Below are 71,663 nucleotides of genomic sequence, written 5' to 3'. Positions count from 1 at the left end.
CCATCACTGATCACTGCTCTGGGTATCCCATACCTTGGAAAAATTATACTTTTAAACAGCTTCAGAACAACCTTGTGATCATTGGTAGGACTGGCAATGGCTTCGACCCACTTAGAAACATAATCAACTACCATCAGAATATAGACATTACCATTAGATAGAGGGTTGAAAGGACCCATGAAGTCTATACCCCAAACATCAAATATCTCTACTTCCAGGATTGGATTCTGGGGCATCTCGTTCCTCCTTGTGATGTTGTCCATCCTCTGACAAGCGTCACACTTGGTGATGAAACTGGAAGTGTCTTTGAACAAGGTTGGCCACCAGAGACCTGCTTGAAGAACCTTCTGAGCTGTCTTAAATGTGGCGAAATGACCTCCATAGGTGGAGCTGTGACAGTGCTTAAGCACTCCCTGCACTTCCCCTTCTGCTATGCATCTCCTGAACAGACCGTCAGAACCTCTTTTGTATAGCTAAGGTTCATCCCATAAGTAGTGGATCCATGTCATCAGGAACCTCTCCACAGACCTTGAAATTCACGAAATCAGCATACCATGGTGCAGTGTCTGAAGTGATCACCATACAATTGAGTTTGAGGTTCTTAACCCCTGTGTCATGCATCCGCTCGCAAACCTGGGCGACCAGAAGTTGTTCCTCAGGCATCAAATCATCTATTGGAACAGCATATTCTATCCTCATTCTAGACAAATGATCTGCAACTCCATTTTCTATGCCTTTCTTGTCAACTATTTCCATGTCAAACTCCTGAAGTAGCAGAATCCATCTCAACAGTCTCGGCTTGGTATCCTTATTTGAATAGATGTGTCTCAGGGCAGCATGGTCGGTATACACTATGACCTTCGAACCCACAAGGTAACTCCAGAATTTTTCGAATGCAAACACAACTGCTAGGAGTTCCTTCTCTGTAGTTGCATATCTTCCTTGAGTCTCGTCCAAGGTGCGACTGGCGTAGTAGATGACATGAAGCTTCTTGTCAATTCGCTGTCCCAGAACTGTTCTGACTGCGAAGTCTGAAGCATCACACATAATCTCAAACGGATGATCCCAATTCGGAGCTTGTACTATGGGTACTGAAACCAACGCCTCCTTGATCTTGCTGAAGGCTTCTAGACATTCTGCATCGAATTTGAACTCAACCTCCTTGCACAGCAACCTTGTTAATGGTCTTGCAATTTTTGAGAAGTCCTTGATGAATCTTCCGTAAAACCCAGCATGTCCCAGAAAACTTCTGATGTCCTTCACTGTCTTTGGCGGTTGAAGCTGAACCATGACCTCAATCTTTGCTTTGTCAACCTCAATTCCTCTTTTAGAAATCTTATGTCCCGGAACGATCCCTTCTTCAACCATGAAGTGGCACTTCTCCCAGTTCAGCACCAGGTTCGTCTCCTCACATCTTGATAATACCCTGCATAGATTTAACAAATAGGAGGAGAAAGTGGAACCGTATACAGAGAAATCATCCATAAACACTTCCACTGACTCCTCAATCAAATCCGAGAAAATTGATGTCATGCATCTTTGAAAGGTGGTCGGAGCATTGCATAAACCAAATGGCATGCGCCTGTAGGCAAAAGTGCCATAAGGACAAGTAAAAGTTGTCTTTTCCTGATCATTTGGGTGAATAGGGATTTGGAAAAATCCACTATACCCATCAAGGAAACAGTAGTAGGGATGACTAGCTAGTCTCTCCAACATTTGATCAATGAAAGGTAGAGGAAAATGATCTTTCCTAGAAACAGCATTCAACTTCCTATAATCAATGCACATCCTATGTCCTGTGATGGTCCTAGTTGGGATTAGCTCATTCTTTTCATTTTTGATTACAGTTATTCCTCCCTTCTTAGGTACACAGTGCACTGGAGATACCCAAGTACTATCAGAGATAGGATAGATAACTCCAGCATCAAGCAGTTTTGGGATTTCTTACTTTACGACTTCCTTCAGATTAGGATTCAATCTCCTTAGGGGTTCAATGCTATTATAAGATTCATTTTCAAGGTTGATTCTATGCATGCAAAGGCTAGGCGAAATACCCTTGATATCATCTAATGAATACCCTATTGCCTTTCTATACTTCTTAAGCTCAGTTACTATCAACCCCAATTCATCATCACTCAACCTAGAATTTACTATGACAAGATAAGTAGAATTGGCTCCCAGAAAAACGTACCTGAGTCCGGAAGGGAGAGTTTTTAGTTCTACCTTTGGAGCTTTCAGTTATGACCAGTCGTCAGCGAATGATTCTGAAGAGGTGACGATCGAGTGGCGGTGGTGCGGCTCGAGTGGTGGCTTGATTAAGTGGGATGTTGGTGATTCGATTTGGGTCTTGACGTTGGTCGAGTGGGAGATTTCACGTTTTGAACTCTCTATCTCAACTACACATACCTCCTCTGCGTCAGATAGCTGCTCGAACTCCTCTTGTCCATCCGTTTCACAAGAAAAACAATCCCTAAACAATGAACATCACGTCTTAGCTAATCCAATCTCTTGACAGAAGCTACTCAAACTCAACCACTTCCAAACCTAGCTTTCACTAGAGAAACATGATCAAGCATGGCATGAAAAACAAGTTCATTCACGTCAACAAACATCCTAGCCAACTAATCTCTTAGGCTAGGAATGTAAGTCTCTAGCAATAGTTGGTCAGACATTTCATCGAACACCTTTTGGGTGTGGAAATGTCTAAGACCTAGTTCCAATTGATCAGAGAGAAACTACTATTTCTAACTCTAGTCCAGAATGGAATCATACAAATCAAAGCTTAAACATCCTACATCCTAAAATCCCCCACCTAATCTATTTCATCCTCAAGAACAATCACACTACTCAAACCCAAAAATCATCATCAAAGATACAAATTCGGAAAACATTGAATCAAGCATAGTAAGATAGATAAAAATGAGATGAACAACTTTGTAGAAGAAATCAAATGCAAAAACTCAATAAATTCAAAGATGTCGGATTACAAGTCTGAGAACGTTTTCGGTGGCTAGGTAAAACCTTAAGGAAAAGAACAAAAAACGAGATAAAAGATGTCTTCAGCCAAGACTTAACAAAATGTATTTATAGTAAAAACATGTAAATCCCTAAAACTTAAAACGACAAGGTGAAGATTCGGTTTGGGAATCTCTTGAAGCGTGTAAGACGGAACGTCTTCCTAACATGTGCGAACGAGTCGGTGTGCGTCCAGTGGCTCGACCCAGATGGCTCGAGTGAGGTTGAGTGATGCGTGGTGAGGCTGGCTCGAGCGAGGTCGACTGGGTGGAGCGGAGGGGTGTTGGCTCGAACCAGAGTGGTGTTGGCTCGATCCAGAGTGGTGTTGGCTCGAGCTAGGTGTATACGCATCCACTAAAACGATGATAACTCTTGAACCACACCTCCGATTGGCTTGAAATAAACGGCGTTGGAAAGATGACTCAATTCCGTACAACTTTGATGAATACGTCGAAAGCTAAATCCCACTCGAGAGAGGGGCTCGATCAGGTTGTGAGATTGGCTCGAGAGACGGTTCTGGGAGTGTTGTGCAGCGGATGGGTCGAGTTATGCGTTCCCGACGTCTACTAGATACCTGAAATACTCCGAAATGCACAATGTATACAAGGATGATGCAAGAACTACCTAGACATGCAAAGTGTGTAGAAAGGACTAGAAAATGATGCAAAACAATGAATTATCCTAGCTAAATGCATGATAAATATATGCTAGGGAGAGACAAAATATAGACATATCAATCGGTCGATTCACTTTGTGCGTCGGTCGATGCAAATGCGTGGACAGCGAGTAAAACCTAGGGTTTTCGTGCTCTGTCGAGCATGCATCGGTCGATGCAGTGTGCGTGTCGGTTGATGCAAGCTTGTGTCGGTTGATGCAGCCCTATCTGGTGTCGGTCGATGCATGTTTGGTGTCGGTCAATGCAGATTCCTGGTTTGTTATTGTTTGTTGTTGATTGTTGGTTGATGGTTAGGGTTGTCTCTATTGCTTGTGTGTATAGCCCAGTAGATGGGAGGATTGCCTTACTGAGTGGTTATAAAATACTTATGCATAGCAATTTGTGTTTGTGGTGCAGGTAAAGGCAAAGTGTGATCGTGGAATCAAGGCAATGAAGAGAAGGATGTTCTAGTGGCTCGCTTGGTTTTCTGGCTTCTGTTAGGTTGCTAGAGTTGAGTCCTAGAATGTTGTTTATGATTGCTGGTTTTCTGGTTTATGTTGATTGGATCATTAGTTTATGGTTGGAATTATTATTAGATATTATTTATTGGTTATTGGACTATTGGTGATTCATTGATATTGTTCGCTGTCTTCGTGTGTTTGTGGTTAGGTAGTTAGTGGGTATGGACCATTAGTTGTAGGGTATTTATTATTATTATTTATTATTGTAAAAAAAAAAACCGGATCGGTTCGTTTCATGTTTGTTGGTATTATGTGTCAATAGAATCTTAGTTAGAGGGTAAAATAGTGAATGAACATAAGAAAAGTAAGTAAGGTTTTGAAAGTGTGTGATAGTGAACATATAGATTTAAAACTGTGTTAGAAGGCAAATTATTTTTGAAAAAAAAAGTATTCTAAATTTGAGCTATGTGGCATATAGCCAAATCTGATTCCATTTATTATCATGTATGTCGTCGATTTTAAATTTAGAATTAAAGATTCTCTTAATTTATCATAGCAATCAAATAAACTTTCTCTAATTTATTTTAAGCACTTGGGAGAATCTTTCTTGGCACTACTCTGAAAAAAAAAATGGTTCAATCATTTTAGATCTTAAAGAAAAGTAATTGCTTCGATGCAGTTTGATATATAAGCATATGTTGACTTCATTTTCATTAATGTTCAATATCACTGGAAAAGCACTAAGCAGAATGATGGTGAAAACGGGCAATTCTTCTAGCACAAACCACATGAATCATAAATTATTGCATGAGAATATGAACGCAATATTCAAGTAATAAACCACTTGAATATTTCATAAGCAGACTAAGAAACCTCTAAAGTGAAGCTTGAACTTGGATGGGAATATGCCAGTGTAAAGGGATAAGGAAAAAATTAGATGAATTATCATATAATATTTTCGTAAACGTATCGTTAATATAATGATGATAATAAAAGGGTTTTGTGCAAAAGAACCTTTTCAAATAATATTTTTTGCAACTTAACACACCAATTTAAATAAATGCAAGTCAATACTACAAACTCAAACTTCACCCGCAATATAACTTTTGCACGTGTATAGATTCTATAAACTGTATAAATTCGTGTATGTGTAATAAAAATAAGTCGAAGGTTTATCATTTTGTAATAGCATGTGCCCATAAAAATAAGAGAAACAAGGTTTATCATTTTGCATTACATAACAGTGTATATAGTGAATTAAAATTAAAACTTACAATTGTGTTATGAGTAAGTGTGATATATCATGGTTTTTAGGTGTTTTTAATCATAATATAAGTTTTATTTATAGAGTTTTTTTAGTATTTTTAGAGTCTTTTGAGTCTTTATAGGATTTAGCATGGATGGGAGCATAACGGAGATAAATAGGAAGATTTGGAGCTTAATCAAGCATTAAAGCTGAGCTACAAAGTTGAGAGGCGAATTCAGAAGTCAGCATCGATCGATGCAACTGCTGGCATCGATCGACACAGAGCCAAAGACGAAATCGGAGGTTTTTCACACAAGTTTTGAAGATTTACAGAACCGCCCCAAAATTTTTTATATTTGCATCATTAGTCCCTAGACGTGTTTTAGGAATATTTATAGGATTTTTATGGTCATTGTTTAGACCTAAGCTTTTTTTTCCTGCAACTATTGAGAGAGAAAACCCTGAGAGATTTTAGAGAGTTTTTGGAGAGAAGAATCAAGACTCTTTCTAGAGAAAATTCAGAACTCATTTTCTACATCTTTTAATCTCTTAATGCAATTTATTCAGAATATGATTTGTTCTTCATTGATTATGTCTGAGTAGTTTGCATGTTAGGTTTAGGGTTTTTTTTAAGGTTTTTATGGTTTATTAGATCTGTTATTTTTAGGATTCATTATCTTGTGTGATCTTCATCTTAGGTTGTTCTTCATATTAATTCATGACTGATCACCTAGAATTAATAACCTAGGAAAATAAATTGATATGAGAGTATAATTGATTATCCTGATAAAACCTTTTGATGAGCAAAATTATTTCCTGCAAAGAGATTTGATTTAATAATTTTGTGAACTATCTAAACTTGTTTTTAAAACTGATTTTTAACCTTGAATTTTACAAAGAGATTTGAATTTTCTGGTTTTAAATTTAGATAATATTTGCAGTGAGAACTGATTTATTTTACAAAAGAGTTTAGAGTTCTAGATACGTGTTAAATTGCTTGAATCCTATTAATTTATTGATTTAATAATATGTAATTTCCTGAGAAATTCCCTATGCCTAGCTCTCTGATCCTTTGAATTTACAATACTTTTAAATTCTGTTTTTACATTGTTTTTAAATTAATATTTTGGTTTAGCATAATTAAAAGATTATTAAATCTATTGTATGATCTAGAGTCCTTGTGATACGATCCCTAAGTACTACAATTGATCTCTTAATTTGAGAGAGTAGCTCAGGGTTAAATTTGAGCATATCAAATTTTGGCGCCGTTACCGGGGACTCTTTTGATTCACCATTAGATTAAAGTCTTTGATTTTATCTAAATTTTTATTTTCTTATTTTACTCACACGCTTTTGTTTCTTTTCTCTTCTGTATTTCAGGTACATGCCTAAGCCTAGCACCAGGAAAAATCCAATTGGTCTAGTTGTTAAGCTTACAAACCAAGAGTTAGTACAACTAGAGCGTAAAAACACAAAAGCAGCCAAGTCAGTGAAGATGGTCAAAACACTCATATTGAGACATGATGAGGCTGGAGTTTTGAGGGATCAAGAGGGCAATATGCGGAACGAACAAGGCCAGAAACTTGATGCTGAAGGACAAGTTATTCAGGAAGAACTTGTCGTGGTTGAGGATGATGCATGGGGCGTCGAGCGACGCAATGATGGCATCGATCGACGCAACCAAGAAGGCATCGACCGACGCAACATTAGCGTCGATCGACGCAACATTGGTGTTGATCGACGCAATGCCAGAGCTGGTGCGAATGGTGCGGATTTGGATGGTAACGACCAGCAGAACCTTCAGGGCAGACGGGATAACAATGGAGAGCTTGTCAAGACTCTTGCGGACTTCAACAGACCATACTTGTTCTATGAGAACCGCTCCGCAATTGTCCTTCCTCCATTCCCAGGAATGATTTTGAGCTGAAGTCTGCCTACTTTGCTCTTGTTGGACAAAGACCATTCCAAAACTTGCCGCATGAGAGGCCTCTAGACCACATTGAAACACTTTGAGGATATAGTCACAAGCATCAAGGCTAATGGAGTCACAGAGGACTATCTCTACTGCAAGCTCTTCCCCTACTCTCTTGCTGGGGAAGCATCTCATTGGCTAAAGCAACTCAAACCAGGATCTCTGAAGACCTGGAATGACATCAAGGTGGCATTTTTGAACTACTTCTATGATGATGCGATGTCTGATGAGCTGAGGATTAAGCTCTCCACCTTTAGACAAGTACTAGTTGAATCTTACAAAGCTGCTTGGGTGAGGTTCAAAGCATACCAGAGAGATTGTCCACATCATGGGTTCTCAGAGGTGCAATTGATTAGTATCTTATTCAGTGGTATTGATTGGAGGTATCAGATGGCTTTGGATGCTGCTAGTTATGGAAACTTCAAGACAAGGTACCCAGATGAAGCTGAACAGTTGATTGAAAGGCTAGCATCAAGCAACAGCACTAAGAATGTGGACCTAGAGCGGAAAAGAGCACATGAAGGCAATGGTTCAAATCAGTTTGCTGCGGTGAATGCTAAGTTGGATACAGTCCACAATCTTCCTATGGGAAAGAAGTCTGTCCATTTTGCTGAAGATGTTGAGACTTTTGAGCCAAAGCCAGAGATTACCGAAGAAGGTGTTAACTATGTGTATGGAGCTGGATCAAAATCAGAGATTTGGTCATAAATATTCATTCTCAGGAAATCCAAACAACAACTTCACTAGGAACTATGGTTCTTCTTCTTACCAACCCCTCCCTCCATCCAATTCAGAGAGCAAGATGGAATCAATGATTGGACAGATTTTGGAAGGTCAACAGAAGTTGACAGTGGACTTCAATGGGAAGATTGATTCTATGTACACTGAGCTGACTGGGAAATTCAATGCATTAAACACTCATGTCAAGAAGCTGGAGAATCAAGTGATTCAGACTGCTGGGTCTGTTAAAAGACAAGAAGAACTTCTTTCTAGAAGAACAGAGATGAACCCTAAGCATGCTTGTAATGCAATTTTGATGAACAGAGTCACCATCCATCGAGGTAAACTCACTCCAGAATGAGAGCATGGATCGACACAACATTAGCATCGATCGACACCCCCCTGCAAACAGCTTCGGTTTCGGTTCCAGTTCCACAAATCGATTCAGAAAAAGCTTATAAGCCTAAGGTTCCTTTTCCTAAGCCTAGGAGGGCTAAGCATGAGCTTGAAGAAGCTAGATGCAAGGCTATGATGGACAAGATAATTATTGAGATGCCTTTGATTGATGCAGTCAAGTTTTCTCCTAGTATTAAGCGGTATGTCAAGAGAATGGTCACTAATGGTTTGAGTCCTGAGGAAGGAGCTTTGCTAACCAAGGATGTCAGCTCAATTCTGTTGAAGCAGCCTCCACAGAGAAAGAAAGAAACGAAGCAGAAAGTGGTTGTTTCTAAGGAAGTGAGTGCAGTAATTCAGTGCAGGACTGTTGAGAAGTTACCAGATCCTGGAAGTTTCGTACTTGATTGCTCTATCTCTGCAGAACGGTTTTCTCATTCACTCTGTGATCTCGGTTCTAGTATCAACTTGATGCAACATTCTGTTGCTGTGAGACTTAGATGACAGATTTCAAGCCAACTATGATCTCTCTTATCTTAGCTGATAGATCCAGAAGGATTCCTGAAGGTGTTTTAGAGGATATTCCAATCAAGATTGGAGATTGCATGATTCCCACTGACTTTGTGGTGCTGGAATATGACAAAGAGCCTAGTGATCCTCTCATCCTAGGCCGCTCTTTCTTGGCTATAGCTGGTGCCATCATAGATGTGAAGAAGGGACACATAGCCTTGAATGTAGAAGATTTGGTTATGAACTTTGAGATGGACAAGCTGAGAAGGGTTCCCACTATTGATGGTCAGACATTTTCTATGGAAATTGCTTCTGATGATGATCCGCTAATAGAGCTTCATGAAGACATTACTGTTGGCTATGTCAAAGAGTCGGAACATGTTGAGAAAGTGAGTAAGCAAGCTGTTAAGCTTGAAGATTGGAGTGGAGATCATCTAATCAGTACTAGAGACCATGATGAGGTTCTGATCCATGACAAGTCGCTGGTAGATGATGTTTTTGTAATGGAAACACGGATTTCGGAGGTTAGCTGCAGAATCGGTGAAGAAACACGAGTTGCAGGCCTAGCATCGATCGATGCAGCTGTAGCATCGACACACCTCCACGAGAACGTCCGGAATTGTCCAAAACCGAAGATTCTCGAGTTGATTCCTTAGCTGTAAGTTCTAGACCAGTTGTAAAGCTGAAATCTCACCATTCTACAGTCAAGAACCCACAGGTAAGGCCAAGGTATGCATCTTCTTCACCTAAACCTTCTCCTCTCATCAATAAGAATTTCAAAGGTACAAAAACTGTTTTGCAGTTAACCAAGCCACGTGATTATCGTAGAGCGCTTGTTTCTTCTATTGATGATTTTGCAGGACTTAATAGAAAGCCACCCATACCTCAGCCCCGCTCTGGTCATGATTGATATGCTCAAATTTAACTCTGAGCTACTCTCTCAAATTAAGAGATCAATTGTAGTACTTAGGGATCGTATCCACAAGGACTCTAGATCACACATTAGATTTAATAATCTTTTAATTATGCTAAATCAAATATTATTTTAAAAACAATGCAGAAACAGAATTAAAAAGTGTTGTAAATTCAGGAATTAAAAACGCTAGGCGTAGGGAAATTTTCAGGAATTTGTGAAATATTAAATCAATCAACAAATTAGGATTCAAGGAATTAAGATCAGATCTAGAACTCTAAACTCTTTTGTAAAAAAAATCAGGTCTCACTGCAAATATTATCTAAATTTAAAACCAGAAAATCTATATCTCTTTGCAAAATTCTAGGTAATAAATCAGCTTTAAAAAGAAGTTTAGATTGTTCACAAAATTATTAAATCAAATCTCTTTGCAGGATATAATTTTGCTCATCAAAAGGTTTTATCAGGAAAATCAATTATATTCTCATATCAATTTATTTTCCTAGGTATTAATTCTAGGTGATCAATCAAGAATTAATATAAAGAACAACCTAAGATGAAGATCTAGAAAGATAAAGAAACCTAAAAATAACAGATCTAATAAATCATAAAAACTCTATGAAAAAACCATGAACCTAAAAAAAGATCTACTCATACATATTTGCAAGAACACAAATCATGAATAAAATAGATAGCATTAAGAGATTAAAAGAAGTAGAAAAGGAGTTCTGAATCTTCTCTCCAAAAACTCTCTAAATCTCTCAGGGATTTCTCTCTCAAAAGGTTGCAGGAAAAATAAAGCTTAGGTCTAGACAATGACCATAAAAATCCTATATATATTCCTAAAACACGAATGGGGACTAATGATGCAAATATGGAAACTTTGTGGCAGCTTTGTAAATCTTCAAAACTTGTGGGAAAACTTCCGATTTCTTCTTTGGCCCAGCATCGATCGACACTAAGGTAACATCGGTCGATGCATACTCTGAATTCGTCTCCCAACTTTGCAGCTTCAGCCTCAATGCTTGATTATACTCCAAATCCTCCTATTTAGCTCCATTATGCTCCCATCTATGCTAAAACCTATAAAGACTCGAAAGACTCTAAAAATACCAAAAAGACTCTATAAATAAGACTTATATCATGGCTAAAAACACTTAAAAACCATGATATATCAACTCCCTCAGACTTAGCCTTTGCTTGAAAGCAAAACATAAACTTAGATCTGTGAAAGAGGTTTGAAAACGCAGAAACTAATTTTCTTTTTAAAGTAATGCCATGATCATCCAAACCATAATCCATATGCTTAGCAGATAAATCCAAATCGAACCACCATATACTTCTCCGTTGACTTTCATAGCATCCCAAATTCCAACCAAATTCCAATACTTCCTCCAATAAGCCTTCATCGGTGGGTTTCATCAATTCGATCAATGTCAAGAACCTTCTAGACTCATTCCCGTACAATACCATAACAAGCAAGATATATCTTTTACCACATGTGGTACTCTTTCTCTCCCCCAGACTTATTCTATTTAATCTTTCTTAGAGCTTTGCTTTGTTTTTTTTTTATCTTCTTCTCTTTTTTTTTTCTCAAAGTTGTAGGCGAATAATGGGGTCATCGGTAATTTACCTACCCCTCGCTTCCAAGCTTTGTGTGATCATTTGACTCAAGAGTAGAATAATGGGGTCACAGGTAATTTACCTACCTCTCTAAACTGATCAAAATCATTTCATCTTTTATTCACTCTTTTTTTTTTTTAAAACAAAGCTCTCAGGAAAAATATTTCAAACTTTAATAAGGGAGAGGAGTACCATTTTCTTTTATGAAATCTTACTTGTCAGGTATGAACAAGGAGTCAAGCTCTATGAACATCAATCTCCTTGATGAGGTAAAAAGAAAAGCGCAGAAATTACCTCAGGCTTTTATGGATTCTATTGGAAATTTGGATGTCTCTGGTTTACTGGTCAGCCATTAGATTTTTCATTAGTCGGATTCTAGATTCAATCTGCAGCATTAATCAACCAAGGCAGTACACTAAAAAGAAAAATCATAGTTCCCAACAAAATTTTGACTCAATAAAACAGTTTTTTTTTTCTTTTTTCTGACACTCAAAAACAAAAATGTAGTTAGTAACTGCCTCCCCCAGACTTAAACAACATTGTCCCCAGTGTTATCAAGTAAGAGATTGCTGAAGAAAAATAAACAAAAAACGAATAAGTATTGAAATTGTGAACAAAATCGTGTTACCAAACTGGATGTTCTGTGTCGACCTATGTTGATGGTGTGTCGGTCGATGCAGAACATTACTCCTGAGTTAGCTGCGATTAATTTGTGTTCCTCTCATTCCTTTGATGTTAGCACTGCTAAGAATCACTCAAACACAAGATTAAACGCAACATGATAGATAGAAATTCATAATTCAATACAAATTCAAACTGACTCAAAGTGGAAAAGAAAAACCTATCAGTGGGTTGCCTCCCACTAAGCGCTTGTTTTCAGTCATTAGCTTGACTATGTCGGATCTCAGGCATCCGGTGGATCGGAACATGGCAATGAATGCTTCCGGGAGAATGTCCTCTTCATCCAAGGTGGAGTGTAGGCAGTAGGTGCATGAGATCCGCCAAGGATGTGAGGAACCGGACCAGGGAGGGACTTAGGAATGGGTGGCTTTCTTTTAAGTCCTGCAAAATCATCAACAGAAGAAGCAAGCGCTCTACGATAATCTTGTGGCTTGGTTAACTGCAAAATAGTTTTTGTACCTTTGAAATTCTTATTGATGATAGGAGAAGATTTAGGTGATGCATACCTTGGCCTTACCTGTGGCTTTTGGACTGTGGAATGGTGAGATTTCAGCTTTACAATCGATCTAGGACTTGCAGCTAAGGAATTAACTCGAGTATCTTCAGTTTTGGACAAGTCCGGACATTCTTGTGAAGGTGTGTCGATCGATGCAACAGCTGCATCGATCGATGTTGTGTCTGCAACTCGTGTCTCTTCAAAAATTCTGCAACTTTCCTTAGCTATCCGTGTTTCCAGTACAAAAACATCATCTACTAGCGATTTGCCATGGATCAGAACCTCATCATGGTCTCTAGTACTGATTATATGATCTCCACTCCAATCTTCAAGCTTAACAGCTTGCTTACTCACTTCCTTAACAGGCTCCCACTCTTTGACATACCCAGCAGTAATGTCTCCAAGAATCTCTATGATCGAATCATCATCAGATGCAATTTCCACAGAAAATGTATGACCATCAATAGTGGGAACCCTTTTCAGCTTGTCCATATCAAAGTTCATAACCAAATCTTCTACATTCAAGGCTATGTTTCCCTTTTTAACATCAATGATGGCACCAGCTGAAGCCAAGAAAGAGCGTCCTAAAATGAGAGGATCATTAGGCTCTTGGTCATATCTCAGCACCACAAAGTCAGTGGGAATCATCAATCTCCAATCTTGATTGGAATATCCTCTAAGACACCTTCAGGAACTCTTCTGGACAGATCAGCTAAGATAAGAGATATCATAGTTGGCTTGAAATCCGTCAACCCAAGTCTCACAGCAACAGAATGTGGCATCAAGTTTATACTAGAACCGAGATCGCAAAGAGAGTGAGCAAACCGTGCTGCAGAGATAGAACAATCAAGTACAAAGCTTCCAGGATCTGGTAACTTCTCTGCAATCCTACTTTGAATCACTGCACTAACTTCCTTAGATACAACCACTTCTTGCTTCATATCCTTCTTCCTCTGTGGAGGCTGCTTCAAAAGAATTGAGCTGACATCCTTTGTAAGCAGTGCTCCTTCCTCAGGACTCAATCCATTGGTGACCATTCTCTTGACATATCGCTTAATCCCAGGAGAAAACTTGACAGCATCAATCAAAGGCATCTCTATCATCATCTTATCCATCATAGCTTTGCATCGAGCTTCTTCAATCTCCTGCTTAGACCTCCTAGACTTAGGAAAAGGAACCTTAGGCTTATAGGCTTGCTCTGAATCAGATGGTTGAACTTGAAGAGAAACCGGAGCTGTTCGTGGGGGGCATCGATCGATGCTGATGCTGTGTCGATCGATGCTTGATTGAGTAGGCATCGATCGATGCTGCTTCATATCGGTCGATGCAAACTCTGCAACCGTATCATTGTCTCCTTCCTTCACCAAAATTGCATTGCAAGCATGCCTTGGATGGGTCTCTGTTCTTCTAGAAAGAAGTTCCTCTTGTCTTTTAACAGACCCAGCAGTCTGAATCACTTGATTCTCTAGCTTCTTGACATGAGTGTTTAATGCTTCAAACTTTCCAGTCAGTTCATTGTAGACATTATCAATTTTCCCATTGAATGTCAATGTCAACTGCTCTTGTCCTTGAAGAATCTGATCAAGCATGGCCTCCATTCGACTCTCAGAAGTCTGTGCAGGTGGAGCCTGATAAGATGAATTACCATAAGTCCTTGTAAATTCGGTGTTCTGTTGTTGCATCTGGTAATCCGGCTTAGGAGTGTAGCTTGAAGATTTCCCACTGTAAGGTCTGCTGCCCTGCTGGTTGCCAAATTTATGTGTCTGATATCCAGCTCCATACACATAATTGACATATTCTTCTATAGTCTCTGGCTTTGGCTCAAAAGTCTCAACATCTTCAGCAAAATGGACAGACTTCTTTCCCACAAGAAGATTGTGCACTGTATCCAGCTTAGCATTCACTGTAGCAAACTGATTTGAATCATGACCTTCATGTGCTCTTCTCCGCTCTAAGTCTGCATTCTTAGTATTGTTGCTTGATGCTAGCCTCTCTATCAACTTTTCAGCCTCATCTGGGTACCTTGTCTTGAAGTTCTCATCACTAGCAGCATCCAAAGCCATCTGATACCTCCAGTCAATACCGCTAAAGAAGATACTGATCAACTGCACCTCTGAGAACCCATGATGCGGACAGTCTCTCTGGTATGCCTTGAACCTCACCCAAGCAGCTTTGTAAGATTCAGAAGGTCCTTGTCTAAAGGTTGAAAGTTTAATCCTCAGCTCATCATAGAAATAGTTCAAGAATGCCACCTTGATGTCATGCCAGGTTGTCAGAGATCCCGGTTTGAGTTGCCTTAGCCAATGAGAAGCTTCTCCAGCAAGAGAGTAGGGGAAAAGCTTGCAATAGAGATAGTCCTATGTGACTCCATTAACCTTGATGCTGGTGACTATATCCTCAAAGTGCTCAATATGGTCTAGAGGCTTCTCATGCGGTAGGTTATGGAAAGGTCTTTGGCCGACAAGAGCGAAGTAGGCAGGCTTCAACTCAAAATCATTCCTTGGGAATGGAGGAGGGACAATTGCGGAGCGGTTCTCATATAATAAGTCTGGTCTGTTGAAGTCCGCAAGAGTCTTGACAAGCTCTCCATTGTCGTCCTGTCGCCTCTGAACATTCTCCGCATCGGCTCGGGCATTGCATCGATCGACCCCAAGGTTGCGTCGGTCGATGCCTTCCTGGTTGCATCGATCGATTCCATCAATCACCCAGCTGCGTCGATCGATGCAGTCACGCGACGTATCACCGAACGCGATCTCCTCCATTCATTGTCAGCTCCATGAAGCCAAATCCGACTTCAACAAGCCAACAACCACCACGACAACCAAGCACAAACAAGCACACAAGCAATCAATCACTCAAAAACACCCAAAACACATCCAAACACTTAGATAAGTCATGGTCACGCAGTCACCTCTAAACCAGCAGATTTGACGAAGAACAGTGAGATCCAAAACTTCCAACGACCTCTACTCGACACCCACGCTCAGATCTTCTTCTCCATAAAATTTTTATAAAACCTCAGAAACCTCTCATGAACTTCTTAGAATTTTTCTCTTCTTTCTCTTCTTCTAGGAACGACAAAAGTGGCTAAAGAAAACTAAGTGGCGTCGAGTTTTCCCTTTAGATACTCTTGTCCTAGGTTTCCATCAAAACAAACTGCGTCAAATCAGAGAAAATAGAACTAATCCGAACACCATCCGCCCGGTTGCATCGACCGATGCACTCCACTCCCTAGCGTTGATCGATTCACAAACCAGATTTCTGGTTTGCGGGTGTTAGAGAAACGTTCATCATAAACGTTGTTTTATTATTATATGTTGCAGGGTTTTCACATACATCTCCAAAATTATATATACATTATGTGTAATCTTTATGTTGGCATTCACATGGGTAGGAAGACCTACGTTCATTATGTTGTTTCTACAAAAGAACCAAAAAAAGCCATTAACTCTGATGATTTACAATCTTTCTATTTGGTGAGGTTGTTTTCATGACTTTTTCTATGAAGAAAAATATATAAAATCCTAAATCAATAACATAATAATTGAATTTGTTAACAATCTATATTTTTTTGTTTTAGTTGAATAACATAAAACTTTTAATGACTTTATAAAACTCTTAATCCAATAACACTAGATTTCTGAAGATTTTAGATAAGCTTTTACAAATCCACAACTAATAACACCAAATTTTAAAAAAGTTTTAAATAGTCTTGATTGAATAAAAACAAATTCTACTTAACATTTAAAGTCATTAAAATTCTATTTAAATCTCAAACTAATAAAAGAAAAGAGAATTTGGAAGAGCTGAGTTGGTTATTTCACATAAGGGACTGAAGAGCCTCAAATTTGTCATCACGTTTTGTAAACACATTTCACATTAAAGGTTTTATCTTTCTTCAACTTGGCTATTTTCCTCTCTTAAGAAATTTCATTCCATTGGTTTGGGAGCTAGTAAACTGAAACATTTGTAGTAAATTTAAATTTTTAGTTTATTACTAATAAAAGAGATAATTTGAGACTTCTAAAGCTAGCCACATCTGGTAAAAAAAAATGTTTGTATAACACACTTTGTAAACCTCTTTATAAAAATAACACACTTTCAAAGAAGTAGACACTTTGAAGATTGTTTGTCCACAAATTGGAAGATAGTACCTCAAAAATGATGAACCTATATCCAAAAAAAATGATAGTACCAATTCTATCTTTTTTTTTTCTTTTTTTCTCCTGATTGTTTCCCCCTCTCTATTTCTCTTTCTATTTTTCTTTTTTTCTCTTTTCTTTTTCTTATTTATAAAGCTATTATCAAAATATTTTCTACTTATTTTGGTATAATACATCGTGAATATAATTTTTATAGATTTTAAGATGCATTTTGCTATATGTATTAAATGAATTATATTATACATTGTCCATTTATATATAGTTGAACATTAGTTCATTTATACATGGATGGTTAATAAAACTGTTCAAATTCTTTACATGTTCAAATTAGTTTTATCTTATCCACGATGATTTGAACATATAGACAACTTTTTATCGATATAATTTACAAAATTTTAATATGTAATAAGATGGGTTGTCCACTTATTCTCATCCATATGACTATGAATATGTGGTGAAATATATGTTTTTAAAGAAACTTGTCAATAAAGTTCACCATTAACCTTGAATAGTTGTTTTGGTTTATAGTTATTTATGACTAATTTACCAAACCACAAATTATTTGATCATATGTTTTTAAATCACTAAACTCAAGTATATATATATATATATATATATATATATATATATGTATGTATATCAATAAACGATATTTCAATTGACCCATCCACTCATCTAAAAAAAATGTTCAACTTTAAATGAACAATAGTATATGATATAATAATTCACCTAAAATATAGCAAAATGCATTTTTTTAAAAATTAAATTTAGAATTAAAGATTCTCTTAATTTATCATAGCAATAAAATAAATTTCTCTAATTTATTAACTGTATTTTAAGCACTTGGGAGAATCCTGAATTCTAAACTCACAACAACAATAAAAACTTTCTTGGCAATACTCTTTGAAAAAAAACTGGTTCAATCATTTTAGATCTTAACGAAAAGTAATTGCTTCGATGCAGTTTGATATATGAGCATATGTTGACTTCATTTTCATGAATGTCCAATATCACTGGAAAAGCACTAAGCAGAATGATGGTGAAAACGGGCGAGTCTTCTATCACAAATTAACCACATGAATCACAAATTATTGCATGAAGAATATGAACGCAATATCCATTTGAATATGTCATAAGCAAACTAAGAAACCTCTAAAGTGAAGCTTGAACTTGGATGGGATATTAATATGCCAGTGTAAAGGGATAAGGAAAAGGTTAGATGAATTATCATCATACAATGTTTTCATAAACGTATTGTTAATATTATGATGAAAATAAAAGGGTTTTGTGCAAAAGATGCTTTTCAAATAATATCTTTTGCAACTTAACACTCCAACTTAAATAAATGCAAGTCAATACTACAAACTCAAACGTCACCCGCAATATAACTCTTGCACGTGTATAGATTCTATAAATCGTATAAATCCGTGTATGTGTAAATAAAAATACGTCGTAGGTTTATCATTTTGTAATAGCATGTGCCCATAAAAATAAGAGAAAAAAGGTTATCATTTTGCATTACATAACTGAATATAGTGAATTAAAATTAAAACATACAACTTGTGTTATGAGTAACGTATGAAAATATTTGGTACGTATAAATATTTGTCAAATTTTTTTAGTTTTTTTTGCATAAGCTCAAACATGGTTCCAATTTTTTCTAAAGAAACTCTGACCTATATTAGTTGGTTTGGTTTGCTTTTGGTAAACAGTTATTTTGGTTTCTTTAATTTATGCCGAATGAAATCGTATATTTTGCTATTAAGTTCAATCTTCTTGAGACAATGTGCTAAATTTGGCAAAAAACCAATTTTTAGAAAAAATTGGAACCATGTTTGAGCTTTTTCTAACATAATCCTTAGGCCCCGAATAGTAACCCGATTAGGGTGCGGTGTGATGACTGTAATCGCATGTCAACACCGAATGGCAAAGCTATTATTGTGTGGTTTGATTCAAGCACTTTTGTCAAACGATTAGTTCTCATATTTTACTATTAACCTAGTCGGAGCAGGAACAGAGTTTAAAGATGCGATTGGGGTTTAACAAGTGTGACTTATGAGTATATTTACTAATGTACCCTTAATTATTTTATTATATCTAATTAATAAAATATTATATTTAATGATTAAAAAAATAATAATAATATAAAATAACGTTTTTAGTTGAAAAACAAAATCTCGTTTTTATGGAAAAAGAAAATAACGGTGTTGGCGAGAAAATAGAAAATAACGTTTTTTTTGTAGGTTAATGGAAAATCACGTTTTTTCAGGAAAACAGAAATCTCGTTTTTATCAAAAAAACGGAAAATCATGTTTTAGGCAGGAAAAGGAAAATCACGTTTTATTCGGAAAAACATAAAATCATGTTGTGGCAGAAAAATACAAAATTACGCTTTTTGACGGGAAACACAAAATCATATTTTTGACGGGAAAACACGAAATCATGTGTTTTGTTATCACACTCAAATGGCTTTGTCATTCAAAAATATGATAAAAATACATCGCACCCAAATCACATATGAAACGGAGTGCAATTAAAAATATAAGATGTTTCAAAATATAAGATGTTTTAGCTAAAAGCACGCATAATAAGAAATGTCTATTTTTAGAAAATTTAACCAATTATAAACAATACTGCACAAAATAAATAATAATAAAAAATATAAAATTAATTTAAAAATTGTCTGAAAACATGGAATATAAAAACAAAACAAAACGTCTAAAACATATTATTATTTCTCAACACTGAATTTTAACTAAGGCCCATTATAAAAGCCTATTTATAATGACTTTATTTAAGAGGAGATTTCCTTCAAAACAAGGGTTTGACAGTGACTTAGTCGAATAGTACATCCTCAAATTTATTTCTAAAAGTTTTTCTATTTACATTATAGTCCACAATAATACCAATAATTTATTATAATCACAAAACTTTCATATAAAATATAAAATACACAATTAAAAAAATATATTCAACAATATTAATAATAGAATTTATATAGATATATCAAATATATCAAACAATATTTTAAATAATAGAATTTATGTAGATATAAATCAAACAATTGAATTTATATAGATATATTTCAAACAACTGAACTTAATAGAACTTTTGTAAGCTAAAAATGTTACAAGGACTAAAATAAAATATATAAAAAAATTTAAGGGACTCAATAGTGCACCTTCAAATTTGAAGGTTTACTATTCAACCCCTTAAAATTTGAAGGTTTAAGGGGTTGTTGGAACTTAAAACACCTCAAAGCGACAAAACATAAGCTCTTTAGAATATATGTATATACAACTTCACTTCCTTTTTTTTTTCGTTCTTTCTCACAAGGCCTATATATGTATCTCTGTATTGTACAGTAACACCATCCATCGCCCCCTAAGACCGGGCTAATTTCATCTCGGTGAATGCTTAAGAACCGAGGTAAATGAACGTAAGAAACAAATGGCAGGAAATAGAAAAGAGACCAAACTCATCTCATCATGTATTGCCTACAATGCTCTGTGCACTTGTCTCGTTCATCCCTTCAGTGCTTCATTTATCCTACTGAAGGCTACTTTAAGAGGGATGCAAGCTACAACTCTTTCTTTCGTCTTCTCTATCATCACCTTCTTCTTGCAACTTACTGTCAGCTTCTGCCCACTTAGTGTTGAGAGACACCTTGTCTTTATGGATAGAGATAAAGATTTATTTGACTTTGATGATTTATATGGAGGAAAATGTGAGGCTTTCTTTTTTGATGACGGTTTTGGCTTCGCATCATCAACCATTGGCACACCAAGGGGATTGAGATGACGACTCACAATGAGGTCACATGATCCATCTTCAAGCACTTCAACCGTTGAAGGATGCCCAACAATAGCTTCACCATTCAATTTACTCCTAAGGGAAATCAGTGGAACATTCCGGGGCTTATAGCTGGCTTTTACCTCCTCAATCTTCACGTTATACATTTCAGAATTTTTTCCCATAGCTCGAGTACCAAAGCTGAAATGACCGTTTAGCTTTTGATCAGAGACAGAGCAACGAGACAGAAAATTGTTGTTGGCTTCGGCGTAAGCATTTCTTTTTTCTTCTTGTTTTTTACTCATCTGCCTTGAATTCCTTTTCCCTTTTAGCTGCCACTTTGAAGTGCTCTTCTCAATCAATCCATTACTTCCTTCGTTTTTCACTACATCATTATGGCTACTCTGACTAACCCGCCTTGTCGGTCCAGAAACAACAGCCTTCGTGGGTGAAGAACATGTGAACGCTGCCGTCGTAATTCCTGGAACAACAACAGATGTCAGTTCAAGTCATGCTGATCCCAACCCAGAAAAAGAAGCGAACAAATCCGATCTACTGAATTTAGAGTTTGATCCTAACAGGCAGAGAAAGAAATGACACCAAAATATCAACCTAAAGCAAGACCAGAAACACGCAGAAACAATTAGCCATACATAGACAAGTAAAAGAATTATGAAGCATCACGATTGTCCAGACATAGGTCATATAAGCACTCTAATCTATCATGTGATAAAAATTCAATATAAGGTTTTTAGGTACCATTCTGCTTCCTCTCTTCCTAATAGTGGAGATATTCAAAAATTTCCAACTAAAAGTAACATTAGTTTGAACAAACATAGAGACACACTGCAAATGCACTCGATATATACAATCACCAGAACTTTTATAAAAAAGGTTAAGCAATTTATACCCGTAGAGTAATTTTCTTCTCCAATCAGTGGAACATCAAATAACACATTGGACGTGTCATCATTTGCCGAAAGTGATATGTTCGAGATTTCACTCTCTTTGGCCTTGCTATGGATCGCATCAACATTGTTTTCAGAAGCGTTTGAAACAGGGACATTCTCACATAAAACCCCATTGTTGTCCGAATTATAATTTTTGATTACAGCAGAAACTTTGTTTTCTGAAAGCCCTGGAGGAGGCGAACAATCAGAATTGACAAGTTCATCACGGGTAAGAGGAACAGATACCATAGCTGTACTCTCTAACACTTTTGTTAGTGGCCGTTGTCGGGTTCTTCTTATAGAGTATTCATTAGCATTTCTAACAGGCGACCTAGTTCTTTTCATTGACGGCGAGCAATCCCTGCTACTACCATTGGAAAGACTCTCATTCGTCAAAGAACCATTGATGTTTGTATCACTTTTAACATTATTTTCCTGCTTATCCTCGAGCACTGCACCGACATGTACCTTTCCTTTTGATCCTACACCCAGTCCAATATCCTCAAGTCCTCTCATTCGTTTATTTCCTTCAGTCCGATCATCTTCCGAGTCATTTGGTGTTCTTCTTCTCTTCACTGACAAGGGCTGCACCTTAGAAGCTTTTACCTTATTGGTTTTTTTAAAAGACTTATTAGACTGCAATGCAACTTTAGTCTCTGCCATATCCCCGGAGTCCTCCACATCCCCGGAGTCCTCATTGCCCTTTCTGGAATAACATCTTTTAGGAACCTCACCAGATGTACTAGCCTTCTCAATACACTCTGGGTTATCTTTGGCAAGGTGTGCACTCTCAATCTCTAGAGCATGGGCAATGGCATCTTCTCGGCGGGCATATTTGACAGCCTTCTTACTAGTGGTCGATACAGAAGCTTTTGCTATCTCAATGCAAGCATCATACTCCCCACAACGAAACGCCTTCACCCTCTTGGACTTTTCAAGATTATACCAATCCCTGGAGAGATAAAGAGTAAAATAATTAACTAACTAACTCTGTGACCTATCAGACCAACTAGTTCTATCAAGGGCAAAGTAGTGAATCATTTGCAACTGAATGACACAATCAATTTGACAAATTCAGAGGCGCAGAACAAACTCAAGACGGGAAGAACAAGTAGCATGTTGAAAAACTGTAATCATCTATGAGAGATCATCTTCTGGTAACACCTGAACTCACTCAAAAACCAAAACTTTCATACATTCGTCCAAAGGTCTAACTTTTTCATATGGGTGGGTATTGAAAGAGATCAAACAGAGTAAACAGTACTTTGTCAAATTTCCATCAATCATTCAAAAAGCAAAATCGTATAGGCAATGATTACAAAAAGCTAACAAACAAGAATGCTCAAAAGAGAATCCATTAGGAGGAGTTTGACTGGTATACTACTAAGCCAAAGCCAATAAGGAAGAGATTAAAAAATAGAGTAGTAGTAACTCACACGCTAGCATCGGCACGACCTAGAAGCTTAATAGGAGTGCCAGATTTAGGAGAAACGATAGTACCGTCAGGAACCTCGTGATGAGCCATAATCCGACCCGGCCACCATGACCCGTTACGGCGTCGGACCCAAACCAAACCTCCTACAGACGCATCAATCGCGTTACTGTTTCGCTCATCACTACTACCCATCACCCAACAAATCCCCTCAAAGCACCAAACCCAGAAAACTCCTAAAAATTGATCTAACGAATTCCCAACAGATGAAGTCAATCTCTCGACCAAAACAGAGTCATGAATATCAGAGGCACGATCTTCAAACCAAACAAGCAAAATCGACGCCCCACGAGTTGTAAGCGCTTGTGAGAAAGGTTACAAAGAGGGTTTTATTGAAGATCAATGAATGAATACAGGAAGGAACAACAAGAGATCCAGTCACCAGTTCTTTCTAATTTGGAAGTTTTTGTGTTGTTCTAATCAGTAGCAGCGACACCGCTGATGTTTGATTCAAGGGTTTTCGGCTTTCTCCGGCTCGGAGAAGAAACGGAGAGAGAGAGCGAAGACGACGGAAGACGGCAAGAGAGAGAAAAATAAAGTTTTTTTTTTTTTCCTTTCTTTTGGTTTTGAGAGAGTTTGGTACCCAAAACCAAAAACGAAGGCCAAAGGTGTCTCTCTGTTCAACTACGTAACGAAACGGCTGCGTTTAGGTTTCCTTCTACTATACACTTTCATTTTGGTCACTTTATTATTATTACCTTCTACAATTGTGATTAATTAAATTTCGGGTAAAATGTCATTAAAATCCCTAAGTCTACATTTTCGTTGATTTAAAATCCGAACTCTGCTTTTGGAAGTAAAAAACATCAATTATTTGTTGACTTCCAAATCAACCGCAAACTCTCGTTGACTTAGCATTTTGAGGCACAACGTTAAGTGGTCAAACGGAGAAATTAAAAGAGTTAATTATCCGTTAACGAGATCCGTTAATAGCAAAACGATGCTGTTTATAACACCCTAAAACCCCCAAATTGAGAAATCGATTCTCAATTTCCTCAATTCACAAAACATAATCGATCTAACCCTAATCGAACATGATATCTTCGTTGACGAGAAGATTTCAGATCTCTTTTTGTTATACACCGGAAGAACGGTCAACCAGGATTCTCTTCAGTTCTCGATGTAAAGATCGTTACACCGGCTCCACAAACACACTTCAATGGCACTCCACGATCGAACGAAGCTACCACCGATGTTATTGAGCTAGAACTCATCTCGTCAACTCGAAGAAGAAGAGAGAAATCGAAGAAGAAAGGAGAAATTAAAAAAGAAAATATAAATTGAGATCGATTAGGGTTTGTGAATTGGAGAAATTAAGAATCAATTTCTTAATTTGGAGGTTTTAGGGTGTTATAAACAGCGTCATTTTGCTATTAACAGATCTCGTTAACGGATAATTAACCTCGTTTAATTTCTTTGTTTGACCACTTAATGTTGTGTCTCAAAAGGTTAGGTCAACGAGAGTTTGTGATTTATTTGAAAATCAACAAATTAATTGGTGTTTTTTCCCTCCAAAAACAGAGTTCGGACTTTAAATCAACGAAAATGTAGACTTGAGAATTTTAACGACATTTTTCCAATTAAACTTCATTCTACATCCAGAATTGAATCGGAATCGGAATCTACATTGATCTTTGATTCCCATGTACATATTAGTTTATCCAGTGACCCAACTAAACCCAACTGCAGAAAAAAAAAAAAAAAAACCCATAAAATCTACTAAAGGTCCCCAAGTACAGCTCACACAAAATTGGGCCTATGAATCATTTCTAATTTCACAAGAAAAAACAAAGCTAACTTTCAACAACAAGATGACTCCAAAGGAGGGGGAGTATCAACCACCTCTGAGTACTAAGATCCCTAGAGTTTTGGTTTCAGGCTTTCAGCTCCATCAATCTTTTCCATTAGATGATGCGTAGTCTTTCATTCTTTGTTTCAGTTGCTGCAAGAGGTAATCATATTTTGTGGTTAATAACAACAATACAAGCTAACATATGTTTCCAAAGGAAGATGATTAATTAAAAAACTTTGGTTTTTAGGGGGAGAGTTTTGTAACTCACCTTCAATTCTTCGTGGAGAACAACAAATACTTTCTTCAAACGTTTGTGCCTCTGCAGATTTTGTGACAGATAACATATATAAGCACAAGTCATGATCAAGTATAATGTACAATCACGACAGGGGGAAACTCAGCATGATTGGATCGGTAAATAAAATGCAGATAAGCTGAGAGATTCCCTTTCAATACATAGACACTTCTTCTCACTCTCCTATCCCTACGCTTATGTTTTCCTTTACTTTGTTTGTCATGAAGAATTGAAGATCAATCTAGGCAACACAAGTGGACATGTTTCCTACCCCAATCCAATTTAACCCATTACCTTATGCGATAAAATTCATGTCTTTCATATTTTCCCAAATCTTACACAAGCAAACAATTTTATCATTCACATCCATGAGAGGTCAATCTCCAAATTTCATTCTACATCCAAATTTTTATATGACGCTGGAAATTCATCTGATGCCAAGAAAACTTCAATAAATAAGTTGAGTTCTATCTTCAAAGATACATTTCGAAAAGTTTCATATTCTAGTATTACAAAATATAAGAGATAAATAAGTAGCAAGTGGTTAGAGAGATAGAAAATTACCTCCCCATATCTGCAATAAGATTCCTTTATCTGCTCCACAATTTTGTTATATCTCTCCACATCCCTTCCTTTTGCAAACCCAAGGTCTTGGCCCAACTTTTGAAACTCATTTCTGAGAAAAATGGACATATAAATATATATATATATATATAAAAAGCTGAAAATCTAGGACAACACAAATGATCAGAGTTATGAACGAAGTCTAGCTACCTGTGGTTCTCTAATATCTTGTTAACGGAGCAGTACATATCATATTTGTCCGTATACTCCTCCACATAGGCTTTATACCTGAAATATAAAAACATTGTTATCTACTCACAAATGTAATATTAAATTATTAGAATTCCAAACATTAAAGATTCATTTTACTCACTGCAAATGATCACTAATTGGTCCCTTAAGCTCAGGAGAAGCTTTCTCGTATTTCAAATAAGAAGAGTCTTCTTCATCGAAAGATGTCATTCGCTTCTCCCGGACAGCACTGTCACCTGGTATTGAAGTTGCATCTTTGTGTCCATTGATAGAATTTGAAATTGAGATAGACGCATGTCTTTTGCTCTCCCTTGATGAGCGGGATGTGGATGCTCGTTTGGAGCCATGCTTTGTAACAGGCGTTTTTTTGTTTGTCTCTCCATAACCTTCCACACTGCTTCCTACTCTTGCTCTACTATCTTTTTGTCTTGATTTATAAGCTGCATCCTCTAAATTTTTATTCTGTGAACCAATTTCAGTATCTGTACCTGTAAGGTTCTGCCCATGTGACTGCAAAGCCCACTTTTGGGATCTTTCTGAATCTTCGACAACGTGTCCGGGCAATTCTTTGATACCGTTGATAGCATGTGGAGGAGCTGACTTTTTTGAGTCAGATTTTTTGGACCTCCGTTTATCCGAGTCAATACCTAATTTCTCGGAAGTGTTTGGTTTTGAATTTGACTGCCTAAACGAAGTTTTCTCTTCGACTGGCTTCAATGCTGTATCTTCGCCAAATGGCTCAGGGAGCTCACCCAACTCCAATTCCGAAACTTGTTTTTGGAGGACAGATCCGTTTCCCTTAGGTAATTTCTCCACATGTACTCTCTGGCTATCTAAGGGAGACGAACCTAAGCCCAAGCCTGAAACAGTCTTGGGATCCTTGTCACTTCCATCCAGTTCACCTTGTTTTCTATCAGATGTCTCGGTAGGTAATGAAGGTCGAATGGCTGAATCGCCATCTCTTTTATTCCTTGGAAACTTATTTTTCAAATGAACATCATCTCTTTGATTGTCCCTCAAGGCCTTTCTTGACCGACTAGAAGGCAATTCGTGCGGGAAATGGCCCCCTTCATCAGATTTACGAACATTTCCTAAGGCATCAGAATGTTTGTTTGATTTACCTGAACTATCAACAGGCTTCATTTGACCATGTCTATTCGACTTTTCAATAAATGATTTCTGAGATCCTCTAAGTGGATCTATCGTTTGACTGGCTGAAGAGTTTCGAAGTTCTGCATCATACTTGACCTCTGAACGCTGTGAATCTTTACCTAGGGCAGGTAACTGATTGCAACTCTGGGATTTTATATTTTTATCCCGTGCTGATATCTGACTGTAGTGCTCAGAATCAAGGGATTTATGGTCCTGGTCTTTTGCCAGTCTCTCGCAGATGTCAGGATTGTCATTTTTAAAGATATCCTTTGTTGTATTCTCTGTGTCATCAAACAGCTGTCCAATAAAATTTTGGCGCTCTCGCAGCTTGTCATGACCAGATGCAAAATGTTCCTGCCCTGAAATGCCAACTTCTTTATTTGCAGTGGGACTGGCACCAGTTGTTGTTTCCGTTCTCCAGTTATTATCAGAGAATTTTTTTCTGTCAGCTTCAGAACCATGACCCTCATCTGAACTGTTCCCCTCGACATCAACTGCATCAGACCCATGACCATCAATGTCAACTGCATCAGAATCATGACCGTCAATGTCGACAGCATCAGAATCATGACCCTCGATTTCAACAGCACTAGCACCATGACCTGGGAGATTCATTGCACCCCGTTCAGCGGACTGTATTGTCAGTAGAGGCTCTTCGCTCATGATATCCACGTCCTCATCAGAACCGTCCTTACTGTTAGAAGAAGCCTCACTGTCACTGCTGCTCCCACTGTCACTTCCAGCTGCACTTTTACTGTCACTCCCACTGTCACTGTTATCACTATCACTGTCACTATCACTAGAGCTATGAGCGTGGCCTTCTCTATTGTCAGATCCTTTTTCTTCATGAAAAATACCAGGTGAATGATGCTCAATGTCAACATTTTCCTGCATACTCAATTGCTCTGCTAGATGCACAGGTAAACAGTCTAGTGAACCTTCCCCGTTTCGCTCGCACGCAGAAACTTTCTCCATGTTATTTCCCCCTGGAACAGGTAACTGATCGCGATTGCACTCAGTGGTTGGTAGCACTTGCTGGTGTTCAGGTGAACTGAAGAAAAAAAAAATTGTACTAAGACCAGATACAATTTAGAAGTATAGAGAATGCATATGGTGTGGTTGATAGCTTCTCGAGTTCATTCCATATTAAATAAGATAATAACTTCAGCTAATTAACATAGACTCCTAAATCTTTAATTAGAGTTCATTCTGCACTAAAGAAGCAATGTTTCATGACAATATTCTTTTTGTATAATAGACATTATCCTCATGCACCTACTTAAATTTCAACCACATTTCATTTTCTGATAGAGTGTTGTACTGCAGTGATAATTCAAATATCGTTTAAGCCACACATACCTTCCACTATCAGGTGAGTGTTTTTTATAGAAACCCAACTCTGCTTCTGGTTTTAAGAAATACCTTGGAGCTTGGAAAGTTGCGATCTGGTTATCAACAACAATTAGGGTCACAATAATACATACTGCGCCTCACGAAACCACACAAAATCACATGTTATTAAAAAAACCCACACCAAAGATTTCATGACTTACTTTTTTCAAAATTATCTCAATCTTCCTTGCGGCATTAGGGATTCTATTTCCAACAGCTTTTTCTAAAGCCTATAGAGAAATGAAAAAAGTGCGGCATCAACATGAAGGAAACACGTACTAGAAATAAAAATAGCCACATATCTGGGGTTTCATCCATGTATTACCTTCAAACTCATTGGAGCCTCTTTTAGGATATCAACCAGCAGTGTCTGCAAGTCAACTTCTTTATTAACATTGGTTATTTGGCACCCGGATGTGTCCCTTAATGCATTATCTTTCCAGGTTGATGGTTCTTTTTCGCTAGAAAGCATGTTCTCTCTGCCCTTTGTCTGGACTGGTTTGATATTCTCGTTAGCTGCATGAGTTTTAGCAATGTTCCCTATCTCATATGAAGGAGGGGTATTGTATTGATTAATAGGAGACGGTCCTGGTGAAGCTGATAGCCTATTTTTCACAGCAGGGGTAGAAACCCCTGGTTTGAAAGAAGGCTTTGGACCTCCGATAGGAACTGTCATATAGTACAAAAAGTGAAAAAAATTGTGGTATCAAAAAACAGCAAGGAAATATAATAGAGCCCAACAGTATTTGAAACCCTAACGTGTTACCACAAGCTCGTCGCAAAGATTTTTTTCTATATACCTGGAGGTGGATCAATTTTTCGCTTCTTAGGCGGAGGTTCCTTCTTCTGTTTATTTGACATTCTCCATGGACTTCCTAAAAGCACAGGGAATATGTTACAATATTATTGGTTATACCCAAACATTATCACATGCTAGATAATCAAAGGTTTTGAACCCAAAAGAGAAGAAAACCTGAACACGCAGTAAAACTTAAGAGCATGGGTTTCAGTTTTAAACAAGAATGGCTATCTACGCTCATGTTCTTAAACCACCGAGTTTGAAAGGAAAAGGAAAAATATGGGAGGTACAAACAAGGTTTAACAACAATAACATATTAGCAGCTCAAAATTCAAAGATAGATAGATGCTGTTTAAACGAAGACCAGATAATAGAATGAAAAAGTTACCTTCAGCAAGAGCTAACTGCTTCTTTAATGATGGATTCCCAGGATCTAAAACAATTGCCCTGTCATAAGGAAAAATGTAAGGGTATTTAAGGCATAAACACTTTGATGAGAATAAAGTTATGGACACAAAAAGCAGTACACACTGAGAAATTTTCTGTGAGTTTGAGCTTTACAAAACAGCTCAACATACCCAAGATGAAAAGATATATGAGTAAGATAAAAGAAAAACCCATTTAAGCCATAACTAACTCAGAATGTAAGTAATGACTGACATCCATAGCAGCGTAGCTGTACTAAGATGACAATGTGTATACGGATACTTTGCTCACAGCTCCACCAAAAATTATATGCTATCGTGCCAAGACTCATAAAAAGACTACCCTACCCATTGAAGACTGCAAACCCAGAGAAAACTAAGAGAGCAGACACTTTTGCAGCTAAAGGATAGACTATACTAAAAACTTATAGATATTGAGATGCAACCAAAATGTCTAGTTAGAACTTGTACTTGCGTGATTTGGCTCTCTGTTCAGCTTCAACTGAGCGCATCTTCATATGGCTTGTGGTTGACTCATCTAGAGTTCGCTGGACGTTCAATTTTCGCCAAGCACATCCAGCCTCAATCAGCAAACCATTTCCATCTTCATCACTTTGATGTTCTTCATATATATCACATAAATCACCACGCTCCCCAGACCAAGTAAATTTGAACTCCTTTCCACCAACATTAATAACCTGTTTATATCAAGATCAAAAACAGCTTGACGGTGTCAAATTCAAACAGTTAAACAAAAACCCATAAGGACACCTGAAGGAAAGACATGGTAACCAAAAAGAAAAAAAGAAAAAAACAGATGCAGTGGGAGATATATTACAAAAAGGTATGCAGAACGACGCTGATATATTCAATTGACAACCAGTCTTATTGGCAAAACCACGGCTATACAAAGAAAGCAAATCGACAGTAGGATAAAGAGACCATAGAAGCAGCAATTCAATTAGAAAACCAACATACCATACAATACGTGCTCAACCAATAAGCAAGTCAATGTCTACCTAGAATGGACCAAGGAAATAATGAGTAGCAATGGTTAGAAAGGTATTACACAGGATAGCAAAAGCTATACAGATGCCAGAATCTATTTGTTTCCTGTCCAATACTACAGTACCATCTAGTTTCTATAGGACCTGTTTCCCCCAATTTCAGTAATCTAGGGTACCTTGATTGAAATGAATTGCCAATATGTTCGATGGCACAAACCAAAAACGAAGTTAAAAGTACAAAATCAAAGCAAATTCAAGATTCACCCCAATGAAAGAGTGCAACTAGCTTGAAGCAATTCAACTAAAATCTACAGAAATCTCCCTAATCTCAGAATTTGAAAATTGAGTAGAAGAAACTCACATTCCCAGTGCTATTGTTAGGAAACGCATCGAACTTGATCTTAGCAGCTCCACCTTGTGCCTCGAGACGCTTGATCTCCTCCACCAAATCAGGAGTTAACCGTATAATCATCCCAAAAGCGGAAGAACTCTCCTTAGGAACAATACTAAACGTTTCCTCAACCGCCGGAACCGACGTAGCCGCCTTAACGCTGCTTGTAGTATTATTATTCCGCTGGCGTGGAGCGGCGGAGCCACCAACACCAACAGAAGACATCCTCCCGACGGGAGAAGGATGTCGGTTAGTAGGAGGAGGGAATGAATTACGGTTACGAGAAGGTCCCCCGCCACCGCCACCGCCACCGCCTCCACCTCGACCACCACCACGCTTCGACGATCCTCCGTGCATCTTTCCGGTCAAAATTGCGCCGCCGTCACTGCAATTTCGTTACAACCATGTATTGGCGCATATGTGTATTGTTAGAGATTGAACTGATTGAGACGCGCGAGCAAGAGGAATAGAAAGAGAGAGAAGAGAAGAGAAGAGAGACGATGATTAGAAGAGAGAGAGAGAGAGAGGACCCAAAAGGCTTTTTCTGTTCCTTCTTCTTCTTCTTCCACTTCCTCTTCTTTTTTTTTTTCCTTTTAATTTTAATTTATTTTTATGTTAATAAAACGCTGCCGTATTGGGCTTTAGGTCTGATGTGTTTATCAAGCGAAGAAGGTGATAAAAACCTGACCCGACTTGATCCAGCCTAACCCACCCGGTTTGGGTCCGGATATTTAGAGACGAAGAAGAAGAAAAGAAATCAAATTCGCTTCACTTCGCCATCAACCATGTTAACAGGTCAAATCTTCTTGAGCTTTTGCTTTCGTGAATCGATGGTATTGTATTCTAAAATGTATCTTCTTTGATATGATTTGTGATGAATGGTAATGTAACATTGTTGTGAATTTTTGTATACAGTCAGTGTGAAGTGGCAAAAGAAGGTGTTTGAGGGTATTGAGATTGATACTAAGCCAGCCTCCTTATGTTTTCATGGCTCAGTTGTATGATTTCAGTGGAGTACCTGGATCATGGTCAAAGGTGGACTCTTGGAAGGTAATTTGATTTCAACACCCTGCTGCGTGTTTTGTAACTTTGGTAATGTGTTCCTCAATTTGTTTTGCTGATGATGAGTTACCGCATTGTGCTTTTTAGAATGTTGCAGGATGATGCAGATTGGTCCACGTTGGGACTGAAAAATGTAATTTTTTCTCGAATTCGATTGGTGACGTTTCCCTGAATTGATTATGATTTCATACTCTTTTTTGAGGTGCATACATACTAAATTTTCACTTTAGGATAAAAAAACTGATGATGATGGGAACTGCAGATGAAATAAAGGAAGGCTCTAGAGAAAGGTCCTGTTTTTATGGAGGATCTTCCTGAAGAAGAGCAGGTGATAAGTTGTACGATGCTTGTGTGGTTTTGGTAGTTGGCAATAAGCTGTATGGTGCTTGGACCCTAATCACTAATCAGTGCACCTTCATGACAGTTCATGGGGAAAAGAAAAGGCATGGTTTTCTTTCTGAAAATGTGAAAACTAGTGGTGGCTTTTTTTAATCGTTTAGAAGTTTTGGCTTCATATGGACTGACGAATATTACAAATTGGTTACAGGGTTACATTGCTGGCCTAGTCAACACCTGCTACATGAACTCAACGATGCAGTGTTTAAAAATATGTCCCAGAGTTGAAATCTGAATTATCCAAGTGAGTCTATATCTTAATCTTTCTGTTTTAACTAAAGAAACTCATATATCTCACTTATGATATGCATTGCCGCTATCTCGTGTAATTAAAATATGTTTCTTGATCGTTTCCCACAGTTACCAATCTGCCCGAACCAAGGATTTGGATCAAACTTCTCACATGCTCGCAGTTGCAACACGTGGTGAGCTTGATAAAAGTGTCAAGACTGTTGCACCTATGCCGTTCAGGACGGGTATGTTATGTTCATGTATGCTTAATAATATTTGTGGTTTTTTTTACTTATTCTTGGTAGTTCTCATCGTTTGTTTCCAAATTTCTCATCATTAGATTTGGGTGTTTAAATTTACCCTCATACCAACTTTTGGTCTTGATGCAGGTGTTACAGAAAAAATATCCCACTTTGCTCAGTTGCATAATGGAAATCACATGCAACAAGGTTTGCTGCTTTTTTCAAACTCGGTTGCATTATGGTTTTAACCTTCCAGTTTTTAAATCATGAAACCTTGTAAACGTGTGACAGGATGCTGAAGAATGTTGGACACAAATGTTGTACACTCTTTCCCAGTCCCTAAAACCACCATCGCCTAGCGAAGATCCTGAATGCTGTGAAGGCTCTTTTTGGTCTCCACCTTTTGAGCAGGTCACAGTACAAATTTGAAACAGATGCTCTCTTCTATGCTAATATATTTTAGATCTTTCCTCTTTAAGTTTGGTCTCATAGATATGTAAACCACCTTGCAGTATCGATAAACAGAGAGCAATACTTGAATACCTTTGCTTACTGCTTTTCATTCAGCTAATGTATACCTTTCGAGTATATAGTTGAGATGCTTGAAATTGTACAAAACTTTTGTTGCAATTGTTGGAGTGCATCGGTATGTGTGTGTGTGCGCATTATGTATGCATGTATGTATGTATGTTGTTTAAGGCCCGCGCAACAAGGCAATATATCACATTTTTACTGCTGTACAGGTACATTTGAAACCTAGAAATGTGAATCCCTGAAAAGTGTTTTTCTCTCTTTCCGTGCGTAGAAGGAATGTGATGTCTCTTAAACAATCTAGTACTGTTGCTGTAGGTTGCATTGCCAAGAAAGTAGCGAAGAAAGCTCAGAGACAGAATCTGTATTTTCTCTGAAATGTCACATATCACATGAGGTGAACCACTTGCATGAAAGACTAAAACATGTGAGTAATTTTTATCAATCCATTGAAGATTTTTGTTTCGGTTTAAAAAAAATAAAATGGTTATGTGGAAGATCTTCCGACGTTCTTACTCAGACATATGTCTTTTGTCCTTGAGAAAAAGAAGTCTCAAACTTATGATGCATTATCTTGGACTCAGATTCTTGATTTATTATATCGTGCAACCTTGTATGTTGTAATTGTTTGATACTTGTCTTAGAATAGTCCATGTGTAGAAACTTTAGGCCAACTTTGTTGGATTTCCCATGTGCACTATCTCACAGACGGTTCATATGATAAAGAGTTACAATTCTTCTGGCTTGCTGTAGGGACTGAAAGGAGAACTTGAAAAATCATCTCCTGCTCTGGGTCGTATAGTTTCATTGCCAAGGTGATAAGTCCCTGCTTACTATTTGTGTCATGTACTTGCTCTTATTGGTTCCGTGCAATCTTATTGTGACAGGCTTTATAACCAAAACATCTTCCAGAGGAAAAACTTATCAAGCGTCTAACTTAATGATACTTTACACTCCGTTTTCTTCTGACTTGGAGTTTCTTAAACTGTTATTACTGATCTTGAAGGTATTTAACTGTTCAGTTTGTGAGATTCTTCTGGAAACGGGAGAATAATCATAAAGCGAAAATTCTCCGGGTATGGTAGCTTTCTGTTTTGTATACTAAAGAGAACTCAGATGCACAACATTTTTAATGATAGTGTCGACGTTGTTGATCTTTGAAGAAAGTGGATTTTCCGCTGGAGTTGGATATATAAGACCGTTGTTCTGAGGATCTTAGAAAGAAACTGGAAGTTCCTCGCCAGGTATAGACTGCCATTTATATTGTGGTTTTATTATCTGAAGTGGTTGACCAAATCAACTGACAGCTGTTTCTTCCAGAAACTGAGAGATATTGAAGGTCAAAAGCTTCGTCTGCAAGCCAGTGCAAAGAGCAGCTCAAAGGGTGATGACTAATGCTGAGGTACAATATGTATAATATGCTTATTAACACTGCCCTAAATACAATTTTCTAAGATCTTTGCTATATATATCTCTCCAGGGAAACGGAAGTGGCGAATCATCAACCAGTGACCAACAGGGACCTATATTCTCTAAGAACCGGTTGTCAACATCTTTCTTGTCTAGCTTGGAATGCGCTGTATAGTCTATATGTTTGGTTCAATAGGTTCTCCGTCTCACATGACCAGGATTTATGACCTGGTCTCGGTGTTGACTGTTGACCCACAAAGGAAGAAACGCAGACTCTGGGCATTATGTTGCATGGGTCAAGCAAGAGAGTGGTCAGTTCCAATTAAAAAACCCCAACCAAAATGACTTACTGTAACTCTAAACCCCACACACGTTTGTGTCATTTAAAACTTGGTGAACACCTTTACACCCGTCCTGAACGGCATAGGTGCAACAGCCTTGACACTTAACTCTTTGGGGAAGGTGATTGGCATATTGCATACATCGTAATGTACAAAGCCCGTCTCATTTCCATATGTAATTCTCTTATCTTCTCTTTTATCTCAGTTCTTGAAACATTTAGATCGTTTAAGCTTTAAAGAACTAAAAGAACATGTGTGTGTTTTCCAAGTTTCTTTTCTACAGAGGTCCCAATCTGGATATCACGAATCCACCAATAGATATGTTGTAAGTTAATAATGTCAAAGAGATAATAATAATGAGAAGGAAAAAAATTTGGATTTGATTGAGATGTCACATGTAGAACAGTTGAGATGAATAGGACCAGTTTCAGTTTGTCGTAATTTATCAATCACGGATCAAGGTCAACAAAGAACAATTCAAAATCAACTTGTTTGACAACAACAACAACAACAAATAGTTTTTATTTGTCAATGCTTCAATGGATTCTGATAACAGTAAAGAAATAAAAATTGGAGAAAAGGCAAAACATTAATTGAGCAGAACACAGCCCTTACAAGACATGTGGAATTGGTTACATGTAATAAGTAATAAGGAGTGGACCATTACCAAAAACAGTCTATCAAAGTTTATGAAACAGTGAGCCTATCATAAGAGGAATTTTCAGAGATGATAGCTTTAACACATATAGTTAAACACTGTCAATTCAACTTTAAACCAATATTGATTCTTCATTTCAATTCATTTCCCTTAATTAGTCTCTAAGAAGTGGACCATTATTGAAAATTCGGTATCTTAGCGCTATCTAGTATCTCTATAGCCTCCCCACATGGACCACCATTTAATTTGCCAGCCACTTTTCATTTTGACATTTTTTTTATTATATAGATTTGCTTACATTAAAAATTATCTCTATTCGAAACTTGATTTTCATAGTATGGGTTGTGAGCCATCAACATCCATTATTACATATGCACTACACTAAGATTTGATCTTTTGTATCCAAAGTTCCAAACATATTAAGTATATAAAATACAAATACTTTGATTAATCAGCGCCTAAAAATTCTTGAGAGTTTTGATTGGACATGGTCCGCAAAACATGCCTTGGTGCATTTCATCTTAAGAGTTTTGATTGGACATTGCATGCAAATCACGCCTTTGGTGCATTCCACTCACAATTTAAGAAAAACAAAAATTGTGAACCTCCAAGTTATCCCAACAAAAAAAATTGAGAATAAAATTACACAAAAAAAAAAGGAATGCAACTTGTTGTTCTTTGTCTCCCCGGTGCAATACAAGTATCTCAATTTGGAAGAGCTAAATTTTGTTACCACATTGGATCTCTCGTGTATCTCTATCTATCTTTTCATTTCCAAAACAGTTTTATCGAACCACTACAACCCAAAAGCCAAAAGCTTTCTGATATATATATATATATATATATATATATGTTGAGGTAAACGATCTTATTTTATATGAATAAATAAGATAATGCATATAAACATTAAACATAGTAACAAACAAGCTGTCACTTAACCGATATGAGAATAATTAACTAGTACATAATCGATGTAGAATGTTTGTGTGACATTGTTCTCCGATGTAGAACAATCGTGCGTACAACTTAAAGTAATAGCTATTAGCTTGTTAATAACAATAACTTAGTGATTCAATTAATCTGAAGTGTTCTATAAATACTAATTCAATCTTTTGCATGTATCAGTATTGTATATTACCATCTCAAAACTAACCCAAATTTTCTTCAGTTCACGTCGATCAAACATTTTGTGATCACAACAAACTTCCGCCACAACACTTAATTAGAGCGAAAACGACCTAAAACCTGATGATGTGGAGTATCTACTTACCGTGAGAGAACCATAGACACCACTACGATATTCTCCACAAAAACCAAACATATAGCCCACTCGTCTTGTGAATGCCATTCCACCGTTCTCCAAACTCTAAAAGACTAATGAGTAATATATATTTAAGAATTTTATACATCTGATAATTAAATTAGAACGAGAAAAAAAAATAGTATTGCATTGCCATTGCGCATGCAAAAATGGTCCCAAAACAAAATATAAAATATCATAGGTGAAACTACTTTTATATTATGTACATATAATATAACTTTGTTTTTTTCTTAACGACTTATACTTTTGTCTTCTCTTTTCTAAAATAATTGACACAATTAAAACCTTTTCATCACTATTATATGCAATTTATGACATAACGCCATCTAACATTTAAACCCAAGAAAAAAAAACGACGACTACTAACTAGTAGGTAGTCAGTATCATGGTTCTGAGACGTAAGCGGGTATAGAAAAAAAGTAATTGTATAATTAAAATCTGTCACATGCCTTAAGAATGTGAATGAATGTCGTCTTTTTGCTGATCTATGTCGGTTCATGCATAATTAATTATATCCTAATCTATACGATTACACGAACCTAGTTTTGTTTTCAAACTTACTACTTACTAGTTCCTATCTAATAAAGTAATGAAATAATAGATATGGTACGTAATCAAATAAAAAAGTTCGTCGGCGAGATACCTCACGATTCAACCTAAAATAATGATACGGACAAAACTTTCATTTTTGTCACGTCATGAATTTTGTGGATGAGGAAATAAGTAGTAAAATACCACTAACAGTCTAATAAAATACTTTACAAGTCTTTTTCTAGTATTCTACTAACATTCTATAAAATACGTTTTAAAAAGGAAAAAAGAAAAGAAAAAACAGAGAATTTTCATCAAATCAGAGTTTTCTCATTCTATTACACAAGATTAAACAGAACCGAATTATATATAAATAGTAAGAGAGAGTGGTAAGGAGGAATAATAATGTTACCAAAATGACATAAACATGGAACTGTTCACTGTCTACGTGATGACTCTTCTCTGACTGAGTCATCTAAAATCATGTAATTTACCAAAACACCTCTCTCGCTCTTCTCTTGTTCCGTTCAGTTTTTCTCCACTCTGTTCATAGCAAGATCGGTCCATGGGTTATTATTACTACCTGGTTCGGACCTCCTCAAACCCAAACCCATACCCATACCAGGATGATCCCAACCGGACCCGTCAAGCATGATCCCTCCTCCAAGACCAAGCTGCATATTAGAAGCCAAAAGCGAGCTGAAGCTCCCACCAATCTCCATACCTTTCACGTCTTGGTCACCGATCGGGAACCCGTAAAGCATCCGGGTCGGATCCAACTCCGGGTTTTGTTGATTACGTGGATCAAGATCCGGATCCGGGTTTTTAGTCTTCTTGTTTGTGTTGGAAGAAGGAGGAGAAGAAGAGGAAGAAGTGGTGGATCGTTTGGTAGCGTTCTTGCGAGAACCACCACCGACGGGGACGTTACGTAGAGCTCCTCCTTTAGTCCAGTAACGACGGCAGTTTTTGCAAAAGTGACGAGGCTGCGACAGGTTGTAGTTGTTGTAGTAACAGAATTTGGTGTTTAGTGAGTCACAGCGTGGACACTTTAGCTGTTCTTGCTCTGCAAATTGTGGTTGTTGTTGTTTTGCCATCATCGTTTGGTAATAAGCTGCTGGATCCTGCATTTTTCCTTCTCTTCTTTTATGATCTTTTCGTGTTTCTTGAAAAATTTGTCAAATAATCAAGAAAACAAAAAAAAAAGATTTTGATTGAGGAATTAATTGTGTTCTTATCGCATAAATAAGACAAAAAATTTGAGAGAGAGAGAGAGAGAAGAGAAGAAGGAAGGAAGAGGAAGAGAGTGTTGGGTTTAAAGTCTAAACGACAAGACAAGTTTGTGAGCTGTGGTGTGTGTGACCAGTCTTATAGGGCAACCCAAAATTACAAGATTAATGCTATCCTACGTAATCTTCCTTCTTCTTCTTTTTTTTTTTAATTTATAGGGATTATATTATTTATGTTAATTGATCATTAATTTTTGTAATTAGAAGACAAGAGGATGGTGTTGAACTTTTTTTTTTTCATCTCACTTGTTGACTTCTTTAACTAATAGTACTATATATTATCATAGAGTTGTTTTGTTTGATGTCATTTTGTCGGAACGATTGTATAAAGAGTAAATAAAACGGAAGTACTAATTTTTACTTTTATATGTCTAATTAATTCGAAGAATTGTTTGAGTTAGTAAGATCAATTAGCTTTTACAAATGTAGAAAAATAAAAGTTGTGAGCATTATGGTTAAAAAAAAAAAACTTTGAACAAATCGAGGGGTAATAACTTTTTCCAACATATTTGGATACGCCTGTCTTTGTGCCAATATGGTTTTGTTTGGCTTCTTATGTTTAGACAAATATCGATTCTACGTATCTTTTTGTTTTCTATTATTTGTACTTTACTTTAACCCGAATACAAACACAATTACCTTTCTTCTTTCAAGAACAAAAGTCTCACTAGCTAGTGACTCTCAACTAACTTCTAGAGTAATTAATCTGATGAAATAAATTCCATAAGAGATCAAAATTTTTGGTTTGTCAAAGTGTTTTCTATTAGCAACAAAGTTGAGCAAGGGGGATTAAATCACGGAAGGAGCAAATTACCACATTCTAACAAATAGTAACATTTTACATACGTTCAAATATTTTGCTTAGAAGAGCCTTCCCATTTTAATTCTTAATTATATAAACTTGCCGACAAAAAAAAAAGAATTCTTAATTAAAAAACCTAACCAAAGAAGACGTCAAACAAAAGACAACCAAAACGTCAGAAAAGAGTTGTTCTCTCCCAAAGCCCCGCCCATTTCCCATGAGTTTTTCTTATCCATGCACAAGCCCTACACGTAGACTTCCATTTTTGTTTTTAATCAGATAAGAAATATTAGAAGTTATCAAACTAGTCTTCTTTATACATAATCAAATTTGCATTAAATAAGCATCATCTAGTGTTTATTATACTAATTAGCTTAGCTAAAAAGATTGAATATAATTATATATAAAAAAGGCACCGATCGAGTTCATCATTTCCACAACCCACTCTGGCTCAAGAATAAGTGTAGACAAATAGTAGTTAGCGTTCTTGTGAAGCAAGTATGTATGTGGTGCACTCGGTGACGATGAGAGATAGATCATTACACTCGAATATGTGAATCGTGGCCGTCGAGATTTGGAATAGAATCGGAGCCGTCCGTGTGTCGATGGATACAGAATTAAGGATATTGTCGTCGCGTTAAGCTGCCGTAAGAGCTGACCATTTGGCGTTCGTGTGTTCTGTTTTCCCAACACGTGGGGACTAACACTCCACTTTCGTTTGTCATTCCCATCATCGCGTCATTTCTACGGCTACGATTTGTGGCTGCGCTTCGACGCATGGACGGTTTAGATTTCATGTGGCCCCTTGAGAATATTTTTTTATTTCACAACCAAATCGTATTGGAGCATAAAGCTTAGCTACGAGACACTTGTTTAGTTATCAAAAACAAAGCAAATAATTTGTTACTCGCTCTTTAACGTGAAACATGGTGAAAGCATGTATATGAGAAAAGAGTTCTTACCCAAAAACTAACAAATAAAACATGGAGATATAGTACTAATCTTTAAATAGTTTTCAAGAATATTCCAAAATAAACAACTCTCAGAAGTCATGTAAGAGAGAAAGCTACAATCACGATTTTGCTTATAATCGGATTCCCTTTTCTGGTTCTTGTCCAACATTTTTAACAGAACACAAGTAAAAAGCTTCTAAAACTTAAGAGAAATTGGCGGATTTTACGTGGTTGGAATGAAGAAAAGAGTATCATTACTAGTGGTTGCTATTTCCTCCCCCGAAAAAAAAAAGAAGTCGTCAAGGATTGATACAAAGAGAGTATAGTTTTTACTTTTTAGCCGTGAGATGAAGATGCTGCTGATGGATGTTATATAAAAGCATTCTCTGATCCTTCGGTTTCACAAGTGCCAAAGCTTCTTCTCCATTTTGAGTATTATGTTTTGTTTTCTAAGCATAGTACATGTACAAACTGTTGGCTGCAGCGCAAGCTATCGAGTTTTCTGTTGGATGCCATGCGAGATGCAGCAATTTGGTTGTATGGTCGAAAGAATTAGCATTCCCGTCGACTCCGGGACTCTCTGCTGCTCCTGTTTCCCATTTTTTTGAAACTATTCATTTACCTTTATACTCGCTTCCCTTTATAGAGCTTGATACTAAAGACACTGGGGTAAAAACTCACTAACCTCTTCTAACCGCGCGCGTTATACTGCTTAGCGATCTTGATGGCCTCGAGGGAGTTGTTACTTGTCTCCTATTAGTTGAAAACACACAAATATGGTCCTACTTATATAGAGAATTAAGGCAAAATGAAAGAAAATATTATTGTCACTAGCACCAGTTTGTTACCTCATTGGATGTTTGCTTGCTTCCAAGGTTGTAGTTTCAGTACTTCCCGGGGAAACACCAAACACTCGGAAGAGATTGCTAGAAACAATTTAAGGCGGGGAAAGTTCATTCCAAAAGTATGAAGTGAATGATGAAATTAAAGAAGAATATGTGCATTGCAGGCACACCTGTAGGAACCTGAAGCCACTCGCAATCCATCCCCACTTAGACAACACTCGAACTTATCGAAGATTGAATCATTTTCATACAAATCACAGAGCTGGAGATGGTCACAAATAGGTAGCCATCAGTTATGCACTGAGTCTGTCGATGCACTATCATGAAGTACAAAATACTGACCTTTGGTCTTAAATGTTCGTGAACCTGGAAAGTTGATACTGGACCTGAGTCCATGTTGATGTCCCATAACTGACATGTTAAAAAACATAACCATGAGTCCAGTGATGCCAAAAAATAAAATAAAACCATGAGTCCAGTTTTCCTTTTCCTTGTACGCTACTTAGTTTTGAACCAATCAAAAATAACTTCAAGGTCATGGCATAACCATTGCCAATATAACATAAGTTCCAACGCTCTTGATTTAATGAGACATAATGCACAATGGAAATTTTGAAAAAGCATGGACCTTAAGCGTCATGTAGTCACGGCTAAGTATATATCTTCCTTCTTTTGCAAATTTGATATCCGAAACTGAAGCAATTATCTCCGTGAAAAATGATCTCGAACTTGGTGTCTCTGTGTCCTCAAACCTGCACAAAAATAGAAATGTTAGACCTGTTTTGTTGCAATGTCAGAAATCGCTACAAGAAAATGTGGTGTCTTTTGTTTTTGTCATGCAACTATGGTATCCTCATTTTCGGTGGATTATGACACATTGATCTCTAGCATACATATCTTAGTCTTTCAAATGTTTTTTTCTAGTTATGAAACAGCATTCGCTTTATCCGAAACATATTACTTCAACATGATTTCTAAAGTAGTTGAAGATACTATTATGCTATCCAGATGATACACCTTGTACCTATTCTGTTGGCACGAGGGATGTAACAATCACATTCTCATGGAGTAACTCAGATAATTCTACATATCTGGATCCTCTTTTCTATAAATTGCATTACTGAGAACCTTAGTTTGTAGCAGTCTCAAGACTTACAATTTGGAATGTGAGTCACATAAAGCTGATTGTCGCAGATCAATCAGGCGAATTGAGCCTTTCGAACTGCTATAGGCTAACGTATTGCAATGGGTAGGATGAAATTCAGCTGATGTTATAACCTCTGCAACAACGAACAGGATAAACATTGCAGCTCGAATTAACTCCCCCTCAGCGCAAAATTTTACTTAAAGCAAATCAAACATGCAGGTAGAGAGACAAGAAGAATGCACTTGTATACGAGCTAAGCATTTAACCCACAATTTATTGACAAGGCTATAGCATCCAAATGACATTTAAGAGCTGCATGCCTCACATTGTAAGCAGATAAAAGAGGGAGGACAGAAAGGTATGAAACAAGTTTGATCATCACATCTCAACAGATTATTTTTGTACCACTTAAAAAAAAACGCAGCTTACCAGTTAGATCTTCCATATTTGCAGGCTTGACATCAACAATGTTAAAACTTTGATTGCTGATCTCCAGGTTCCAAAGATTTATTCGCAAATCATCAGCAGAAATAAATGTCTCGCCGTCACTTGAAATTTGGTAGCAAAATAACCCAAGATAACAACATGATCAATACAAGTAAGAGGAAGGAAAACAACTATGTCACCAAATGGACGGATAACCTACCTATTGTTTGAGATTGAATTGATATGATAATCATGGGCATGAGTGTATACTCTTCGACATCTAGCCACAGGGCTGGTCTCATGACTAGTAGTTACCTGTAGGTTGTCAAATCTTATAAGTCTATACTCAAGCAATATAACTCGGCAGATGAAAAGAATAGAAACTTCGAAATCAAACGTAGAGAAGGCCCAGGAAGGAAAAGAAACACAAAAGACTAAGACTGAGAAACTAGAGGTACTTAGAACTTTCAGAGAACTAGCAAAACCCTAAATTGATGTGAGTAAAACTTTGACCATGCAAGCGCGTTAAAGAATAGCACCAATCAGAAGCTTAAAAAGCTCTTGCTTCTTTGCCATCAGGTGTTCCTATTGTAGTTCTTATTGAAAGTAAGATCAGCACAAACGATAAAGAGAGAACAAAAAGTCGTGCAGAGTCAACTACCACAGGTAATCGCAGCAATGGGACTCCTGGTGGCAATGAGAAGTCATTACTTAAAGAATTGTTTACTTTGTCAGGTAATCCTCCATTAGTGAGGCATGCGTTTGTACTCTTTGAGTTACTTGAGCTTGCAACACTTCCATTGCCTAGAGTTCTGGAAGAATCTGTATTTATATCACAGATCTTCTTGATCTTTTTATCTTGAACCTGTTTAAACTCTCACATGAGAAGAAGAAAATAATTCCCTTTAAATATTCAGCTCGAATGGTAACTGATAAACAAGATCTATAGAGAATAATCAAAGGAAAAGATATGTAGTATGTATCCATCTGATCAAAACACTCAGGAAGTAATAGCATGTAACACTGTTGTTGCCTAGAAGGTTTTAATTCCAACATTCTAAAGACTGTTCGTGAGCGAACCAGTTTTTTGTCATACACCATAAACGTCCAGTAAAAAGCACAATGTAGTGCAGACCACAGTTCTCATCAAAACATTATGTCATTCAAAGAACGAAACATGGAATATAGTTGAATTTCTAACCTTCCAAAATTTGATGGTTTTATCATTCGTTGAAAGGAGAAAAAGAGCACCATTTGCTGTTTGAGACCATCTAATTTTGTTGATTTTCTCTTCTATCTCCAAACTCTTGAGGTAATCAAACTGGTAGACAAAGATCGACCATGAAAAGCCAAAACAAGGTATAACCTATGTTGTAGGAAGGAAAAAATAAGGTGAAAGACGTACCTCAGGTTCATGACTTTGAAATTCAGTTTTATAACGAAACTCCGGGTGCCTCAGTGGATAGTCTGTTCCTTCCAGATCTCTTCTTGCTCCACTGGCCTGTAATTAGAAGCATGCAGTAAAAAGCATCACAAAACATAACCATCTCGTAACACATTTAGAGAAAAAGCTTGCAAGAGAGAGAGGACATACATTTTTGGAATCTGTTCTCTCAAAAAGAACAACACGTCCACCACGGTCCCCAGTAGCAAGATGGTCACCAGATTTATCAAACTCAATCGCAGAAATAATATCAACTGCAGAGGAAACACCAGCTACAGTTTTAAGAATTCCAATCCGATTTAGATAACATCTTTTCTTCGTAATGTGACTACAATAGAAGCTCTATAGAAATCTAGTAACTCAACCCAACTGCAACTCATGAATCATTCACATCCAGCAACATACAGAAATCCTAATATGCGAGAAATCTCCAAAAAGAACACTGAAAAGTTAAAAGAGTTCCTTTTTTGCTGCCAAAAAAGTAACCTTAATTCTTTTAAGCAATGCTCAACACTCTCTAAGCTAATATAAACGATACAATGTAAATTCTTAAACCTGATAAAGAAAACAAATCCTCCATCTCAAACGTTACTACGCATACAAAGGGGAGCATAGACACGTAAACAGATGAATACAGAAAACATAACCAAGTTAAGCAGCAGCACCAAACCACATCAGTAATTGAATCATTATGACTGTAACTACACAAATTCCGATCAAAGAACAAGATTTTACAATGACCCAACACCTGATTAGGCCTTAAAAATCCAAAAAGACTAATAGATCTATGTATAAAATATGCATGTAATGTAATGATAATACAAAACAAGTTAAACAAATCTCGATGGGGCTAGTAGTACCTTCTTGAACTTCTTCACCAGCGCTGCGTTCACCAAAAACCTGAGAAAATCTCCAATCCAGAGGCTGAGGTAACTCTCCTGAACCTCCGACCTCATCACCACCGTTCATCTTCTCTCTGTCTCCCACTGTGACACTCTCTCTCTCTCTCTCTCTCCCTCGCAGAGTAATCTAACAGATTAATGAATCAACATCAGAATGAATGAATCAGATCAGGAATCGCCAAAAAGAACACAGCTTTCGAACTTGTGAGATGGGATTTGTTCTCACTAGTCCCTATAGAAGAATCATTTGATCAATATCAGTATCAGGAAGATTCCCAGATTTCTACAAAACCAAAATAATCCACACACTCTCTCTCTCTCACCATTTTTATTATTGTTAAGCCAAAAAAAAAAAATTTGTTTTTTTTTTTCTTTATGTGAAAGGGCAAAATCGGTATTTTTTCCTAAAGAAACGACCGAACCAAAAAAAAAAAAAGAGAAGAAAAAAAATCACTGTTACCGTTTGGTTTCACTTTCATCTGTTTTACAGAGTTGAGAAGTCTCTTATGACTTATGTTAAGTGTCACATGACATCTACAATAAAATCTTCCTCAAACTCAACCTCATCCTCATCTTCATTCCTCTGAATCCTTCACTTTTTCATATACTTGTGAGACTTCTTCGTCCTAGTATGAACATTTTGATCAGTCCTACACAAGGAGAAAAATGAATCAGGGTGATGAAAGAAAAGACATCATAGAAAGGAAAAGAAACAACAAAGTGGAAGTCGCACAAGACGTTGATATGGATCAAGTCAAACTACAAGGGGAAGAGTTGTTTCGTTTTGGGTTAAGAAGTTATTGGGCCATTAACATATCTAAGCCCACTTAACAATTGTGTTTTTTTGGTGACTTTGGTTAAATTATGGAACCCGCAAAGAAGATCTTCTAGAAGAGGAGGAGCAGCAAGTGAGCAAAGAGACAAGACAAGAAGCAATGAGAGTCTTTAGTTTAACTATGCTAATAGGAAAGAGTGTCTTGTTGGTTATAATGTCTAGCTAAGCAAAGTTTTTAAGAGTTGCTGGCGTTTAAAGTGATCTCTAGTACTAGTAGTTGTTAAGTCTAGAGTCCAAGTAACTGAGTGTAGTGTAAGTATGTGTGTGTTGTGTCTTGTAAGAACTATCTTTGGTGATCAATAACAAAATGTTGACAATTAAGGCTTTTCTCTTTACTCGCTTCCTAAACGCTTATAATGTCTTTATTAGTACAAGAAACAAAACAAAGAATAAGACAAGAGAGATAAAGGGATTTAACTTGCTTCATTGCTTTCCAGTGTTTGATTTAAGAAATCCTCCAAACATCACCAGGGTTGTTTTAGTTTACAAGGCTAGAGCCTTAACAGCCTCTCTAATCCTCAAAACTTTTTCCAGCTGTTAATTGTTAATCTTATCAAAGTTCTCTTGGCACCACACCGCCACACCGCCACCACGCCAATATCAGTATCTCTAACGAACGTGGAAAGGAGCTAATATTACAATATCTTCCGTACATTTTTAGTCTAAACAGTAAATATTTAGAAAAATATAATCTCATTGTGAAGTTTTTTTTTTCATGGGGTATAGCGTATATTCGATTATGACGAAAGTAAGAAGATTCTATTGATCATCCGATCCATGCATATGCCTTACCGACCTACCAAGCACATCGAGCCCTAGCTAGAGACCTAGAACAACTTGTTTTATCATCATTTTTAATTAAGTAGATTTTCAACTAGTATAAAATACAATATCGTCTCTCAAATAAGTCATTTTTATATTAGCGGGCTTGACTTGTTTAATTTATAAGCATATTTAATATTTCTTAAATAGCATTTTCAATGGAGCACTATGTCAATTATGGTCAAAGTTCGCGGGCTGGCCCGGCCCGGCTATGAAAATAGCGGGTTTGGGCTTAAATATATATGTCCAGAAAAAATTGGGCATTTCGGATTCAGCCCGTTTGGGCTATAGGGTTTTTTTTGGCTCGGATCAGTCCGAAAAGCCTTTCAAAAAATATATTTGTACTGTTTTGTTAACATTTTTGTTTGATTGTAATATTTGATTAAAAATTTATTGTAATTAAAATTTTAAACTCTAATCCTAGTTTTTATATTTACTTTAAAACCATACTTAATACTTTAAAATTTTTTATCTATGATATTTTATATGAATTATATATTAGTTTATTTGGTTAAAGTATTGAAATTTTGTTTAGTTTTAAACTTTTTATATTAAATTAAGTTGGTTGTAATGAATATATATGAGTTATTAAATTTTTGATTGATTTGTTTTATAGTGCACCTTCAAACACTGTTTTGTAAGACTTATAAGTTTGAATTTTTGATCGGTAAGATAAGCCCGAAAAAGCCCGAAAAGCCCTGTAGCCCTGCTAGGGCGGGGCTTGGGCTTTGAAATATAGGCTCGGAAATATTTCGGGTCGGACCAGGCCAGACTCAAACATATGCGGACTTTACGGGTTTCGGGTCGGACCAGGCCGGACCAGCCCGATTGAAACCCCTAACTATATATATATATATATATTGCACTAACTATATATATATATACTCTAAAAATCATTACCATATCTAAACTCCATTTACCTAGCTCTTTTACTTAACAACTATCCGAATCTTTTAGCATGATGAATATTCTCATACGCCTCTGTTTATATGACCAGTGCAGACAGTGGCGGAGCCAGACCAAAAGTTGAGAGGGGTCAGAAGAATTTTTTTTTCTAGTAAGATAAAAATGTAAAAATTTATAAGGTCAAAATAAATTTTTATTTTTTTTAGGGTAAAAAAGCAAATTTTTTTAAATATCAAAGTATAAATTTTATTTTAATAGGGTCAAAATGTAAAATTTGTTGGGGTTAAGATGAAAGTTTTAAATTTAATGGGGTCAAAATACAAAATTTGTGGGAGTCATTTTGTTATTTATGAGTAAAAATATACCATAATTTTTTTTTAATGGGGTCAGCTGACCCCACTCCCACCTTACTGTCTCTGCCCCTGAGTGCAGAGATGCTTTACATATTTCCATCATAACTCATTGTAAAAATGAAGATGCAGCCAATATTGAAAAGAACTTCTTTTCTTATTAAGAATCACTTAAACAATCTTACAAGATATGTTTAATCAGATTTACACACAGTCAACACGACTTGTCACTGACCAATTCTTAATCTAACCAAAATCCCTAAGAATCCTAAAAGCTTATTCGCTTAGTTCTCTAAAATTCTTCTTTTACGACCCAACAACATGTTTGTCCAATAATACAATATATAAGATACCTCCTATGACCTACTTTCATATTAAAGGAAAAGTCCAAATCTTCTTAATAGATATGATAATAACTTGTTCTTTAATCAAAGAGTCTCTAAAAACACAGCCACGTCACTCGATCTCTGTTATGATTTCTACGTGTGAACCTCTTTTCCAGAGTCCTACAGACCAGCCTTGTAGCAACCAAAGTCTTCATGCTTTCATTCTCCCCCTTTTTATCTGAATGAGACAACTCAAGCTCCATATGTGAATAATACTAGAATCTTGCAAAAATATAAGCCTCAGCCACATATTCAGCTACAACATCACCATCATCATCTCATCATACTCCCCCAACGTGAGTGCACATTCATATAAAAACAAAGATGAAGACATATATGCAGGGGGACACAACAAGTTTCCTATCATGGCTTGTACCAAAAATAATCGTCAAGAGCTTTTATAATGTTCTTAGGTTCAACCTGTGAAACAAAACAATGTTGCAGCACTCCTTGAGAATTCAGCTGAACATGATGAACGGTTTGCTCAACAGATGCAACTGCAGCAGACTGATTCTTATGACCTAACAACTGTTTAGATATAGCTAAGACTCCTGATTATTCATCATTCCAATCATTACTATTTGATCTAGTTGATTCATTTGTGACTTTTTCTTGTACAAGTGGTTCTGCCACATGCTTCTGTAGAACTTGAGGTTCAACCCCAACATCATCTTCAGTGACTATCTTCGAGAGATTGCAACATAGGTTGATTTCCTCAGTTTCCTGGATTACTTGATTATATTGTCTTTCATTATGTGCAGAAACCTTACTGTAAAAATCCTTTTTAGCAACCCAGACTTTGCAAAAGTGAGATGGATCGATAAAGCACTTCCTAGCCATCCAAAGCTCCTTAATCTTGTTCTTAAACTTGTAACACAAAGATCTGACATGACCAGGTTTACCACAATGAAAACATTCATAAATCCTACGTCCTCGCTGGGATTTAGTCCAACCTTTTTGCTCAGGAGCCGATATAGATTGAACTCGTGTGTTCCTGGTTAGTGCTACAAGGGCTTCCTGTTGAACCACTTTTTCCAGAATACTTGACTCAGCTTCATGATTTACATTGCTTCTAACGAAGCTTACTGATTTATCACGAGACAACAGCTCAACAGTCTCCTCTTTGTGATAACCCATACCTTGATGTTGAGATCCTACAATTCCTATAGATAGTATCTCATCAAGCTTCTTGCCACCATTATTCAACAACTTAATCTTCTTGTGATTCTCATTCAGCTCTCTTTCTAGACTTGTTGCTTTTTCTTTTTCCAAACCATACTTTTCTTGAAGTGCCTTCAGTTTCTTTTCTAATACTTCTTTCTCAGAAGAAGGAAGTTCCTCACCAATCAATCCTTCAAAATTATTTTCTTCAAGCATATTGACTTTGGCTTCCAAACGCAGCTTTTCCTTTATAAGAACCAATTTTCGTTGCACAATTGGACCCAATTGTCGTACAAAACACAGTAGCTCTCTTTTGAAATCGACTCTTCACCATCATCATCTAAGCTTTCATCAGCCATATCATCACTCTTAGCATTGTATGCAAAAAGATTCAGCATTCCTCCTTCTTTTTCATCCCCATCACTCTCTGATTCTGAATCACTAAAGCTAACATATGCCTTATTATTTCCTTTCACCATGTTTGGACATTCAGATTTTAAATGTCCAATTCCTTTACATTCAAAGCACTTCATCTTCTTGCGCTTAACCATTGGATACTCAGGTTTGTAATGACCAAAACCACCACATTCAAGACACTGAATCTCTTTTCTCCGATCAGCTTTTTCTTTCTCATATTTATTTGGCCTAGAACAAGACCTCTCTGCATCTCATCGATTCTAGCGAGATAAATCTCGTCCCTGTCCTTTTTCAACACGCTTGAGAGCTTTTCCAAAGTTTCTTGCCATCAAGGACATCTTATCTTTTATCTCTTGCAACTGATCACTCCTGTCATCTGCCTTGAATGCAATTCCTTTACCATGAATTCTCAGTTCTTCAGCAACTTCCATCTCCTCTGATTTTAGCATACCAACAAGATCCTCAAACTTCAAGGTGTCTGTGTTGCCAGATACCCTCATAACTGTTTTATGGGCTGCATACTTAGAAGGTAAACATCTAATTAATTTCTTAACCAATTTGGTATTTTTATAGATCTTACCAAGGTTCTTTGCTTCATTAGCAATAACACTCAATTTTGCACTGAACTGTGAAATTGACTCTTCTGGATCCATCCTTTAGACTTCAAATTGAGATGCAAGTTGGTCTAATCTTGTTCTTTTGACACTTGAGTTTCCTTCATGAGTCTTCTGCAGAATGTCCCAAGCATCTTTAGCTGATTCACAACCTTGAACAAGCTTAAACTCGTCATCATCAATAGCACCAAAGATGGCGCTAAGAGCCCTTGCATTATACTTAGATAGATTCTTCTCATCGGTTGTCCAACGTGCCTTTGGCTTGGTGATCTTATCTCCTGCTTCAGTTTTTCATAAGGAGGTTCCCTACCTTCTTCAACAGTCGTCCATGCATCTTCTCCTAGGTTACGAATCAACTGAATCATATGTACCTTCCAACGCCCATAACCTTGTTCATCCAAGATCACACCCCTTTGAAGCATCATCAACTCATTACCTGACTGCATCATTATCTCAAGATCTTAACCTGTGGTGAGTATAGAGCTCTTGTCGGTTGACCGCTCTGATACCAATTGTAAAAATGAAGATGCAGCCAATTTTGAAAAGAACTTCCTTTCTTATTAAGAATCACTTAAACAATCTTACAAGATACGTTTAATCAGATTTACACATAGTCAACACGACTTGTCACTGACCAATTCTTAATCTAACCAAAATCCCTAAGAACCCTAAAAGCTTATTCGCTTAGTTCTCTAAAATTCTTCTTTTACGGCCCAACAACATGTTTGTCCAATAATACAATATATAGGATACCTCCTATGACCTACTTTCCTATTAAAGGAAAAGTCCAAATCTTCTTAATAGATATTGATAATAACTTGTTCTTTAATCAAAGAGTCTCTAAAAACACAACCATGTTACTCAATCTATGTTATGGTTTCTACATGTGAACCTGTTTTCCAGAGTCCTACAGACCAGTCTTGTAGCAACCAAAGTCTTCATGCTTTCACTCATAAGCATGTAGACCCTAAAACTCATTTACCTTTTCTATTCATCAATAACTATCTGAATCTTTTAGCATGAATAATCTCATACGCCTGTGATTAGATATATAGATGACCATGCAGATACTTAGTCAAATGACATATATCCATATTCATTATATATAAGATATCAAGAGGGGGTTTATGATAAAACAACCTCGTATATAATTTGGATTAATGATATGCCCGTATTGTGTTATACGTACAGGACATATCCGTAAGTTAGTTTTATCTGTTCGACATATATGAAATATCATATCTCGTTTTTGAGAAAAATGTAGTGACGCAATTGGTGACGGATACATATCACATGATCGATGATCCACTTTTACAATATTGTTAGATTAGTATAAGCTAGTAAACGTACGGTCCATAATTTAAAAACCAAAAATCAAAAACTAAATTAAGCGTAAAGAATCTTCACTATTCACACAATATAAAAATTATAAATGACATGGGAAGCTTGTGACATATCTGGCAATATTCGAAATAGTTAAATAATTTTTGTGTCTATCCAAACTAATTAACTTCTAATTTATTTTAATTGTACAATTGTCTGACTCCCTTCTTCTAGGAGGTTATAGATTAGATTAATGTAAAGATCACGATGGAGAAATAGTAAATAATATGACAGCTTTAGTACATATCTGATTTAATTCGAACAATTAAAATAATTTCATTATCGCTCGGAACTATTTCTTACTTATCTTCTTCATTCTATAATTGTCTATGAGGTAGAGATAAATTTAAAGTAATATAAAGATCACTGTTGGAAAACTGATAATATATATCACTATGATACTAGATTAAGAAATAAAGAATTATGATAAATTAATTTGTGTTTGGGATGCCACAATTATCTAGATCCATGTGTGTAACCGCTTAACGTTATACTATGATAAAACCCGTACGTACCTGCGGAGTTCATTTCAAAAACTAAGTTTGATAATCGGTTTATAATATATCACATACGTTTAGGATTATGTTTCTTTTAGTTCGTCTCCCGCATTTTATTGAAGAAAGAAAACTAAAGCAATTACAACCGAACGGATCTAAGACGCGCAGACCGTTTGCATCCTCACAAACAATGGAGTTAACAGCCTCCAAAGAAGAATCAAAGCTATGAAATCCTAAAAATAAAGAGAAAGCATAGTTTACCAACTCATACGCCAGACAGTTCGCCTTCCTATACGTACCAGGAAAGACAGCGGATGCAAATCATTAATCCTTGTCCCTGTCATTGGCACAATTTTTTTTATTTTATTTAAATAAGTTTGTGCTTAACAATAGTCTTACCAATATATTTAGCACAGTTTTTTTTGGCATTGCCAAACAAAAAAAAAAAGATTTTTTTAAAAATCATAAATTTATTTCTTAACAATAGAGTTTTATTAAGCTTTTCCTTGTTGTCCAATACACATACAGTACTTTACGTATTGATATATACAATATCTTCTTAGTTATATTTCGGCTTCAATTGGTGACCAAATTTTAGGAAAAGAATGAGGAGGAATGTGATATTCCTCTTTATTTCATAATTTTTTTACCATTTGATAGTAATAATTTTTCCTTTACATTCATCTATATTCTTAAAAAAATAAGGAACAATAGAACAAAAGTGTTCCTTCCCAAAATTGATGAGGAACAAATGGAACAGAAAAAAAAAATATTAAAATTCTTTTTTCTATTTTAAAATAAATAAAAAATAAGTTTATTAATAACATTCAATTTTCTAATATAATAGTTTTCATATTTTCATAATGTATAGATAGAAAAAATAATTTTGATATGAATTTCATGTTAAACTAATCTTAAGGCTATTTGAAAACCATATATGAATAGTAAAATAAATTTAAGACACTCATGTTTATATCGCAAGTAAAAACTAAAAATATTTTAAATTACCATTAAAATTGTATTGTAGGTTAATATTTAATATTTAATATGATATATCTAAAATTTAATTTACAAATTTTTTTTTTAAAAATGTAAAATTCGTTGTATATACATTAGAAGTAGTATTAGTATTATTATTGAATTTGATTTATTAAAAAGATATTTTTATTGTTTGGTTACCATTTACTATTTAGTTCATTCTCTGCAGATTTTCTTTTCATTCCTCAAAAACTGTTTATTTCATTCTGTATTGTTCTTTTTGTTCTTCTAATGGTTACCAGTAGGAGTATTCATGTTCTAGATGTATAGCAAAATTAGATTATCTTCTTCTTTTTTTCCACAAAAGTTAGTTTGTATCTTATTATATAAAACTATATAAAAAAATAATAATGTCTTGGTGTAATAAGCTGACTTAAATAATCCAATTTACATAGAAGGTTTATAATAAGCTGACTTAAATAGTTTTATAAATATATATATATATATATAGTCCATGTATATTTATATATCATATTATATATTAAATATTTTAAAATTAGTTAACTTATTTATTTTTATTATTTTAAAATTAGTTGATAGACGGTGTAGGACTCCTTGTATTCGACATATTCTTCATCCTGTTTCATATAATGACAATAGTGACATTAGTTTGATATTTTGATAAACAATGCTTTAAGAATAAAGAGAATTAAGATTATACAACTTTGGGATCAAAGTGATACACTTACTTTGGGTTGGAGTTTTTTTTTTTTTTTTTTTTTTGTGTGTTTGAATAGTTTAAGTGTTAATTAGTTCTTGAATATAGGTTTGTATTTATAGAACTAATGGAGCCAGTTTTGTGAAATGGTATTATTTTGGAATATGTTTATTCGATAATGGCCATGAGATACGGTAATGGTAATAGATTGTTTCAATAAATTCTTAACTTTCAAATCCGTGTTAGTTGCTAAAATTTAGAGGATACGAACAATCAGTTAATACAATTTTAAAAGGTTACTATAATTTAGCTACAATATATTCAAACTTACCTAAATGTATAGATTCGAAATATATCATCGGCGTTAAAATTCTGATTCGTTGATTTGGGTGATGATTGAGTCCGATTAAACAGCACATATTTATTGTGGTTTAATTGTTTGAGATTATATGGAAACCGATTAATAGTGTTAGGATATCTGATGATATTTATATTGACGTTATTGACGTTATATGGAAACCGATTATTGTGGTTTAGGGAATCCGCTTTTTTTATGGGCATTCTAATTTAAACGTACATTCCTTAACAACCATATCTTTCTGTTTCTGAATGGTTTGTTTAATCCTTAAAAAACAAATATATATATATATAATGTCTGATATGATATGGAACAGGATCATTAGGGATTGCATATTATTAGTTGTCATTTTTATAGTATGCGGATTATGATGTCGTTTAGATTTGATTTCTCTTACCGATTTAAGAAGAAGAGAGTGTTTGGATACATCTATTATATATCGAAGATCCGAATGAGATTGTGTCCAAACAGAGAGGCTCCACGTCTTTTTACAATTTTAATTACCTTGTTGCACTTAAATTTTTTTTCTTTACTATTCTTCCTTTATTCTTGCGTAGGAACAATATATGGAATTTTTGCCAAAGTTTGCTTTTTTTTTTCTGCTTTTGTACTCCCCAATTAATAGTATAGATTATTTGAATTAGTTTAAATGAATTATAGTATTTAGTAGCTAAACCTTTCAAACTACAGTAAAACCTCTATAAATTAATACTCTATAAATTAATAATCACTATAAATTAATAAATTTTGTTGGTCCCAAGTCGGGCCAGTGTAAAAATTAACAATATTTGATAAGATAATAAGATAATAATTTTTTTGAAATCTCAATGTAAAATATGGTCCCAATAATATCATAAATTAATAATCATGTAAATATATATATATATATATATATACTGATATAATAGTGTATGTTTCTCCTAAAACTCATTTCTATAGAACATTTGTAATGTTGTATTTTCAAAATATAATGATATTTCTAAAATATTTTATAACATGTTATACAAATAATTAAATTTTAAAGTTTTAATTTTTAGATATGCATCATTTACAATTTGATAATTAAACTAATTATTAAAATATGAGAATTAATATTATTATTATTCATAAATTTGAATTTATGTATGTCATGTGTATAAGTCAATTTCTTTATAGTATTTGTAATTTATTGTCAATAATGCTTTATAAATATTACAAGTTCAATTCCTAAACCATAAAATTTATAACATTCGAAAGTTTAATCTTATTTTGCTATAATTGTTCCAATTCATAATTTAAAAAAAAACAATTAAAAATATATCTATAAATTAATATCACTATAAATTAATAAAATGTCTTGGTCCCAACATTATTAATTTATAAAGGTTTTACTGTAACCCTATCATGTCTGAACCATTGCACGATATATCCATGCCCTATGTGGAAAAAAAAACTCAATTCTCATCTTTATTTATCAATTATTCATGGTTTTTAATCAAACGATATACGTGGTTTGAAAGTGTGAGAACTAATGGACTATGAACGATCAAAACAATAAGATAAAAATTTCTTTGAACTCTCTTTTGATTAATAGAAAATCTGTTTACAAGTTTGTTCTAAATAATTTTCTTAATTTTTTAAAGCTCTCTGTCTATGATCCTTCTCAAATCTTAGAACTCTAAAGAAACCTCACAACCCTCTCTTAAATTCTTAGCTCTTCTTTTTCTCAAAGCTAAAACTTAATAGTTAGGAACCTTTTCTCTTATTTGTGCTAAAGCTTCCAATAAGCCTTCGCATCCTATTTATAGAACTAGGCATACCTATTCTATTTCTAATAGGAATAGAAACACTTCTTTTTCTTTTGGATTAGGAAATTTTTCTCTTACTTCATGTTTACCCTATTGTAAACATGAAGTCATTTACGAACTTCTAGAAACACCTTGTGCCTTCCAAGCCTCCGTGAAGTCTCTTGCTTCTGGATCCTTCCTCGTTATATGTCGACATAAACACTTTCCTCATTTTGATGCTCTGCTCTTTGTACAAATGTTTTGTCCTTCTGAAGTAGCTTAATCACTTTGCTCAAACCTTGCATCTTCAATCTCTCCCTCTTTAACTTTGTGCTTCTCATGCATTTGTTCATCAGCTTGTCCACAAACATTTTCATGACCTTTTTAGACTTAAGACCACAACCTCGAAACACAGTCTTAAATTCATAACCGATAGTCAAACTTCAAGTTTATCACCCACGATGCAAACAAGACAAGTTTAAACAAAACAAGTTTAAAAACGAGTTTGCAAATACGAGAATAAAAATGCTATTACTCCCCCAGAATCATAGCTCTCTCAGAATTGTTGCTCCCCCAGAATTGTTGATTTCCTTGACATCCTTGACAAACCTTCTCCCCGTGTTTGAGAGCACAACAGTTAAAAACAAACTCAAAGCAGTTTTGACAAAGGATGGTTCTGTATCAGCCAGTGAACTACATCAGTTAGTCTCTGAAGTGCTTGAGCAGTATCCACCAATGCTCCATATGAAACCTCCTCGTTTTCTTGACCAGTCTGCGGCACACGAATGCTACCTAGTTGAATCACATCAGTCGTAGAAGAAGATCCTTTACCTGCTTGCATTCTAGATGGAGAAGTTAGTACCAGTTCTTCATTCACTGGAAACAAGTTATGTTTGACTGCATAAGCATGTCCAGTTCTGACATCTTTAGTACAATACTCAGCCAACACTTCTTCTTCACCATCTGTCCATTCAAGCGAACCCTCCTGACACTTAAGTGTCTCAAAAATTGTTCTTGGAAAAACCACACAGCGGGTAGCATCGTTCCAACTCATATTCATAATTTGATCATAAATCAGTTGTCCTAGATCAAACCGGATACCCTGAACAAGCTTATACACAACTTGAGCACGTTTAACTAAAGGATGATTCCTGTGAACAGAAGGAACCCAATTATAAGCCGCCAACATTAAAAGAGCCGCAACATCTCTAGGTAGATCTCTAACTGTCAAATCTGTCCAAAGCAACCTGTCTCTGCCACTCAAAACTGCTGCTAATTCATCCTTACTCAGCTTATTTACAGCTGCATCTGCTTCCTTCTCAGCTTGAGCAATGATTCAAGATTAAACGCTTCATTAATAATCCCAAGAGAAAACTCATACCAACATCCTCTCACAAAAACCTGAATACCATCCCTAGCTTTTTTATTCGGCAAATTAGCATAAAACTCGCACACCACTTCTTTGACATACACAGAAAGATCTTGTAATGAACCATGCAATCCTAAATCCATAATCTTACTAATAAACCCAAATTCATCAGGTTGAGAAAAATCAAGTTGTCTCTTAGCCGTAATTTTTCTAGAGAAAAATTTGGAATACCTTGCTTGAGCAGCTTTTGACACAAACAGATCAGACTGAAACCTGGTCTTCGCACGAACATTCCTACTGCTAGGTTTGTCAGCTCTCAATCGGTTAGCCTTGGAAGTAGACCCCTTCCTTTTGACAGACACACCAACAAACTGTTTCTTCTTTCTTTGTATCTCCGTGTTACGCTCGAGTTGCTCTTGTACAGAAACCTCTTCAAATCCAAACTCGACAGAATCAGAGACCACTTCTTTGCCTTTTTCTTCTCCAGGAAACTCCATTTCCTCATCACTAGAATTTTCTTTATCGGATTCTCGATTAGATCCAAAAGACATGATTCGAGACTGATCTTCATCACCACTTGCTTCATAAATTAGTTGAGGTCGATTTATATCACCATCAATCCGAGACATATGAGGATTTCTTATTCCTCGCACCAATCCACTCCGATTTGTTTTCACCATCCTCCTCACCGTTTTTTTTGAAAGAAAAATTTCGATACACTCGATGCTTTGAAGAGAATATTTTAATAACCTCAATATCTCTTTTCTTTCCATTATATCTCGAACAATTCCCTTTTAAAAAAAACTGAACCCATGATATCGGTTTTCTCCTAAACCACAATTAAAAAAACCACACATCAATTAAGCTATCTCGAAATTAAGCTGAACCAACATATCATTACTACATCCTTATGTATCAGCTCTTGAGTCATCTTGAGTATGACTCACATCTCACAAACCCCGATTGAGTTTCTTAAAGTTAAAAACCGATTAAAGTCCAAAGCTTTTGTAAATATGTCAGCTAACTGTTCTTTAGTATCAATATGCTCAACTAAGACTTGCTTTCTTTCAACTAGCTCTCTAATGAAGTGATGTCTTACATCAATATGCTTGGTTCTTGAGTGTTGAACTGGATTTTTTGAAATATCTATTTCACTCTTGTTATCATAATATACTTGCAGAACTCCAGAATCCATGCCATAATCTGCTGACATCTGCTTCATCCACAATAATTGAGTACAACAACTCCCCATTGCAATATATTCTGATTCAGCTGTAGATAAAGACACTGAATTTTGTTTCTTACTCAACCAGGCTATTAGATTGTTGCCTAGGAAAAAAACATCCTCCACTTGTGCCTTTTTGATCTGTTACACTACCTGCATAATCTGCATCATAATATCCAACCAAGCCTCTATTTGATCCTTTAGAGTACCAAATTCCAAGATCAACAGTCCCTTTCACATACTTAATAATTCGTTTGACAGCTTCTCGATGTGATTGTTTAGGATTTGACTGATACCTAGCACATATACCGACACTAAAACACAAATCAGGCCTACTAGCAGTGAGATATAACAAACTACCAATCATTCCTCTGTACTGCTTGACATCTACTTCCTTACCATCAACATCTTTTGATAGTTTTAATGAAGTACTCATAGGTATCTTGGCCTCTTTACATTTATCCATCTGAAACTTCTTAAGAAGTTGTCTTGCAGAAGTACTTTGCGAAATAAAGATTCCTTGATCAGGCTGAGTAATCTGCAACCAAAAAAAATATTTAAGCTCTGCAACCAAGCTCATCTCAAATTCTTGTGTCATACTGTCCACAAAGCTGTCCACCAACTTCTTTGAAGTACTCCCAAAGATAATATCATCAACATAAATCTGAACCATCATGATGTCACCTTCTTGTTCTAAAATGAACAAAGTTTTGCCCATACTTCCTCTGTTGTAACTCTTCTCCATAAGAAAACTAGTTAACCTTTCATACCAAGCTCTTGGAGCTTGCTTCAATCCATAAAGAGCATTCTTTAACTTGTACACATAATCAGGCTTAACTGGATCTTCAAAACCTTTGGGTTGTTAAACATATACTTCCTCTTGCAAGATCCCATTTAGAAAATCACTTTTGACATCCATCTGGTACACCTTGAAATTCAGAATGCATGCCATTCCCAGAAACAGTCTAATCGATTCAAGTCTTGCTACTGGAGCAAATGTCTCTTCAAAGTCTACTCCTTCAATCTGCGTATACCCTTTTGCAACCAATCTTGCTTTGTTGCGAACCACAACTCCACGCTCATCAATCTTGTTTTTGAAAATCCATTTAGTCCCAATGATATTCACATCTATTGGTCTACGAACCAGCTCCCAAACATCATTGCGTTCAAACTGTTCTAATTCTTCTTCCATGGAAATTATCCAAAAGTCATCTTGAATAGCTTCTATGTGATTCTTTGGTTCAATCAATGACACAAAGCACTCATAAAAGACAGTTTCTAGAGATGCAAAGTGACTTGTCATCTTTTTGAAATCAATCTGAACTCCCCGAGTCTTCATTCCTTCATTTATGTTTCCAATAACATCTGATGCAGAATGATTTTTGTGTAATTGCTGTGTCTCTTTCTGCTTCACGCTAGATACGTCTGGTTCAGAATCATTCACTTCTTCCCTAGTTAACTGTTCTGACTCTATATCACTATCTGATTCTCCTTTAAGGTCGTTAACCACTGAATGATCATCAAACACCACATTTACTGACTCCATTATCAGACTTGTACGTTTATTATAAATTCTAAAAGCTGTACTACTTCCAGAATAGCCACGAAACATCCCTTCATCACTCCTTGAATCAAACTTACCAAGATAGTCTTTGTCATTCAGGATATAGCACTTACACCCAAAAACATGAAAATAGCTAAGATTTGGAGTTTTTCCTTTCCATAATTCATATGGTGTTTTGGATGTATCGAACATAAACCCTATTGACAATGTAACAAGCAGTATTCAAGGCTTCTGCCCAAAATTTCTTAGGCACTTGATTTCCATGAATCATTGCTCTTGCCATCTCTTGCAAAGTTCTGTTTTTCCTTTCTACCACACCATTCTGTTGGGGAGTTCTAGGTGCTGAGAATAGATGTATAATCCCATGTTGTTCACAAAAATCTTTCATTGAGTCATTTTGAAACTCTCTGCCATGATCACTTCGAATTTTCTTTATTCCCCCACACTCGTTTATCAGCTGAAGTGCTAAGCTTCTGAAACTGTCAACCGTATCAGATTTTTCACGGATGAAACGCACCCATGTGTACCTCGAAAAATCATCAACCAGAACAAACACATACTTCTTTTCAGCTATGCTTTTAACCTGCATTGGTCCCATCAAATCCATGTGAACCAATTCTAACACTGATTTTGACTGAATGTCTGGAACCCTCTTGTGTTGAACCTTAACTTTTTTCCCTTGATTGCATGGGCCACACACCATACCATCTTCTCCTTTGAGATGGGGAACTCCTCGTACTATCTCTTTATTGACCAGAGTAGACAGATTTCTTACATTAATATGTCCAAGTCTTTGGTGCCATAAATTCATATTGCCCTGAGCACTGTAACATTTAAGTGGCTGCTTCTCCCACATGTAACAATTATTTCCCAATCTTACTCCATATAACTTGACTTTTCCTGAATCATCTAAGGCTTTACAGTCAATCTTTGTGAACAATACAGACAATCCCTCATCACATAGTTGACTTATACTTATCATATTAGCCTTCAACCCTTGGACCAGATAAACATTAACAAGTTTTGGCAGTTATGGATCATGGGTTGTTCCTTTCCCTTGGATAATCCCTTGACTACCATCGCTGAATGTAACTTTTCCTCCTTTTAGTTTCTTAACATCTTGCAAGTTACGTTTGGTACCTGTCATATGTCTTGAACATCCGCTATCAAAGAACCAAGGCTCCGAATCATCTTGTTCTTCTGTGATTAATGACATGTTACATCTAAATCCTCGTTCGGAATCGACTTTTACCTTTGATGGATACAAATCAGCTTTCTTAATCCAGAATTGATTCCTGTAACCATTCCAGTAATATTTTCCTTGACGTTTTAAATTATGAATCCTCTGCCAGAACTTGCAACAGTATCGTTTAAAGTGTCCTATTTTTCCACAGAAGTAACAGCTCACTGATCTAGAAGTTGTGATCTTTTGTGATTCCAGCTCTGGTTGACATACTCCAGCAGACACAAAATTTGTTGTTCCTGACTTGGTCTGGCTGCTTTCAATGAAACCTAAGCCTCTATGAGTTATCTCAGTTCTTCCATAGCTCAAAATTTTGTCAAGCTGCTTTGTCCCTGCAAACATATGAATTTTTCTGTGTTGTTGATCTAAATCTGTTTGCAATCCAGCAGATATTTTATTTTCTTCATCAAGTTCTTCTTCGAGTTTGTCTGCTTTTGCGGATAATATCAGCTTCTCTTTCATTAAATCCAGCGAGTCTTTAGCAATCTTTCTCTCGTTCTCTAACTCAACCTGAAGTGTTATAACTAGAGCTTCTAATAGAGTTTTTTTCTTTCAGTAATTCTTGATTTTCTTTTCCCATTGATACAAGTGTATTGCGTACCTCCTTGTAGCTTTGAATGATATCAAGTTCATCTTCACCTTCTGATTCTGAGTCAGTTATTTCTTCTCCATTCTCGAACTCTGTAATCCCTACCATGGCTACTAGATTTATGAGCTCCTCTTCGCTACTACTGTCATCTTCTGATTCATTCTCAATGCTTACCGTTGATCTCTCCTTTTTATTTGACAAATTACTCACACATTCATCTTGAGAATGTCCAATACCTTTGCAGATTGAACACTTTGTCTCTCGTATTTTGATTGTAGGGCATTCACGAATAAAATGACCAAACCCCTTACATTCATGACACTGCATGTCTGTTTTCCTAGAAGTTTTGTTATCTTATGCAGTTTTTCTGAAGGATGTAGTCCTCTTTTGACCTTAATTTTGCTCTATCCTTCGTAGTGCTTGATCAAACCTTCGAACAAGTAAGCTCACAGAGTCTTCACTGTTTGTTATTGTTGTTGATCAGATCTCCGTAGCTCTCCATCTTGTCCGCAGAATCTCACCTGTAGTATTCTGAACAAGCGCTGCTCTGATACCAATTGAAAGTGTGAGAACTAATGGATTATGAACGTTCAAAACAATAAGATAAAGATTTCTTTGAACTCTCCTTTGATTAATAGAAAATCTGTTTACAAGTTTGTTGTAAACAATTTTCTAATCTTTCAAAGCTCTCTGTCTAAGATCCTTCTCAAATCTTAGAACTCTAAAGAAACCTCACAACCCTCTCTTAAGTTCATAGCTCTTCTTTTTCTCAAAGCTAAAACTTAATGGTTAGGAACATTTTCTCTTGTTTGTGCTAAAGCTTCCAATAAGCCTTCGCACCTTATTTACAGAACTAGGCCTACCTATTCTATTTCTAATAGGAATTGGAAAACTTTCTTTTTCTTTTTGGATTAGGAAATTTTTCTCTTACTTCATGTTTACATTCCTATTGTAAACATGAAGTCTTTTACGAACTTCTAGAAACACCACGTGCCTTCCAAGCCTCCGTGAAGTCTCTTGCTTCTGGATCCTTCCTCGTTATATGCCAACATAAACAATTTCCTCATTTTGATGCTCTGCTCTTTGTACAAATGTTCTGTCCTTCTGAAGTAGCTTAATCACTTTGCTCAAACCTTGCATCTTCATGGTTAAAATTCCATGATCAATAATTCATGCTTTTTGAATGCATTATTAATTTGAATGCATTGGTTATATCTAAAATAAGGTTCTAGAAAGTGTGTAACGTCTAAACGTCCAAACCCCCACCATCCGTTAGTCTATAGACTCCATTCTCGTCCGATGGTGGGTTTGTTATATTGAAAACTTTTGAAACTTGGTTACCAGTTCTTCTAAGTTTTTTGAGAAAAATAACTTTAACTAACTAACACATGCTACTGTATTAATTGTTTCAAGTGATGTTAGGGATGATGCAAGCTTTTAATTCAAAAAAAAAGCGGGCAAGGGTTAGTTTTTGTATTATATATATATAGTTTTGAAATTAATTAAGCTCTCAAATTAATTCATATTCAATAAAAAATTACTATAAATTAGCACAAAAATAGCCATACAAGTCATTTTTTAAAGCCAGTTTGGGTGTTAAACTAGACACACTTTCTTACATGTAGAAACTGAGTTTCACACAATGAATTTGTTTGAAGGGAAAACAAATTCACTTAATAAATCTCTCAAGAAACTCGATCGAAGTTAAGAACCAAAAAGGAAATTGAAATCTCTTGAATAAATATTAGGGTTTTGCTCAAGAACAATGAAGAACTCAAAATACTATATTAATTGCTGGATGCTTTACAAGGAATGGGTATCCCTCTATTTATATGCTTTCGTAGATTACAATTTATGTTCACTTTCCTAATAGATCGAACTGTAGTTAGGAAAGTTTTTTCTTTTCTCTAGGTCGGTCAGGAGACGATTTGGGAAGTCGGCTACTCGATCTCGGGCTGGGCCTATCTATCCTGTTGGACCTTCGTTCAAAGGCCGAATTCAATCCCGAGATGAATTCCCGGTTTAGATAACCGGTTTTCTTATTGGTTTAGACCGGTATGTCGGGGGTGTCAATTCCCGCACCAATATTACCACGAATTGATTCCGTTAGGAAAATAAAAATGACTGATAACATTAACATGTAATATATGTATACAGAGTAAAACCAAACAATATATGACTTCTTTTGAAAAAATTGAAAATATATAAATTTTATTTTGCTCGTACATCTCAAAACTCTCATCGATAATAAGAAGGTGGTAGTAGGTAGTAACGACACCATTCACCTATACAAACGAGAAATCTCATCTAAATGTTTTAAAACAATACATTAATTTTATTTTGCCTTAATTATTCAAATTAAGTGATTTAGGTTGGTTAGGCATTATAATATTGCTTCAAAATTTATGGAATTTACTCAAATTTAACGGTATCAATATCTAAAAACCATAATTTTAAGTGATCTTGAAAACTTACATAATTTTTATTTTTCCTGTAATTTTTATTTTTCATGTCTAAATAACATAAAAGGAAAAAAATTAATCCGTCACGTAAGCATTAAGATATTATCATCCGATTTCTAGACCAATTTTAGCAAAATCGGGTTAACGATTTCGTTGTTAATTAACGATACATTCACAATTAATCGGATTACATTACGTCATACAATTACCGAGGTATTTTTGGGATGTTGTAATACGTTTATATTTTGAATAATTTGTACCAATCCATCGTCTAAGACCCCAAATATTATAGTATCAAACACACGATGTATAAGTTTGTTTGGGGTAAACTTATAACTTGGTTTCAAAAAATAAAATAAAAAGTCTTGGACCAGACAAACGCGCATAGAGCGAAGAAGTTTGCCCTAGCCGCTTTCTCTCTGGTACAACCATCGAGATACTCTTCCTTGGCGGCGTCGAGTCGGATCGGTGTTTTTGGGCCACTGTTTCTTCATCTCCGCTGTCCCCAAATTCTATATATTCTGTTTGGTTCTAATTTCAGCTTCATCGGAGATCCCTTGAGTTTCCAGAACTCAATTTCGACCATGCTTCAGCTTCAACCCCCTCCCTCTCCTCCGCATCCGGTGACTCCCCTCGGTGAGCTTGCTCCCTCGATTTCCCAACCACCTGTTACTGTCTCTGAGAACCATGAATGCCCCACTAGCCTCGGTTTATGTCTATTTTACCATCTATCCTCGCTGTCAACCGCAACATCTCACCGCTCCTCGGATCTTGATCCTCTCTCCAAGGCGTTTACTTTGCTGCAGCTGGACGGGAGCTCTGTTTTGACGTCGGAGACGGAAAAGATTTTGACAATGCAACCTTCATCCTCTGCGTCCTTTGGTTCTCTCTTGCTATCCCTTTGGTCCAGGTTTAATTCCCATGCTTGTCTTGGAATCCTCGTAGCCAATTTGCTCTGGTTGAACTATGATTCTCCTATGACCTGGACAAGCCTTAGACACTATGTTTTTAGATTCATATCAAGTTCAAATTAGTTAGTCTCAGTCCAATCTGCTTGGTCAAGTCGAGGTTCCCTCGGTAGCAAAAAACTGAAGACGGCTGATCTGCTTGATAACTTCTTGTGTCAAGGTCTTTTGAAGTAGTTGATATGGAGGATTGCAATGATGGCCTTCTTTAGTGAATACTTATCCTCAATGCTTGCACCCTTGGCCTCTGTATGCTTTCTACCACCGACAGAACGACTCTTTCAATTTCAGCTTCTACCCAGGTTTGGTCTGCACTCCACTCTTTTCCATTCTAATCACCCATTGTGTAGCTTAATGGTATCTTTTGTTTGAAGACTGCAAATAAATGGTAAGCTACCATTGGTCCTAGATTGGTATAAGAGTTCTTTGAAAAACCTGTTTTTAGTGTCACCTAGGGAAGAACTGTTTAAAGAAGATAGTTCGAAGGAACCCGGCTTTTTGATCCTGTCCCTATGGTGCGGTGGTTACCAATGTTCCCTCAGTATCTCCTCTCCATTCAGCCTGTTTACCGAGCTCCCTAAATTGCACCTTATCAACTTGTTGAAGTCCCTTCATATAAGCTTGAAGAATTGTGGCATTATGACCTCAACTCCAAGAAGTAGTGGTTACCTCAATCTCTTCAAGCAAACCCTATCCAATCCTAAAACCGCAACCATCATTCGGGTTGCTAATAACCAGAACTCTCTCCACTTTGCTCAACCCCTTGGCAAAGCCCTACTTCGGGTAGACTGTCTCATTATGGTGAAATCTCCAGTCTTGGCCTTTTCAACGCTGCTCCGTCTTTGACTCAAGACAGTGGCCACCTGCTCATGAATGATGTTTCGATACCTCTTGATTTTATATGTTCCAAATTGCTATCTAACATCTGGTTCATAGCTCTCAAGTTCCTATTATCGACTCCCTTTATCTATCTATGTATCCTTGTTGTTTTAAGCTTTGGGGTTTACCCTTTATATCGTTGTTTGAACATTTTCTTATGCTTGCTTGTATGTTGTTTGTTATTCTAATTGAATGAAAAGATATGTTTGTTAAAAAATAAAAAAAATAAAAAAAAATAAAAAAAATAAAAAAATAATGAGAAACGCGCATAACACGTTAGAATTGGCCGGTGATCGCTAATGCGCTGTGTTTTCCTTTTTTTTGGTCACTATGTAACATATGTAAATGTGGTGTTTATATATATATATATATATATATATATATATATATAATTTGACAATTTATATTTATATATAAAATTACTAGCTAAGAAGGTTCTTTTGTTCATATCCTTGCATGCCGTACAACCTACCACCCACATCAAAGCAGAACCCTAGAACAATTAGTTATATTCATTTTTAGTTCACTAGTTCTTTTCAAATAGTACTAATTAATAGTTTCATCACTAATATTATTTTTATGTAGCCGGCTTGACTTGCTGATAAGCATATTTTCTTAAACAGTATCTCAAATTGTGTGTGTTTGTGTGTATATATATATTTAGTTATTTACCCTTAACACTTCGTCACAAACCTGAAAAGCATTTACCATAGTTATTTAATGGAGTACCTATCTGTATTCTAGCATGAATAATCTCACAAGTCACAAGTCACTAGATTAAGTGAAAAATGAATAGTAATTAATAATTGACTATAATTTATTAAGTTATTAAGAGCAGTAACACAAAATAAACATGTATTTTATCTGAACGAAAAGAGGTAACTAAATCGTAAGGTCTATGATTGAATTCTCCATCTTAAACATATATATGCTGTTTCTTCCTCTGAATTTGTAAACTGGCTTAAGGCAAAAAAATCCTTGGTAAAATGTTTATTTCTGTATATATAAAATTAATATATACATTTATATATATATATATATATATATTCAAGGCCATCTCAAATTATTGAAACTAATTTACCAAAAAAATTATTGAAACTAAGAAATGTCCCACGCGGTAATAGGGTTTAAAATTAATATAATAAAATATGTAACACTTTGTAATTAAATAGATATTAGTTTTTGTTAGCTGCTTTCTAAGAAAAAATATTTATTTATATTTCATATTACAAAAAGTTATTGTTTATAGTAAATAAATTACATAGCTTCCAATACTAATCAGTTAGACTAAAATAATGGATACTATGTAATATGTGAGTGAGCTTTTATTAGTTGGAATTAAATATGCATTTGAACTGAGCAAAATTTTTGAAAAAATACTGGAGTAACATTACTTATATAACCACTTTTTAGTCCAGTGGTTTAATTTTTTTGAACATTATTTAGTCTAGTGGTTAAAAAAATTTTAACATTAAAAGTGGTTATATAAATAATTAATTTTATAAATAATCTTAATTTTAATTTTATAAATAATTTTAATTTTAATTCTATAAAATTAACATTTAATAAAAAGTGGTTATATAAATAATTACTCTTCTACAATAAGGGTAGATTGAAAATAAATGTTATATATTTAGCTGATTTTAATCTTTCTTGAATTCATTTTTACTATAGAAAACTTGTTCAGTTTTATTTTGTGTTGTAAGAGATATGTTCGCAGAATTTATAGTCCCCAATTATGTGTATAGATTATATAGGAAAAATATAAATAATTGATCGTGTTCGATTGCATAGAATCCTTTTGATACAGTGATTGATTTATAATTTATTAGTACTTTTACCTAAGGTATATATATATATATATATATGATGTTGTTATAAATAATTATATTGTTGTATGGATGTCCATTAGTGTAAACCCTACATCTTAATATTGTATCCATATATATATGTTGTATCCTATGCAATAGAAAATAACACAAGAGAACAATTCCGTAAACCTTTGTTCTCAACACGTTATCAGCACACTCTAATCCTAACCGTTTTAAGGGAAAAAAAATCCTAGCCATCGAGACGTTTGTGCAGTCGTCACCGTTACGGACTTTCTTCTAAAACTAAGTCGTCTCCGTATTCCAATCTTCCATCCTTCTATCTCTGTTTTCAATCGAGATAACGAAGGATTGAATATGAAGAACGACTGAGCAAACAATCATTGTCCATTAGGCGAAAGTGTTTGGATCCCTAATTTCAATGACATCTCCATCGAGATAAGTATAATTGACTTTACCCTTTAATTAGATTTTATCACCATTTATATTTATGATATATCACCAACTAAATTGATGGTGATAAATTTTTAATATAACTTTTAATCTGCAATTAAAAGTTAAAAGAAAAGAAAAAAATTATTGAGGTCTTTATATGTCATTGTTGGCCATTGGTCATATATAATTTATTATCATCAAATAATAATAATAATATAATATTTTTTTAGTAAAATGTTTTAGATTTTATGATAAAATCTTTCGAAAAAAAACATTATAAAAAAAGTATATATATATATCTATACTATTTTATAATAAAACATTTTCAAAAAAATATATATATATAGATATATATATATATATATATATCTAAAAGAAATGATGCTTCTTATTTAACATTCATTTATATGATTGTTATAATGTTTGTGAATTACTTTATTTGTTTAATCACAAATTTAAATATATACTATTTTATAATAAAACATTTTCAAAAAGAAATATATATAGATATATATATATATATATATATCTAAAAGAAATGATGCTTCTTATTTAACATTCATTTATATGATTGTTATAATGTTTGTGAATTACTTTATTTGTTTAATCACAAATTTAAATCTAATTAAATTAGATCTATATATACATTTTTGGAGACATTTATGAAATAAATCTTGAAGTTCATACCTATTTACAATCATGTCATTGTTATTAATTATTAATTAGTTTTTTATTTAATTAATTAATATTAAGTTTCTATTTTTGAAAATAAGATTTCTCATCCTAAATAAATTTTCAAAAAAATCGGAATCACTCTCTTTAACATTAAGTATTAAGTTTATAATTAATTTAATTAATATTAAGTTTCCAATTTTGCAAAACAATATTTTTTCCATACACAAATTTCCTAAACAATCGGCCTAATCAATAAACGAATTGATTTTCGATATTGGAGGAGGATCCGTGGCCGAGATTTTTGATCTCAATGCATTAATCTCAACATATTTAAAGCTAATTTTATTTTCACGGGTTTCGTATGATGGGTTTTTGTAGATTAAAATTCTTTGAACATGTTGCTTGACCCGCCTATCATGGCGGGTTTGGACTATAGAACCAACACTAAAACTATTAGTTTATCCCATATATACTATAGATTTGTAATCATAGTTTTGAAAATTAACTTATAAATCATTTAGTATATGAACTACAAAATATTACACATACTATAACACATTCTTAATATTCCAAAAAGAAAAATACACATCAAAATATACACTAACATACTATATAGATATATACATCTGTTTAATTCTAGAGAACAAAAAAAAATCTAGAATTTTATATTCTATCTAATAAAAAATTTAATATAATTAAGTTATAAACTTTATAAAACGTAAGAAGAAGAAAAAAAATTCCAAAAAAAATTCTAAATTAATTAGACAAAAGTTAATTAATTGAGAATTTGAAAACTAAATAAATTTAAAATTATTATTTAAAATACAATAATTTATAATTTAGTTCCGCGGTGTACCGCGGGTGAAATCCTAGTATAATATCATGATGAAATATTTTAAATCATATCTCCAACCTTCTCTGGTGAATAAATTGAAAATTTAGTAACAAATTACTAAATAATGATTATTGATCATGTTTTCTTGGTATCACTTCTATGAAGAGGTTTAAGACCAAGAATATGACCATACAAATTCAATAGTTTTTTAGAATAATCTAAAGAAAGTAAATGATTAAAATTCTATAAAAGAGTACAAATCAACTTGATTCCAGTTACTACCAAGATTATATAATTGAAAAGGATATCTTTGATGGAAATATATTAGAAAATACATAATTTACTTGTCACAAAATATTGTTGTCATGTAAGACACAATATAGTGAAAAATATTTTTAAAAATATTATAATTTTATTTTTTTGTGTGACTGTGTAAAATTATGAGATGTTGATGTGAATCACATCCTATTGGGCTGGTCTATTCTTTGAAGTGAATATGACTTTCTGCTATAAGTGGTTTTCACTATTCTACTACAATATTAAGAAGTAGTAGAAAAAGTATTGAAAGCTCTTGAAGAGTATATATACTATTATCTATGAGAACACAATTTGATATTAATGTGTTATAGTCTCCCTATTAGTCATAAAGTCAAAAGGGTCTAAGATATATAATACATGGCCCAAATTTGAGAATGTTATTGATTACAGAGTGAAATTCAAATC

The 71,663-nt window shown here is 35.5% G+C and overlaps 4 protein-coding genes, 2 non-coding genes and 2 pseudogenes across 11 annotated transcripts; 2 read left to right on the top strand and 6 right to left on the bottom strand.

Moving 5' to 3' along the window:
- Positions 1-7,577: 7,577 nt before the first annotated feature.
- LOC147920399 (small nucleolar RNA R71) lies at positions 7,578-7,684 on the bottom strand. Its single transcript, XR_015591937.1, has one exon. It is a non-coding gene; the product is annotated as a small nucleolar RNA R71 (small nucleolar RNA).
- Positions 7,685-14,803: 7,119 nt separating this feature from the next.
- LOC147920398 (small nucleolar RNA R71) lies at positions 14,804-14,910 on the top strand. The gene has a single exon (XR_015591945.1). It is a non-coding gene; the product is annotated as a small nucleolar RNA R71 (small nucleolar RNA).
- Positions 14,911-20,110: 5,200 nt separating this feature from the next.
- Positions 20,111-23,764, bottom strand: LOC104748391 (uncharacterized protein At1g51745). The gene is made up of 3 exons (XM_087502872.1): positions 23,027-23,764; positions 21,551-22,542; positions 20,111-21,121 (listed from the first exon to the last, which is right to left on the bottom strand). The coding sequence occupies exons 1-3, from the start codon at positions 23,215-23,217 to the stop codon at positions 20,373-20,375; spliced, it is 1,932 nt and encodes a 643-aa protein (XP_087358998.1). The 5' UTR covers positions 23,218-23,764; the 3' UTR covers positions 20,111-20,372.
- Positions 23,765-24,686: 922 nt separating this feature from the next.
- LOC104766026 (uncharacterized) lies at positions 24,687-31,782 on the bottom strand. 3 transcript variants are annotated; one of them, XM_087500862.1, is made up of 13 exons: positions 31,122-31,724; positions 30,592-30,772; positions 30,225-30,451; positions 29,717-29,775; positions 29,330-29,404; positions 28,855-29,198; positions 28,691-28,759; positions 28,497-28,582; positions 26,107-28,188; positions 25,944-26,021; positions 25,734-25,845; positions 25,143-25,193; positions 24,687-25,024 (listed from the first exon to the last, which is right to left on the bottom strand). In XM_087500862.1, the coding sequence occupies exons 3-13, from the start codon at positions 30,269-30,271 to the stop codon at positions 24,974-24,976; spliced, it is 3,054 nt and encodes a 1,017-aa protein (XP_087356988.1). In that variant the 5' UTR covers positions 30,272-30,451; positions 30,592-30,772; positions 31,122-31,724; the 3' UTR covers positions 24,687-24,973. The 3 variants fall into 3 exon arrangements, with proteins under 3 accessions (XP_087356988.1, XP_010488138.2, XP_010488135.2); XM_010489836.3 differs by lacking the exon at positions 31,122-31,724 and having other exon boundaries at positions 30,592-30,656; positions 30,732-30,772; XM_010489833.3 differs by lacking the exon at positions 30,592-30,772 and having other exon boundaries at positions 31,122-31,782.
- A 39-nt stretch (positions 31,783-31,821) lies between these two features.
- Positions 31,822-35,580, top strand: LOC104766025 (ubiquitin carboxyl-terminal hydrolase 7-like; annotated as a pseudogene). Its single transcript, XR_015590703.1, has 14 exons — positions 31,822-31,946; positions 32,067-32,201; positions 32,301-32,346; positions 32,476-32,656; positions 32,761-32,853; positions 32,970-33,085; positions 33,230-33,289; positions 33,374-33,493; positions 33,932-34,040; positions 34,367-34,428; positions 34,620-34,689; positions 34,777-34,857; positions 34,934-35,015; positions 35,094-35,580. The product of XR_015590703.1 is annotated as a ubiquitin carboxyl-terminal hydrolase 7-like (transcript).
- Positions 35,581-38,182: 2,602 nt separating this feature from the next.
- On the bottom strand, positions 38,183-39,283 carry LOC104766023 (dof zinc finger protein DOF3.1 pseudogene; annotated as a pseudogene). The gene has a single exon (XR_015590702.1). The product of XR_015590702.1 is annotated as a dof zinc finger protein DOF3.1 pseudogene (transcript).
- Positions 39,284-40,954: 1,671 nt separating this feature from the next.
- Positions 40,955-46,393, bottom strand: LOC104766022 (serine/threonine protein phosphatase 2A 55 kDa regulatory subunit B alpha isoform). 2 transcript variants are annotated; one of them, XM_010489829.3, is made up of 14 exons: positions 45,638-46,393; positions 44,928-45,031; positions 44,739-44,834; positions 44,535-44,654; positions 43,995-44,198; positions 43,554-43,648; positions 43,337-43,455; positions 42,917-43,040; positions 42,389-42,512; positions 42,103-42,171; positions 41,931-42,022; positions 41,764-41,841; positions 41,601-41,668; positions 40,955-41,504 (listed from the first exon to the last, which is right to left on the bottom strand). In XM_010489829.3, the coding sequence occupies exons 1-14, from the start codon at positions 45,744-45,746 to the stop codon at positions 41,365-41,367; spliced, it is 1,542 nt and encodes a 513-aa protein (XP_010488131.2). In that variant the 5' UTR covers positions 45,747-46,393; the 3' UTR covers positions 40,955-41,364. The 2 variants fall into 2 exon arrangements, with proteins under 2 accessions (XP_010488131.2, XP_010488129.2); XM_010489827.3 differs by having other exon boundaries at positions 44,928-45,049; positions 45,638-46,023.
- A 3,140-nt stretch (positions 46,394-49,533) lies between these two features.
- On the bottom strand, positions 49,534-50,690 carry LOC147920397 (uncharacterized). Its single transcript, XM_087501056.1, has 2 exons — positions 50,439-50,690; positions 49,534-50,385 (listed from the first exon to the last, which is right to left on the bottom strand). The coding sequence occupies exons 1-2, from the start codon at positions 50,688-50,690 to the stop codon at positions 49,534-49,536; spliced, it is 1,104 nt and encodes a 367-aa protein (XP_087357182.1).
- Positions 50,691-71,663: the final 20,973 nt, after the last annotated feature.

The sequence above is a fragment of the Camelina sativa genome, chromosome 19, assembly GCF_030686135.1.
Source record: "Camelina sativa cultivar CO46 ecotype springtype chromosome 19, ASM3068613v1".
NCBI lineage: Eukaryota > Viridiplantae > Streptophyta > Magnoliopsida > Brassicales > Brassicaceae > Camelina > Camelina sativa.
The sequence above is the reverse complement of the archived record's forward strand: the minus strand, read 5'-3'. Positions and strand labels throughout refer to the sequence as shown.

Coding starts and splice junctions, on each gene's coding strand:
- LOC104748391 (XM_087502872.1), bottom strand. CDS start 23,217: ATGGGTAGTAGTGATGAGCGAAACAGTAACGCGATTGATGCGTCTGTA. Junction 22,543..23,026: donor GGTCGTGCCGATGCTAGCGT/GTGAGTTACTAC, acceptor TTATCTCTCCAG/GGATTGGTATAATCTTGAAA. Junction 21,122..21,550: donor AGAAGAAAATTACTCTACGG/GTATAAATTGCT, acceptor TTGTTGTTCCAG/GAATTACGACGGCAGCGTTC.
- LOC104766026 (XM_010489833.3), bottom strand. CDS start 31,508: ATGCACGGAGGATCGTCGAAGCGTGGTGGTGGTCGAGGTGGAGGCGGT. Junction 28,760..28,854: donor AGGCTCCAATGAGTTTGAAG/GTAATACATGGA, acceptor ATTTCTCTATAG/GCTTTAGAAAAAGCTGTTGG. Junction 26,022..26,106: donor CCAATTAGTGATCATTTGCA/GTGAGTAAAATG, acceptor TTTATATTTCAG/GTATAAAGCCTATGTGGAGG.
- LOC104766022 (XM_010489827.3), bottom strand. CDS start 45,746: ATGAACGGTGGTGATGAGGTCGGAGGTTCAGGAGAGTTACCTCAGCCT. Junction 45,050..45,637: donor TGGTGAAGAAGTTCAAGAAG/GTACTACTAGCC, acceptor TTAAAACTGTAG/CTGGTGTTTCCTCTGCAGTT. Junction 44,835..44,927: donor AGAGAACAGATTCCAAAAAT/GTATGTCCTCTC, acceptor TTCTAATTACAG/GCCAGTGGAGCAAGAAGAGA.
- LOC147920397 (XM_087501056.1), bottom strand. CDS start 50,690: ATGGTTAAGCGCAAGAAGATGAAGTGCTTTGAATGTAAAGGAATTGGA. Junction 50,386..50,438: donor TTTCAAAAGAGAGCTACTGT/GTTTTGTACGAC, acceptor GTTCTTATAAAG/GAAAAGCTGCGTTTGGAAGC.